We start from the raw sequence: 72089 nt of genomic DNA, 5'->3' as shown, positions 1-72089 counted from the left end.
GGTCCTTACGCTTGTTAGGGTGCACATGGAATGTATTCCGGAATAAAAATTCTGTTCCAGAATGCATTCCGGAACAGAATGGCGTTTGTTAAAAAATTTTCGGAATGCATTCTGGAGCGATTTTTGCATTCTGGAATAAAAATGCGTTTGTTAAAAATACTTGATTTCAGAATTCATTTTTGATTCCAGAATGCATTTTTGATTCCGAATGAGTTTTTGGCAAGAAAAGAGAAGCTACTTTTGTAGCTTCTGATTCCGAACGCATTCTCCCTATTTTCTCACAAATTTTTTTTTCGAAAATGCATAAAAATTGAAAAATTCTAGAAAAATTCATAAAAATTTCCAGAAAATAGAAAAAAGTCAGATTTCGGGAAAATATAAAATTTGGTGAATTTTTTTTTAAAAAATAAAAAAAAATAAAAAATTTCAAAACTTCACAGAATAGCTTAAAACACATGTAGCCACCACTTTGAATGAAATTTAAATTTTTGAGGTGCCCAAAAAATCAAAATTTCAAAACTTCACAAAATGGCTTAAAATACCTGGCCACCTACTTTGAGTGAAATTTAAATTTTTTGAGGTGCCAAAAAAGAAAAAATAATAATAAAATAAAAATTTTCAAAACTTCACAAAATGGCTTAAAATACTTGTGGCCACCCACTTTGAGTGAAATTTAATTTTTTTGAGGTGCCCAAAAAAAAAAATTTCAAAACTTCACAGAATGACTTAGAATATCTGTAGCCACCCACTTTGAGTAAAATTTAAATTTTTTGAGGTGCCCAAAAAAATAAAAAAATTCAAAACTTCACAAAATGACTTAGAATACCTGTGGCCACCCACTTTGAGTGAAATTTAAATTTTTTTAGCTGCGCAAAAAAAATTAAAAAAAATAAAAAATTTCAAAACTTTACAAAATGGCTTATAATACATGTGGCCACCCACTTTGAGTAAAATTTAAATTTTTTAGGTGCAAACAAATCAACAAATCAAAACAGATTTCTGTTCCAGAAATCAATTTCTGGAGCAGAATTAGTCATGTTTTACCAAACAGATTTATCCTCCAAAAATCAATTTCTGGCAAGAATTCTAGAAATCAATTTCTAGCAAGAATTTGATTTCTGGAGCAGAATGGTTACCATTCGCACCCTTAGTATTAATCTATTCTGGCTACATGTCTGACGTATGATATGACAGCACTCGTTTCTTATGTTTGGTTTTATTTCTTTCCATTGCTTCTGCATGGAAATTTCCTCAGATATTGTCTTCTTCCTTGGCAGGGATTGCCTTGGATTCTTTTGTGTATTGAAATTTCCACCACATGAAGGCAACGACTATAAGCGCGTGGTCACTGTTTTTCGTCAATGAATTATCAATCTATATCTAGCTTGACAAATTTAAATTATTGGTACGATTCTGGCTGCCAGCTGATTCAATTAGACAAATTGAATCAATGGAGAAAAAATTGACATACTGAGATAATGAGAGCTCTTCTAATCAACACTGCACGACTTTTTTTTTCTGTGGCCTCAAAGAAAAAGACCCACCCACTTTCCGTGATACTAGGAGAACCGCTATTTTCACACACAATATTAGCACAATTTCTTTTTTTAAGAGACGAGACTGCCCTCGTGCGAAAATCCTTACTATTGCTACTCATCCTCTAAAATACAATAGAAGTACATTCGAAATTATTGATCTCTTTGACCAAAATTTTTTTTTATTGATCTCAAAATATGAACATAAACTTAATATATTCGCAATAAAAGTACTTTTCGGAATCATAGTAATCCACAAGAGGGAATTAGCTTTTGCAAATTATGAGGAATTAGAATTCTTGAATTTCTGTGGATTAAAGTTCTATTGAAATCCTAAGTGTTATCTATATATACTAACATAAAGTCAAAAACTCGAATTTGATGTCCTTCCCAGAAATATTCAGTATACCTTTGACTGATACTATTTTCTTTAATGAATAAGATAGGGTAAAACTGTTCTTTAAAGGACAGAGATGGAGGGCATAGTTTTTTCGTTTTTTTGCCACTATATGCACCAATATCATTGAAGATGGACAGAAGAACAGAAGAAACTGTCGTGGAAGTTGTGAATGAGAGCTTGCTACTAACTACCCATTCATAGTCAGAAACAAAAGGAATCTGATTCAAAAGGAAGGTGAAATTGGGTGTTTCAGAAGCTAATTAAAGGTTGAGTCTTGACAGAACTTTGGTATTCAAAGATGTGGCCTTTGACTTTGAACAAGGAAGAACTAAGAAGGGATCAAGGGATTTGGAGCGAGGAAGGAATCTGCAGAGGTCGAGGAAGGAACTGGAAGGAGTTGTCGTGGAGTGAGAGAAGTCTACCTGGAAAAGAAATTAAATAAAAAAGGAAAGTTAAAAATTCCAAGCATTAATGCATTGAAAGGGGTACGGTGGCCACCACCATGAGAGAAAATATTGAGCAGTCCCGGCTGTCACGGCAGCGACGATTCCCTCGCTCATCGTTCGCCACGTGTCCTGTGGGCCACGTTTCAGATTGTTTCTCGGTCACTTGCTCTTTACCATAAACACCCTCAGCTTCATCTTCATCCTCTAGTCAATACCGCCATACCCGAATGGTAGGCGGCCACCTCCCAACGCACAGTCAACTTTTGTGGCATGAAAAAATAAAAGTGAATGACGTGCCGGCACGTTCTTACTACTTTTGAGTCAATTACAAAAAAGAAAAAGAAAAAAAAATGGTCCCTCGGTACGTAAAGTTATAATCTATTGTTTCTTGTCTGGATGCACTGACTGAGCGATGTGGTCCACGTCCTAATATATAATTGAGGAATCAATTATCTATTTACCAGCAAAACAAATGCATACGTGTGTACAAAAATGCATTCTAAAAGAAAAGAGAATGCAAGGTCTCGAGTTCGAGCCTTGTGTATGGAGCAAACGGCGTTGGGAGAGCCACTCCCTTGTGGGTCCGACAGTGCTCGCTTCCGGATTAGTTGGGTTACCTGTATATCGGAAGGTCATAGACCAAAAAAGAAAAAAAGAAAATAGAAAAGAAAAGAGAGTGTTATTTGAATTATTTTAGTTAGAAAAAGAACTTTATTTATGGCATATTCTCTTCTCTTTTGTTGGTCGAATATAGCATATTCTCTTCGGGAGAAAAAACAAGGCCTTGGTAGTAATAAATTAGGCACTTTGGTTTTCTTCTCCACCAGATTTGAAAGGGAAAATTAAGGGCAGAGTCTGAGCAAAGAAGAAATGCATCGTCCCACTTTTGGACATTCTTTCGCCGTGTTCGTGGCTCCGATCCTAATCTCCGTGCTCGCGTTCTATTATCTCAACAAGAAGAAAATTAGTGTTCGTAGAAATGCAGAAGATGCTAATATCGGGGCATCTCGTCCATCAATTGCGCCAACAAAAACTACTTCCGTTGCATCTAGTTCGTCGACTGAAGCAACATAAACTAATAATGGTGCATCTAGTTCATCAATTTTGCCGATTGGAGACTGCTACGACGTGTTCTTGAGCTTTAAAGGCACAGATATTGAAGAAGGCTGAAGGCCACGAAAATGGCACGCCCAGGATCACCATAACCAGAAACCGAAACACGATAATGGAGAAATTGTTGATTCGCGTACCTGGTTTGGAATCCATCGAACTTGACGCGGAATTTGCGACGGTTTCCGAACACGAACTCAAATGCTTCTCCCCTATCCCTTCGTTAGAACACTGGCCTAATGAGATTGCCACTCACGAGAAGAAAGTTCTCTCTAAATCCGTATGTGAGTCAAATTGTGCATCATCATGGTTAGGGGAGGGACTTGAGCGCTATTTATAAAGTCTTCGACCGCGGGCCCTCTCATTACGGGCCGGGCCGTACTCGGCCCACACCAGCCAGCCCCATATTAGACTGATTAAGAATCCATATATCTTACCTTGATTAGACCAAACTAATTTAGTTAATTTCAATTAATGAAGCCCATATTAGGAAATTCTTACATTCTCTCACTTGGACGATATTAATTGAAACAGAACTGTGTGCGCACCCTTATATTGGTCTAGAGATTATTCTTAATTGTCAATCCGATCCCATAAAGTCTCGAACACCGAATCATGGCGGTAACTGCATGTACTCACGCAGAGCCTTCCATGGTCACGAGTGCTTTCAACTTTACTGATATGGATTCAATATGGTAGTGTGTCAAATGGACAATACCTCATAATGAGTGATACTTTATGTGTTGTCCACTTTGTTAGTCCAAATTCTCTCTTCTTAAGTGTCACAAAACCTAATGTGTCACCAGAGAATATCTTTCATGGTTCCAACGAACCTTCATATGTCTTACCTTGATAGTTAACTGTACTTTATGTGTAACAAGACATATCGTTAAGGCTAATACTAAGAATGCCCCATAGCCTGTACTCAAGGTTTACGCAATGCCTCGAGATTTTCATCAAATATGTATACTCAACTTGATAAATCTACATTCACAAATACCACATTGAATGCAAAAGAGTTGATACATATTCAAATATTACAAAATGTAACAAAATCAGATACAAACTTCGTAAGAGCAACATGAAACTAAATAGCTCCCACTAATTAACTATATCCCATGATACTCCTAAGCCCATGTTAATGACATGTCGATCAAATACACAAAGGCGAAGGCCTTTAGTTAGCGGATCTGCAATCATATCATCTGTTGAAATGTGCTCTACTGTAATGTCACCATTCTCAACTTTTTCCTTTATGGTCGGTACTTGACCTCCATATGCTTAGACTTCTGAGCACTCTCGTTGTTATTTACAAACAACACCACAGAGTTATTGTCACAATACAGCTGTATGGGCCTATCCACAAAATCAAATACGGTCAACTCCTTAATGAGGTTCCGGAGCCAAATTGCCTGAGTAGCGGCCGAAAAGCATGTCACAAACTCCGCTTGCATGGTAGAGGATGTCATTGATTTCTGTTTCTTACTTTTCCATGATACTGCACCTCCTGCTAACTTAAATATGTAACCCGTTGTCGACTTCTTTTCATCCTGACAGCCAGCAAAGTCTAAATCCGAATACCCAATCAGCTGTAGGTCCTGAATATGTTTATAAATCAGCATATAGTCTTTTGTCCTCTTTAAGTACCTCAAAACCTTCTTGGCAGCAACCCAATGATCGTGTCCTGGATTTGATTGATATCTGCCTAGAAGTCCTGTTGCAAAAGCAATATCTGGTCTAGTACATACTTGAGCATACATAATACTCCCAAGTGCACTAGCATAAGGTACATTCTTCATTTGGGCTTTCTCAAAATCTGAATGAGGACATTGTGACAGACTCAACTTATCACCTTTACTGATAGGAGCAATTCTTGGCTTGCATTGTTGCATGTTGAATCTTTCTAAGATACGATCAACATATGCCCTCTAAGATAAACCCAATAATCGGCGAGAACGATTCCTACGAATCTCAATGCCAAGGACAAAAGACGCCTCACCAAGGTCCTTCATATCAAAGTTCTTTGACAACATCCGCTTTGTCTCATGCAGTAAACCAAGGTCACTGCTCGCAAGCAGGATATCATCCACATAGAGTATAAGGAAAATGAATTTCCTCCCACTGACCTTGCAGTATATACACTGATCTACTTTGTTCTCAACAAAACCAAATGAAGCGACAATACTATGAAACTTCAAGTACCATTGTCTAGAAGCTTGCTTGAGACCATAAATAGACTTTTTCAGTCTACATACAAGCGTACCTGAATCATCTGCCGCAAAGCCTTCGGGTTGCATAATATAGACTTCTTCATTAAGGTCTCCATTGAGAAAGGCAGTTTTAACATCTATCTGGTGTAACTCCATATCGAAATGAGCTACCAATGCCATGATCACTTTAAAGGAGTCTTTAGAAGAGACTGGAGAAAAAGTTGCTTCATAGTCTACTCCTTCTCTCTGAGTGAAACCCTTGGCTACCAGTCTGGCTTTAAACTTCTCAATCTTTCCTTTGGAGTCCCTTTTAGTCTTATACACCCATTTGCAGCCTATGGGTCTATAACCTTCAGGTAATTCAACAAGTTCCCAAACTCCATTATGCTTCATAGACTGCATTTCATCTCTCATTGCATCCAACCACAATTCTGACTGAGGACAAGAAACAGCTTCCGCATAAGTCACTGGATCAGCCACAGAACTGATATCGTAGTCTTGCTCTCCTATATAAACTAAGTAGTCCGGTCGTATAGCTGATCGTCTCTCCCTAATGGATCTCCTTACTGGAACAACAACAGCCTCATCCTGCACCTGAGAGCCTTGAGGAACTTCATTAGGAGCTGTCTCGACAACAAGATCCTGAGCCTCAACAGGTTCAGTCTGTGGTGTGGGAGTCTCCACAATTATCTGTATGGGAGGAGATAAAGGTACAACATTACCCACCGTACTATTATCCTCAATAATCTGTGAGCAGCTACTTTCTTCGGCCACATCAAACTCCAGAAACTTGGCTGTCTGTGATTCCACAATTCTTGTGCCTCCATTAGGATTATAGAACCGATATCCCTTTGAATGATCCGGGTAAGATACAAAGTAACACCGAGTGGTTCTAGAGTCCAACTTACTTAATATTGGATTATATAACTTCACTTCTGTCACGCCCCGAACCCTACGAGCGCGCGATCATCCCTTTGTGGTCGTAATGTACGCGACAGCCCAGGACTCGTCGCCGACCCAATCGAAACACTAACGAGTAATGCATGCGGAAGCAGCCTCGAACTCTCCGTACAACATATAAACATTGGGATAGTAGAAAGACAAAGAACACACATAAACAAGACACTTTTAAAAACATAACGTCGATTACAACACATACATTTGCAAGCCTTCTACAAGGCCACTATCTACGAACCACGTACAACAACAAGGATCGGGTGGTTGGTAAGCTTAACTCATCTACAAAAAGGTACACTCAAAAGACGGGGTAACTCGATCTATCCTCAATCCCCGTAGTATCCTGGCAGCGTCTCCGGATCAATCACGGCCGCGGGTCTGAAATGGTTTGGTTATACAACCATGAGAACACTTCTCAATAAGCAACTACCTAAGCCTCGCTTAGGCCAAAGCGTACTTCCGAACAATTCTAAACATGCGATTCAAACAATCGACGTGCCATAAACAATCACAGGCGTCCTTACCTCGCCTTGGCGCATACACAAGCCCTGCACGTTAGAATATTGCCATAACATGGCCAATTGCCCATCAAGCACGTGCAACGCAATTCATGGCATGATCAAGCATAACATGGTTAATAATCCAGACGTGCTCATCAATTAACTCAGGCAAAGCATTCCCCAATGCAAATCGCACTCATTAAGTCCAGATTATTAACGACCCCTCGGGCCACCGAACTCCCGCCGGTCTTCTGGCGTAACTAGGCATCGTCCCGCTACTTCGGCGACGGCAACGTCCGGAACCCCCGCCCAGACGGCATTCCACAAAGGAGCATCGATCCGGCCTCTACCGCGATCGGCAACGTCTAGAACCCCCGCCTAGACGGCATCCGAACTCCCGCCGGGCATCGTCTAGAACTCCCGCCTAGACGGAACGTGTCGTGACCATGCACACACCTCAACAATCATTACCAATTCTTATCTTTGTAAATTAGCCCAATGTCAACTAAATCCACTAAAATGTCATGGTAACACCGATCAGTTCCCGAGAGAGAGAAAAACCGAGTATGCACAGAATCGGGGCCAAACTGGGCAGTAACATAGTCACCGAATTTCCTTTAAAATAAATAGTAAATCAGCTCCAAAAATTCTGAAATTTGGATATGTCGTATAAAACGTCTTGATAAACATTTTCCGTGAAGAACTCGAAACCCAGTTCCTACTGTAAACACCTCTTTTTGTCACTTGAAGTCAGACAAAATTCAACCCGTTCGGTCAGGCCGCCTGACCATCAAAATGCATTTCATCCAGTACCCAAATCATTTTGGAAAGCCTTCAAAATTTTATATGTCATAGAAACAAATGTTCTTAACAATTTTTGTGAAGGAAGTTTGTTGAAAAGAGGTCTGGAAAAATTTGTAGAAAATCGGAGAGACCAGATGGTCGGATAAACAGTAAATCCGGCAGACTGAATCCGGTCCAAAAATGGACTTACGAATGGAACTAAATGATCTCCAAAAATTCCAGATTTAATATATGTCAAACATAAAGATGTTATGAACAACTTTCATGAAGAACACTTCCTCAAATTCGGCTCACACAAGTCACAGTAAAAATAGTAAAATGCAGCGACGCAGCAGCAACCTTACCGGAAATTAACCAACAAGCACCACCAAGCAAACCAAGCACAACCAGCCACTAAACCAACTATCCACAGCCCTTAAACCATCCCTAACATGTCCATTAGTCACCCCTTAGCCTAGTCAAGGGTTAGGAAGCCACTTACAAGAGAGCCTAAGCAAGACAACCTAGCAAGGGAGCAAACAAGAGCCTTGGCACGGCAACGGCTACTCCGGCGAAGCAACGGCGAGGGCGGACAGCGGATGGCAGCTCAGGTGGTCGGTGATGGTGTGAGGGTGATTGTGGGTGGTGGTGATGGCCGAGGGGTGGTGATGGCGAGAGGGAAAAAGGGGAAGAAAGCGTCTCGGTAGGGTGTTTGGCGCGAGGAGCAGCAGCTGCGGTCTACGGCTCCGGCATGTCTCCAGCGGGCCGGGAAGGCGAGGGCGTGGTGGTTGACGAGCAGCTGGTATGGTCGACTGGAATGGGAAGCAGAAAACGAGAGAAGCGAAGCCGAAGAAGCAAGCAGCAGCAGCAACAAAACAGCAAAGAAAAGAAGAGAAGGAAGAAGAAGGCAAGAAGGAAGCAAGCCACGTGAAGCATCATGGGCAGCAGATGGGTCAACAATCGGCAAAGCAACACGTGAAGGTGCAGCAAGAAGTCATCACGCAAGAGCAGAAACAACGTGAGGGAGTCGGCGGGCGTGAAGGAAGAGAGGAAGTCGGCGGGCAGCAAGCAAAAACAGAAGTCGCGTGCGGACGTGAAGAAGTCGGCGAAGCAACAAACAAAGTAGAACAGAAACGTGGGGTCATCATCAACAAAACAGGAGCAACGTGAAGATCATCATGGGAGTGGGTGGAAGAAGACAGCAGCAGAGGAGTCATCGAAAGGTCGCAACGGCGTGGGGTTCAACCGGGGAGGAGGAGAGGAGAGAGAGAGAAAGTCAAACGCACTTGAGTGCGATCCGACGATCCTCGTTCAATTCCGAAAACGATCCAACGGCCCACGAAATACCCTAATTATAAATTAGGAAAAAGGCGAAAAGATAATAACTAAAGCACACTATGAGGGAGGTCTACTAGTCCAAATCCGCACCTGGTCCAAATTTCACTTTTCGCATATCCCGGGCAATATCGAGGCTGGCCACAATAATATCGACACCGTCCAATTAAATTCGTCCCGAAACTCCCAGAAATTCGACATCAAAGTTTGGGCTCTAAATAACGGCCAAATTCGATCGAGTGCGATTCTAGCGAAATCTCTAATTTTAAAAATAATAAAAACCCAAGAGTGATCAGTTCCGGGCGAGATTTTATTATAAGCGCACTGACGAATTATACGTTTTATAAATCCCAAAAATGGGCCAAAATTCGGAATGTCACAACTCTTCCCCCCTTACAAAAATTTCGTCCTCGAAATTTACAAACCAACCCAGCTATTCAAACAAATGGGGGTATTGGTGTCGCATCAACTCTTCGCTTTCCCACGTCGCACCTTCAGTTCCATGGTGCTCCCAAATCACACTTTGACCATCGGAATTTTCTTGTTCCGAGCAATCTTTCTATTCTGTCCTTGATCCGAACTGGCTTTTCCACATACGACACTCGTCGTCCATGTCTATCTCTTCGTAGTTCGCACGTGGGTCGGGTCCGGTTCATACTTTCTTAACATTGACACGTGGAATACGTTGTGCACTTGAGACAAATTTGGTGGTAGCGCGAGACGATAAGCCAAGGTACCAATTCTCTCTAAGATCTCGAATGGGCCCACGTACCTCGGGCTCAACTTCCCTTTCTTACCAAACCGAGATAATCCTCTCATAGGCGATACCTTGAGGAAAACGTGGTCCCCCACTTGAAATTCCAAAGGCCTACGTCTCCGGTCCGCATAATTCTTTTGGCGGCTCTGAGCGGTCTTAAGCCTATCCCGAATTACCTTGATCAGTTTCGACGATTGCTTGAACCAACTCGGGACTGTGATGCTCCTCTCACCAACTTCATCCCAACAAACCGGTGTTCTGCAAGCCCTGCCATAGAGTGCCTCGAATGGTGCCATTCTGATACTTTGCTGGTAGCTATTGTTGTAGGCGAATTCCACCAAATGTAGCTGTTCCTCCCAACCACCCTTAAAATCCAAAACACATGCTCGTAGCATGTCTTCCAAGGTCTGAATTGTCCTTTCAGACTGGCCATCCGTCTGGGGATGATAGGCCGTGCTAAACTGTAACTTCGTTCCTAATGCCGCATGAAGGCTTTTCCAAAAGGCGGCAGTAAATTTAGGATCCCGGTCTGAAGTGATTGTCACTGGCACTCCATGCAGACGAACTATTTGTCGCACGTAAATCTCGGCATACCTTTCCAAGGCGAAGTCCTTTCGTACAGGTAGAAAATGCGCTGACTTTGTCAATCGGTCGACTACCACCCAAATCGAATCATGACCCCTTTGACTTCTCGGTAATCCCATTACAAAGTCCATCGTGATGTGTTCCCATTTCCACTCGGGAATTTCCAATGGCTGCAACATTCCACCCGGCTTACAATGTTGTGCCTTCACTTGTTGGCACGTTAAACACTTAGCAACATACTTAGCTACATCCACTTTCATTCCGTTCCACCAGTAGTGCTGACGCAAATTTTGATACATCTTTGTGCTGCCTGGATGAATGCTGTAGTTGCTACGGTGAGCTTCTGCCAAGATTTCCTCCTTAAGCTCTGCATCATCGGGTACACACAAACGTCCACGAAACTTCAAAATTCCATCCTCAGATACTTGAAAGTCAGCCTTTCTCTTAGTTTCGTCCATTTGCAGAATCTTTTGAATCTCAGGATCCATAGATTGTAATGCCTTAATCCTCACCTGAATCTCTGGTTCAATCCTCAAGGTAGCTAATAGACTTGAGAGGTGACTTACCTCAAACTTGAATTCCGAATCTCGCACCCCTTCGAGTAATGTCCATTCTTTAACCATCATTTGCGCAATACTTGATTTCCGACTAAGTGCATCCGCTACCTTATTAGCCTTTCCGGGGTGATACAAAATGTCGCAATCATAATCCTTCAGGAGTTCCATCCAGCGACGTTGTCTCATGTTCAATTCCTTTTGAGAAAATAAGTACTTTAGGCTCTGATGATCCGTATAGATTTGAAACCTTTCCCCACACAAATAATGCCTCCAAATCTTAAGTGCAAAGATGATAGCAGCAAGTTCCAAATCATGCATCGGGTAGTTAAGTTCATGAGGTCTCAATTGTCGCGATGCATATGCAACCACTCTTCCATGTTGCATTAACACGCATCCTAATCCCTTTAGTGACGCATCACTATAAATCTCATATCCTCCGGGACCTGACGGTATCGTCAACACAGGGGCAGTAGTCAACTTATGCTTAAGCTCTTGAAAACTCCTCTTGCACTTGTCTGTCCATTCAAACCTTGATTCCTTCTTAAGTAAACGAGTTAGAGGAGTAGCTATCGCGGAGAACCTTTCCACGAAACGTCTATAATAGCCTGCAAGTCCTAGGAAACTTCGAACCTCTGTCACTGTTGTCGGTCTTGGCCAATTCGTGACTGCCTCAATCTTTGTTGGATCCACTGAAATTCCATCCCCGGAGATTACATGCCCAAGAAATGCTACCCGGTTGAGCCAGAACTCACACTTACTAAACTTGGCATAGAGTGCGTGTTCTCTTAGAGTCCGTAGAACCATCCTTAGATGTCGCTCATGTTCCTCGGGGCTCCTTGAATACACTAGTATGTCGTCGATGAATACAATAACAAACTGATCCAGAAACTCCTTAAACACCCGATGCATTAAATCCATAAAGGCAGCCGGGGCATTTGTTAATCCAAACGGCATTACCGTAAACTCGTAATGTCCATATCGGGTACGGAACGCTGTTTTCGGTATGTCCTCCTTCTTAATCCTCAACTGATGGTATCCCGTTCTTAGGTCTATCTTAGAGAATACCGATGCCCCTTGCAGTTGATCGAACAAGTCATCTATTCTTGGCAATGGATACTTGTTCTTGATAGTCACTCGATTCAATTGCCTATAGTCAATGCACAAACGCAAGGACCCGTCCTTCTTCCTTACAAACAGCACTGGCGCTCCCCACGGTGATGCACTTGGACGGATGAACCCCTTATCCAGTAGTTCTTGCATCTGAACCTTCAACTCCTTCAACTCTGATAATGCCATCCTGTAGGGCGCTCTAGATATCGGTTCTGTCCCGGGGGCCAACTCAATTATGAATTCCACTTCCCTCTCAGGTGGCAATCCTGGCAATTCCTGAGGAAAGACATCGAGGAAATTGCACACCACGGCTATCTCTTCTAGCCTCGGTTCCTTAATCGACGAATCAACCACAGTCGCCAGGTAACCTGGACACCCATCGTCCAACAACTTAGTCACCTCAAGCGACGAAATCCAAGGGATCGAGGTTCCTCCTCGGTTCTCCACAAACTCATATCTAGGATGACCAACCGGATTAAATTGGATCGTCCTGTTACTACAGTCTATAACGGCTTTTTGTCTAACCAGCCAATCCATGCCAATAATGACATCAAAATCAAACATAGCCAAAACAGCCAAATCGATCAATTCCTCCCTACCACCAACAACAATCTTACAGTCTGAACATCCTAACGAGATTAGCACTTTATCCTTAAGAGGGGTGGTAACACATAAATTTACTTCTAACGGTTTCAATTCCATGCCAGCCAGATCAACAAATTGCTCAGACACAAATGAATGCGATGCTCCCGGATCAAATAAGGCATAAGCAGCATGATCACATAAAGAAACCATACCTGTAACCACGCCAGGCGCATCCTCCGCCTCTTTGCGAGCCATAGCATAGATTCTCCCTTGAGCTGGGGGTCGGTTCTGAATATTTTGCGGGGCAGTTCCGACCTGATTTCCCATTTGAGGCTGTTGCGGTTGCATTGGTGGCCTAGCTTGTTGGCTCGGGCAATCTTTCACTTGGTGACCACGTTGGCCACATCCATAACAAGCTCCACTTCTACCTGGGCAAGGGCCATTCCCATGCCTCCTTCCGCACGATCGACATGCCGCACTGGAGTGATAGTTCGGCTTTCCAATGTCTTTCCTAACGGGAGGGATAAATCGCCTATTCCCAGTCATAGGCCTCTTTCCAAAGTTCCGATTGTCCCTAACTGGCGCGTACTGCGATCCAGAAGCGGCAACCCGATCTATTTGATCTCGCTCAATTGCCTGGGCCCTCTCATAGATCTCATGATAGCCTTTCAAGTTTAATGAGATTATCTGACTGCGAAGGTTCGGCTTCAGCCCATCCCAGAACCTCCTAGCTTTGTCTATTGGGTCCTCCACCATTCTGAGGGAAAATTTGGACAACCTCGCAAACTCGGCTTCATACTGATCCACCGACATCTGGCCCTGGCGAAGTCTCATAAATTCTGCCAGTTTCTGCTCTCGGGCGCTTTCCGAGAAGTACTTGCCATTGAAGGTCTCAGCGAAAATGGTCCAATTCGGAGAAGTACCAGTGGGGAATACTTGACCTTTGGTGGCCCTCCACCAATCACTTGCATTACTCTGTAGCTGGTAGACTGCTAGTGTTACCTTCTCTTCCTCAGTGCACCCCAGCACCTCAAAAGCCTTTTCTAGCTCTTCCACCCATCTTGGGGCAGCCTCAGTATCGCCTCTCCCATCAAACTTCGGGGGTTTCAACCTCAGAAACTGTTCTACTAACTTGGACATCGGCCTGATCGCGTTTACTCGCACTGGACCAGGATTTTCACCAATCACATTATTCCCCTGGCCTCCATTATTCCCAATAATCTCGCTGGCAGCTGCAGCGGCAACATTAGCACTTCTTTCCCCCGTCTGTCCACCCGATAATATTCCCGCTTCCTCGAGCGCTCTCCAGATTTCATCCACCCTAGGATCCTCCATAACTCCAGGTAACGGGGCTACGCGACCTCGACCTCGACCTCGACCTCGACCTCGACCTCTACCTCGACCTCGACTGCTCATCTTACTAATTCTCGCAAAAGCTCACCTGCTATAATTCCATGCAGGAATTAGAAACCTAGGCCGACTATACCAGTTTAAAGCCCTAGGCAATAAATCACAACAACAATTCATTAAGCAGGCAGCCAATCACACACATCAATCAATCTCAGCCAACATGATTTGTGCACTTACCTCAAGTCCTGACGCACCTGCACCTCACGTGTTATTGTGTACTTCACTCAGCAATCACAATCAAACAGTCTGGGGTACGCATGGCACACGAGTCTCCCTAACTAACTATCCCAAAGTCATCGCTCCTTATCACTCCAGGCTTCGACCAACTTGGATCGAGCTGACCTTGCTCTGATACCAAATCAACGGGGATGTCACGCCCCGAACCCTACGAGCGCGCGACCATCCCTTCGTGGTCGTAATGTACGCGACAGCCCAGGACTCGTCGCCGACCCAATCGAAACACTAACGAGTAATGCATGCGGAAGCAACCTCGAACTCTCCGTACAACATATAAACATTGGGATAGTAGAAAGACAAAGAACACACATAAACAAGACACTTTTAAAAACATAACGTCGATTACAACACATACATTTGCAAGCCTTCTACAAGGCCACTATCTACGAACCACGTACAACAACAAGGATCGGGTGGTTGGTAAGCTTAACTCATCTACAAAAAGGTACACTCAAAAGACGGGGTAACTCGATCTATCCTCAATCCCCGTAGTATCCCGGCGGCGTCTCCGGATCAATCACGGTCGCGGTCGAAATGGTTTGGTTATACAACCATGAGAACACTTCTCAATAAGCAACTACCTAAGCCTCGCTTAGGCCAAAGCGTACTTCCGAACAATTCTAAACATGCGATTCAAACAATCGACGTGCCATAAACAATCACAGGCGTCCTTACCTCGCCTTGGCGCATACACAAGCCCTGCACGTTAGAATATTGCCATAACATGGCCAATTGCCCATCAAGCACGTGCAACGCAATTCATGGCATGATCAAGCATAACATGGTTAATAATCCAGACGTGCTCATCAATTAACTCAGGCAAAGCATTCCCCAATGCAAATCGCACTCATTAAGTCCAGATTATTAACGACCCCTCGGGCCACCGAACTCCCGCCGGTCTTCTGGCGTAACTAGGCATCGTCCCGCTACTTCGGCGACGGCAACGTCCGGAACCCCCGCCCAGACGGCATTCCACAAAGGAGCATCGATCCGGCCTCTACCGCGATCGGCAACGTCTAGAACCCCCGCCTAGACGGCATCCGAACTCCCGCCGGGCATCGTCTAGAACTCCCGCCTAGACGGAACGTGTCGTGACCATGCACACACCTCAACAATCATTACCAATTCTTATCTTTGTAAATTAGCCCAATGTCAACTAAATCCACTAAAATGTCATGGTAACACCGATCAGTTCCCGAGAGAGAGAAAAACCGAGTATGCACAGAATCGGGGCCAAACTGGGCAGTAACATAGTCACCGAATTTCCTTTAAAATAAATAGTAAATCAGCTCCAAAAATTCTGAAATTTGGATATGTCGTATAAAACGTCTTGATAAACATTTTCCGTGAAGAACTCGAAACCCAGTTCCTACTGTAAACACCTCTTTTTGTCACTTGAAGTCAGACAAAATTCAACCCGTTCGGTCAGGCCGCCTGACCATCAAAATGCATTTCATCCAGTACCCAAATCATTTTGGAAAGCCTTCAAAATTTTATATGTCATAGAAAAAAATGTTCTTAACAATTTTTGTGAAGGAAGTTTGTTGAAAAGAGGTCTGGAAAAATTTGTAGAAAATCGGAGAGACCAGATGGTCGGATAAACAGTAAATCCGGCAGACTGAATCCGGTCCAAAAATGGACTTACGAATGGAACTAAATGATCTCCAAAAATTCCAGATTTAATATATGTCAAACATAAAGATGTTATGAACAACTTTCATGAAGAACACTTCCTCAAATTCGGCTCACACAAGTCACAGTAAAAATAGTAAAATGCAGCGACGCAGCAGCAACCTTACCGGAAATTAACCAACAAGCACCACCAAGCAAACCAAGCACAACCAGCCACTAAACCAACTATCCACAGCCCTTAAACCATCCCTAACATGTCCATTAGTCACCCCTTAGCCTAGTCAAGGGTTAGGAAGCCACTTACAAGAGAGCCTAAGCAAGACAACCTAGCAAGGGAGCAAACAAGAGCCTTGGCACGGCAACGGCTACTCCGGCGAAGCAACGGCGAGGGCGGACAGCGGATGGCAGCTCAGGTGGTCGGTGATGGTGTGAGGGTGATTGTGGGTGGTGGTGATGGCCGAGGGGTGGTGATGGCGAGAGGGAAAAAGGGGAAGAAAGCGTCTCGGTAGGGTGTTTGGCGCGAGGAGCAGCAGCTGCGGTCTACGGCTCCGGCATGTCTCCAGCGGCTGGGAAGGCGAGGCTGTGGTGGTTGACGAGCAGCTGGTATGGTCGACTGGAATGGGAAGCAGCAAAAGCCAGAGGAAGCAGAAGCCGAAGAAGCAAGCAGCAGCAGCAACAAAACAGCAAAGAAAAGAAGAGAAGGAAGAAGAAGGCAGCAGAAGGAAGCAGCAGCCACGTGAAGCATCATGGGCAGCAGCATGGGTCAACAGTCAGCAAAGCAACACGTGAAGATGCAGCAAGAAGTCATCAGCGAGAGCAGAAACAACGTGAGGGAGTCGGCGGGCGTGAAGGAAGAGAGGAAGTCGGCGGGCAGCAAGCAAAAACAGAGTCGGCGGTCGGCACGTGAAGAAGTCGGCGAAGCAACAAACAAAGTAGAACAGAAACGTGGGGTCATCAGTCAACAAAACAGGAGCAACGTGAAGATCATCATGGGAGTGGGTGGAAGAAGACAGCAGCAGAGGGAGTCATCAGAAAGGTCAGCAACGGCGTGGGGTTCAACCGGGGAGGAGGAGAGGAGAGAGAGAAAGTCAAACGCACTTGAGTGCGATCCGACGATCCTCGTTCAATTCCGAAAACGATCCAACGGCCCACGAAATACCCTAATTATAAATTAGGAAAAAGGCGAAAAGATAATAACTAAAGCACACTACGAGGGAGGTCTACTAGTCCAAATCCGCACCTGGTCCAAATTTCACTTTTCGCATATCCCGGGCAATATCGAGGCTGGCCACAATAATATCGACACCGTCCAATTAAATTCGTCCCGAAACTCCCAGAAATTCGACATCAAAGTTTGGGCTCTAAATAACGGCCAAATTCGATCGAGTGCGATTCTAGCGAAATCTCTAATTTTAAAAATAATAAAAACCCAGGAGTGATCAGTTCCGGGCGAGATTTTATTATAAGCGCACTGACGAATTATACGTTTTATAAATCCCAAAAATGGGCCAAAATTCGGAATGTCACAACTTCTGCAGGACATCCCCAAACCTTAAGATGGTTTAAGCAAGGCTTACGTCCAGTCCACAACTCAAAGGGAGTCAATGGAACAGCTTTAGTAGATACACGATTCAGAATGTACAAAGCTATTTTCAAAGCTTCACCCCACAGAAAATCAGGTAAATTTGTCCTACTAATCATACTCCTCACCATTTCCATAAGGGTGTGATTGCGCCTTTCGGCTACACCATTTTGCTCAGGACTCCCAGGCATAGTGAACTGAGCCATTATCCCAGAATCCTCTAAGTATTTGGCAAATGGCCCCTTAAGCTGTCCGGCATCGCCATGCTTGGCATAATATTCTCCACCTCGGTCAGATCTAACAACCTTTATGACCTTTCCCAACTGTTTCTCGACTTCAGTTCGAAAAATCTTGAACTTATCAAGAGACTCAGACTTTTCTTTAATCAAGTACAGATAGCCATATCAAGAATAGTCATCAATAAATGTAATGAAATAAAAATTTCTACACAAGGTTGCCGTATAGGGTCCACTTATATCAGTGTGAACGACCTCTAATAGGTCAGAACTTCGGACTGCAGTTTTCTTCCTTATCTTGGTCATTTTACCTCTACAATAGTCTACGCATATCTTTAGGTCATCTTTAAGAGCAGGCAGGATGTTAGTCTTTATTAGCCTTTCTACTCTATCCTTAGAGATATGACCAAGCCTTTTATGCCACAATGCATAAGACTGTTCCTTAGGTAGTGGTCTTTTGGAAACAACCTTTTCAACCGTATAAGCGACGTATATGTCATTGGGAGACAAACACAATCATACAATCCGTTGGACATATAACAGCACCCAACCTTATTTGAATTAAGAAACAAAGAAATAACATTGTTCTTGATTTCAAAAGAGTAGCCATACATGTCCAAACACGATACGGAAACTAAGTTCCGTCTAAAAGAAGGTACATAAAAAGTGTCTTTCAACATTAATCTAAAGCCAGAGTCTAGAATCAAGATTACATCTCCCACAAACACAACATCAGCTTTCTCGTTATTTCCCACAGTGAGTCTTGACTCATCCTGATTTGGCTTCCTCCGGTTTATGAATCCCTGTAGGCTCACGTTTGGACAACCAAGCTTTAAACTTTCCACAGTCCTTCTTTATGTGACATTTCTTCTTACAAAAGAAGCAGTGGCTACCATCCCTTTTGAAGGATGTTTTATTTGGACCCATATTGTCAGATTGACCGGTAGTGTCATGAGTACCTTTATGAGTACGATTTCTGAACTTCTTATCCTTCTTTTTGTGGGAACCAGAAACATATAAGGCTAGATGCCCTTTTTCCTTCTTAAGTTTCTCTTCCTCTGCCACCACCCTTGCTATCAAGTCATTCACTGACCAAGTCTCATCTTGGGAATTGTAATTTGTCTTTATAATCCCAAAATCAGGTGGAAGTGTGTTCAAGGCTTGATGCACAATACAAGCATCAGGAATGGAAACATTAAGAGCTTGAAGCTTCGTCTTTAGGTCTACCATCCTAAGGACATAATCTCTAACCCCAGCAGTACCATCATACTTCATATTGAAGAGCTTTTGAAGAAGTGTACCAACCTCAGCATTAGATGAAATGCAGTTTCTAGCCTCTAAGGCTGCCATCATTTCCTTAGCAGTACAGTCAGCTGGTAAACCACCTTTCAAGTGTTCTTGAATGGATTTCTTCATTGTCAATAAGCAAATCTGATTGCTCTTTTCCCAGGCAGCATAGTCCATTTTCTCAGCTTCAGTACTGGTGGCCGAGATATCTGCCGGCTTATCCTTTGTAAGAGCAATGTAAACATCCGCCAGCTCCATTTCAAATAGAAAATCCTCTTTCCATTTCTTAAAGTTCAAACCAGTAAGGACCTCAATGGAAATGGAATTGCCTTTTACAGAAAAGGTGACTGGAAAACAAACAAACAATACAATCAGCATCATGTGAGTACTTATCCAGAGAGTTACATACATCATCACATAATCACCTTTGGACAGAAAATATGACATGCAGTTGTACACTCTCCATATGACAGCGGCCATGAGAACTTATTCTAATCTTTCGTGAAATCACCACCTTTGGGTGTATGAATCACTAAGATCAGCCATTTCTCAAGCACATGCTATACATGTACCCCTCCATGAACTAATACAAGATCACCTCCTTTGAGAGTATAATCACGTAATAGATTAGGAGACATCCCACCACAATATGAGACCGATATTTCCCAAACCCAGTCAAGTGTGCCACTTTGGCGGTCATTACCCAACTGAATCTTTGAAAATCTCTCATACCAGGGATATGTACTTTATGTATCACATTCACTATATACATGTAATGCTAGACGTAAAGACAGGGGCGTATATCTCTAAAATTACATGCCATGCTAATTATATTGTTCCATTCATTGATAGACAATGAATTACACTCTACACAGTTCTTATGTGGTGATATACATGTGAGCTACCATATGTATTTCCGAAACCAAAGAGAAATACAAGAAAATACGCAAAAATACCCTAAAAAATACACGTATATAGGGTTGTATACGTATTTTCACATATGTAAAAGCTTCAAACATATAAAATAAATACACCACAATGTAGAGCATCTCAATACGAGCGCGTCGGTACCAAGAACGTCCAAAACGGACATTGGACGAGCCCTCACGCGCCGCCGGAAGGCGCGGCTCGTGCGCGCGTGTTTAGCCGGTCAAACCGGTCTGAACAGCCGGTCCGACCGGTTGACCGGTCCAACCGGTCAACGGTCAACAGACCGGTCCGACCGGTTGACCGGTCGGGTCAACCGTCGGGTCGGGTCAGGATCCGGGTCGGGTCAACGACCGGGTCGGGTCAGGATCCAGGTCAAGCCGGATCCACGCCCTCGCGACGTCATACTGACGTTAGCATGCGGTTGCCGGCGGAAAGACGCGCCGGTTTGGCATGGCCGCGCGTTTCCGTCACACGCTGTCGAGCCTATGGCGCATGTAGGCGCGTGACAGCGCGTCCGGCCTCTTCCGGCGACGTGCCGCCCACCATTCTTCTCGTCTCGACGAGTAGATTCCAAATATGTAATAAAATTTAACTTTTATCTGACAAAAAAATTTCGAAACTGGGCAAAAACCTCTCGGACAAAACGAAAACGGTCATAATCTGCATGTTTCAGTTCTAATCTATGGCAGGCTCTGATACCTAATGAAGGCCACGAAAATGGCAAGCCCAGGATCACCATAATCAGAAATCGAAACACGATAATGGAGAAATTGTTGATTCGCGTACTTGGTTTGGAATCCATCGAACTTGACGCGGAATTTGCGACGGTTTCCGAACACGTACTCAAATGCTTCTCCCCTATCCCTTCGTTAGAACACTGGCCTAATGAGATTGTCACTCACGAAAAGAAAGTTCTCTCTAAATCCGTATGTGAGTCAAATTGTGCATCATCATGGTTAGGGGAGGGACTTGAGCGCTATTTATAGAGTCTTCGACCACGAGCCTTCTCATTACGGGCCGGGCCGTACTCGGCCCACACTAGCCAACCCCATATTAGACTGATTAAGAATCCATATATCTTACCTTGATTAGACCAAACTAATTTAGTTAATTTTAATTAATGAAGCCCACATTAGGAAATTCTTACAAAGGCTTCATCAAGCACCTCTACAACAGGCTTATCGACGCTGGAATTTATGCTTTTAGAGACGACAACGACATCCGCCAAGGCCCAGATCTTTCGGCAGCCATCAAGAACAGTAAGATCTTGATGCCGATTCTTTCTACGAATTAAAAGTTTGAGCAAATGGTGTCTAGATAAACTGGTTCAAATAATGGAGCGCAAGAATTATTACATGGGGCAGATAGTGCTGCCTGTATTCTACAAAGTGAAACCAGCTGATGTGCGATCTCAAATCGGGAGTGTTGGAGAAGCTTTTCATCCGAGTGAGAGGTATATCCACCCAGTGATTTTGCGGGGATGGAAACAAGCACTCATGGAAGTTAGTTTCTTGAAAGGATGGGAAGCCAAAGGGTAATTCGTCTTTTCACCATAACATTCTCTACTTTCTTTTAATCTGTGTGGGTGTTTACTAGGTTGTTCTGATTTCCACCTGCTTCATTTTCTTTCTTTTTTTTCTTTTTTTATACGAAAAAGCAGTAAGATCTTGCTAGCACTAAGATCTTGCAATGCATAGAGTTCTATTGGTTTTTTACTTAAATGATTTTGACCACTCTACTTCTAGATTTTATTGTTATGATCATATTCGCTTGAGTAATATAAGATTTTTAGGATGAATTTTTACTTTTATATCCAAAGATTTGTAACACTGCCATTTTTTTTTTCATGTTTATAGTATAAGCTACATTAATCGTCGTCACAAAGTTTTCTAATTACAAATTTATTTGAGATTAACGGTACAACTTATTGGTGGTTCCTATTTAAAGCTCATAACATCAAGTACCGTGCATGTTGATTGTCAAAGCCATAATCCTAAATCTTCCCAAATTACAATTATTATGTAACTGATTTCGCTAACTAGTTGCTATTAAAATTATTTTACAAAAGAAATATTTCATTGGTTATATATGATGATGGCAAATATAAAAGAGGAAAGCAGTTATCTTAATAATATGTTTGTTTAGATAAATTTCAATGCATTTTCCTGTCCTCAACACATAATTTGTATCTCATACACCTGCGTAACTTGAAGCAATGTTCTTATTGTGGGGAAAAATTATTTTTCTACTGCCCAATAGAATCAATATTGGATTAGTTAAGATTGTAGAATATAGATACTCGAAAGGAAAATAAAGTAGAACATGTTATAATCCCTTGACACCACGAATAACTGATAAGAACGAGAATCTAGATCAATCCTAAATTCACAACAAGAGAAGAAACTTGCAAACATGTAGAATTGCACAAATGAGGGGAAATCCCCTTAATTGTATTTAGGTAGTTCACAGTATAGCACTCTCAATGACTTTATGCATTGATATCATTGGACCTATAATTCCTCCTAAATCAAAAGTTATGGTGAATGACTGAACTCCCGTAGCGAGTTGGCTTAATGGATTTTTGCTTATTCAAATGCTCTTGAAAGTTCTCAAAGTCATGTCCACGGCATCCCTAAAATCTTTCAGAAACAAGAAGTTTAAAATTTGATTCATAATGATAATTTATATGATATTTAGGATTCATTAGTGATAATCCTCAAGTTTCTTCTGGCTCTAAATTATGTCAGAGTAATAATGGAACGGGGCACGCCATGCAAAGCAACCACCAGCATTTCCAATAATTAGTGAAAGATTTTATTTAGTAACCACCAGCATTTCCAATAATGGAATGGCTCTAAATTATTGTTGCAATGTATTTGAACTCTTGTCCTATTGGACAGATATGAAGGACAATTAGTGAATTCGATTGTCCACAGAGTGTTGGGCGAGCTGAAAGAGTTTGAGTTAGTTATTCCAGAGAATGTGGTTGGAATTCATAGTCAGCTGAAGAAGGTTATGGCATTTGTACATGATAAGAATCAATCTTTGATTCTATTTAGTAGATATGCATTTGGAAGGAACTCTCCTCCAAGTGAATTGAGGACCTCTCTCGTGATGTTGTATCCTCCACCACAGGGCTTCCCTTACATCTCGGGGTTATAGGTTCATTTTCATGCAGAAAAGAGCCAGAAGTATGGAGAGATATGATTAACAAGTTAAGAGAAGTCCCTCATGAAGTGCGAGAAAAGTTAATGATAAGTTATGAAGCATTGGAGCCTGAACAAAAATAAATATTTTTGGATATTGCTTGTTTTTTCATTGGCACTGATGTAAGGATCGCATCCTACACGTGGAACGCCTGTGGCTTTTTTCCGGAGAAGGGAATTGAAGTATTGAGATGTATGTCATTAATAGAAGTTGGAGATAAGCATGAGCTCATAATGCATAACCAATTAAGAGATCTTGGTAGGGAAATTGTTCATAAGGAAAACCGGAAGGAGCCTCAGTTTCGTAGCAGGTTATGGGACTCCGAGGAAATCTTGACAGTGCTAAAGGAAAATAAGGTAGGCGTTTCTCTTCTTTTGCTCCCTTAGTCCATATTGTACTGTCTAATGTTGGTCCTTTACTTGGTGCTTGCTCTAGAAAACATTAGAACCTTATGAAAATATTGCCCTCGTGTCGTATCATTCAAAGCCAATTTATACATCATAAAATAAACTAAAAGAACCAAATAAAAATGAATATGCGGTATACCTTATATCTAAATAAATTGGTAAAACTAACTTTTACAACTAAAAAGGTACATTTTTTATGTAATAATTTCTGTATTTTTGTGGGGTTCATTTTCGCTCTTCATTCATGGTACTATCATAGGTCGAAGATCAAGTGGTTTTGATAAAACTGATACAAGATCTTTTAAGTTTATTCCTACATTTAATCAAAATATTCCATATTTATTGTCTCAAAACACAATCAACTTTGATAAACCATGCCATGTGCGAAGCATAGACAAGAGCACTAGCGTGGCTTACAAAATAAACCAAAAATGAAAGACATTTAAAACACGGCTGAAACACATGCATAACTTCTTGGATATTAGCGACCATACACCCAACAAAGAAAAAGTACAATCTTTTGCACCTGGGGAGAAAATAACACAAGTTTAACAAATCAATTAAATCAAACCATTAGTATCATAACTTTTATACAGCATTTATTTGAGTGCCATAACTTTTTTTTGATCACTTGAGTACCATGATATTTAAAAACGTTTTCTTGAGTGGCACAACCTTTTAAAAAACGTACCACAAGTGTCGGAAATCCGACATGTCATGACATTTATGGTAAACAATTTATAAAATGTTATAGCACTCAAGTGATCGGTTGAAAATTATAACACTCAAGTGAATGTTTTTTAGAAGTTATTATACTCAAGTGAATTTTTTTTTAGAAGTCATGAACTCAAATAATAGAAAAAAAATTATGACCCTCAAATTAGCACTATATAAAAATTATGACATTTGTGATGTTTTTATACATTAAAAGATCCTGAAAAGAAGCCCAGCCTGTTTGCATGTGGTAAAAAATAACACAACCTTTCAAACTCAATCTTTCACTCTTGGACAAAAATTGACACCCGTTACAAATTTACCTATTCTGACGTAAAATCGCCACATGTGAACCTACATAGCTCATTATGTGAACATGCATAGTACCACTCTAATCTTGACCACAAACTACGTTTTTTTAACAAAATGGTAGAAATTTGATAACAAAGATTATAAACAAGATTTATTAACAAAAATTACACACAAAAAATAACGTCATTTTTTGTGTTGATTGACATGGCTCGTTCTGTATGTTAACATAACGAGCCATGTAGGTTATGCGTAGGGATGTACTGATAATAATGGACGGAGTTTATAATGGGTGTCATCTTTGTTCCACGGGTAAAAGATTGGGCTTGGTACATGCGAAAGGTTGTGCTATTTTGTCACTAGATACAAAAGGTTTGGGACTTTTATAAGATTGTTTCAATTTTGTCCCAAGTACGAAAGGTTAGGCTTGTTTTGGGAGTTGGCTGTGAGTATACTCAAACTCCATTGATCGATTATTGAAGGTGAAAGAGTTTTTTTTTTTTTTGGTCTAGAAAGGTGAAAGAGTTACACACTTGAAAACAAAGAAACTTGACAGATAGGATTTCTAGCTATTTGAGAGGGAAGTTTATAAGGGAAATGACTAATCTGAGTACAACAATGTGAAGTACAACAAGAAATCTGGTTGGGAGAAACTTACATGGATTTGGAGATCCATGAATTTTTTGTATTTCTTCTTAACTTCTTATGCATAAGTGATTTTTCTTGGTGAAAGCATGTTATAAATTGGTTCAGGAATAGCTATTATTGTTTCTAATCCCTTCTGATGAAGCAGTTTTTCGTTCGTTTAATTCAAAAAGTAGATTGGAAATAGCTATCTCTCAAAATCAGGAGTAACTATTCCTAAGGGGCCAAGGAATCAATTGCTATTCCGTGTAGCCAAGAATATCTTCAATTTTCATACTTCAGAAATGACTTGTTATTTTTAATAATTAATTATATTTAAATTATCACACTTATGAAATAAGGATTGTGTTTATTATATTTATTATACTTAAATAATTCAATTTTTCATCATTATGATTAATTCATAATATATCCAATAATAATAATCTATAATTACATGATAGAATAATAAGTTATACAGAGCATAAATTAATCAACATTACTATCTTAGTTACTCTAATAGAATGTTAATATAACTACTATCACCAATTTAGTTACTCATAGGGAAAGGAGAGAGTGACAGTGCGATTATATGACGGTCTACTCCACCATAAATTTCAAAATGCAAAATGGAGAAACTCTGGCAACTTGTTTTCTGATATATTTAGAAAGTTTGGCCTTAGAGTCTTAGACGGACTATTTTAGGCAAAAGGAAGGAGTCCCTCTAACTTCCGATTACAAGAAGATGCCGCGGGATATTGTGGTAACTCCTTGATTTACAAGAGTGGATCACGACTCTAATGATTTCCTTTTTTAGTTATTATGCATAAAATCTTTTGATTGATTAGTTTGACGTCACATTGAACTTAATAAATTAAATTCCGACAAATTTGACCATAGTTTTATATGCATGATAGGGGCCAAAAGTTAAACACGTGTCCACCTGTTTAAGTTTAAAATTGGATAAGAAGATCAAATAAAAGAGAACGTGAGTTTGGTTAGTTTGAGAAAAGTTAGAACCATGAACCTTAGTTTGGTTAGTTTGAACAAATTAGAACTAACTACAGATTAGGTTTTGTTATTTTTTTCTTCTTCAAGAAGTGGAGGTTTAGAAGGGACAAAGAACTTGTCAAGCTGTATACCAAGAAATCTCGTGTACAAGAACCCGCTACTTTATTATTTGTCTGTTTAAATCAATTTTTACATATTTTTCTAGATGATTTTACCATTAACATATTTTTTAAGAAGTAAATTGTTTATTCGTAATTTGTTATAGCCATAGATGATAAATTGGTCAAGTTCTGTCACTACTAATATCGGTTCATTTATTTCTTAAATGGATTTATTAGATTTAGTTGAGTCTAAACGGTATTTTCTCGTTTCTTCAATAAAGTAAGTATGTACTTTTTCATCATTTACTTTTCAATTAATCAAAAAGGGACGGATTAAATGTTTCGCCATTTAATTTACCCCTTTTCTTGTTTTCTAACGGACATATCACTTGTTTCTCTATTTAAATTTTCTTTTCCTTTCTTGACTAGTGAGGGCCTTAACTTACTCAATCGGTCGCCTTCTCTTGGTGTAACGACAGTGGCTGTGATGCTAGCATCGCTCTTACTGGACTTAAACTAGACAAGATGCAATGTCGAGAAATAATAAATCAACACAATGCTAGGAACCGAACTAGAATATGATGCCAAACATGTGGAAATATAAAGAAAACCGTACAAACTAATTTGAGGCGATGCGGGACCGGAGGCCTTAGCTAAGGGACAGAAATGAGACCGAGAGCTCGCTGCCCGGCCCATCACACAGTCTGTACAGCAAGCCTGGGATCACATTTCGTGCAATAAACGACACCAAATAACACTAAAACACCCTGAGGCATCTACGGACCGTTTGGGCTCATGAGGGCCAACCCGAGACACTTGAGGGAGAGTCAACAAACCTAAGACAAGCTGAACACCCACTGTCCCATTAGCCTGCTGTCCAGCAAGCACACAACTGGGACAGCAGGCATTAGCACTTTTCCGGATTCAAAAATTGGTTTGAAACCACTCAAAACCGTCCCGACGCATCTCTGAGCCATGAAGACCCATGAGGGTTGGCTCAAGGCTCATCGAATGGACCAAAACAAGACCTTGCGAGCACCATCCATCTCATGGATGGTGGCGGCTAGTCCAAGTGCAAAACCTAAACATTATGCAAGATACTCGAAACAACGAGAAACTCCGTTGGGAAGCCAATCTAGACTATAACACATATCTATGTTAAGATGCAAACTTCAATGACGAAATGACAATTAAAAGGATGCGGAGCATGCCCAAATTCAGCCCAAAAACCGGTTTGAATGGGAGGAACTGGGTGTAGAACAACTAGACACGCAACAAGGATTAAACATACGGACCATTCAAGACGAGGAAATCATCAAATATCGATTCTAACCTTAATAAGTACCAACATAGACATGAACAGATGACCAAAAAAAAGCACCCAAACAACATACATAGAGGCTCAGGGCATTGCATGTGCTTCCTAACTAGTATAGTAATGAAACTACATTACAGTAAAGAAGAGGATTTACCAGTTAAAAAGTTTTACCCTACATGAGCCATTACATCAATGGGTAAAAGTACGTTTATAATATGTATAAGATCTATAAACTATTATAGAAAGTAAAAAAAAAACTAAAAGAAAGAGAAAATCATAATTCTTATTAAGATCTAAGTACTTATGGCCAAATTTCAAAGTCAAATTTACATCCTTCACTTTGTTAGCTTTGTTGATAGTGTTTATTGGCCAAACAAGAAAATCACGTCTTCACTTTGCTAATCTCTTAAGGACATCAATGCATGTTGATAGCAATATGAACCAATGATATTAGATTACTTTAGTCGGATATAAATAGTATTAATAAATCTTTATTCTTACTTATAGGGAACAGATAAGATTGAGGCCATTTATCTTAGCAAAGATAGCTCAGAAGGCTCATGCGAAATAGTTGATCAAGGCGGCAATATCCACCCAGACGAACAATTCAAGAATTTAAGGAGGCTAAGGTTTCTTCACGTGAGTGGGGCACATTTTAGTGGAGATTTTAAGAACTCAATGGAGGAGTTAAGATGGCTACAATGGTGGAGTTGTCCCTCGACTTTTGAAGCAAACAATTTTCATGTAAAGGAATTAGTTATACTTGATTTGTCAAGAAGCAACATTTCAGATGACTGGCGAGGATGGAATTCCATTAGGGTAAGATGATGAATAAGTCTTCTTCTTCTTTTTTTTCTGCTTTCTTTTGAATCATAATCATTCTAGACTAACCCCTCGATAATTATTATTGTTATTATTGTTTTATTAGATGGCAGAGAAGCTAAAAGTTCTCGACCTTACGAGTTGTCAATCCTTGAGAAGTACTATATTCCTCTCAGCCTTTAAGAATTTGGAGGTTCTAATACTCCGAGGTTGCGAGGAAGTGGAGCAAATTGACTCTTCAATTGGAGATATGAAGTATATGAAGTTTTTAGATGCTGAAAATTGCGAAAACTTAGCCGAAATTCAAGGACTCAATAGGTTGGAGTTCTTAGAAGAGTTGAATATCTCTGGGTGTGTTTCAATTGAAAGGCTAGACCTTCCAAAATCCAAGGGTATGAAGAAATTAGATACTGGAAATTGCAAAAACTTGGTCGAAATTCAAGGCATTGATAAGTTGGAGTTCTTGGAACTGCTGAATATCTCTGGGTGCACTTCACTTGAATGGCTGGACCTTCCAAAATTCAAGGGTCTAAAGATATTAGATACTCGATATTGCGAAAACTTAGTTAGAATTCAAGGTCTCGATAGGTTGAAGTTCTTGCAAAAGTTGGATATCTCTTTGTGCGCTTCAATTGAAAGATTGGAACTTCCTAAATATGAGGGTTTGAAGAAATTAGATATTGAAAATTGTGAAAACTTAATCGAAATTCAAGGCCTCAATAGGTTGGAGTACTTGGAAGAGCTACACATCTTTGGATGCGCTTCAATTGGAAGGCTAAACCTTAAAAACTCTAAGGGTCTGAAGATATTAGCCGCTCGATATTGCGAAAACCTAGTTGAAGTTCAAGGCCTTAATAGGTTGAATTTCTTGGAAGAATTGAATATCTCTGGGTGTGATTCAATTGAAAGGCTAGACCTTCCAATTTATGAGGGTATGAAGAAATTAGATGCTGGAAATTGTGAAAGCTTGGTTGATATACAAGGCCTCAATAGGTTGGAATTCTTGGAAGTGCTGAATATCTCCGGGTGCGCTTCAATCGAAAGGCTGGACCTCCCAAATTCCTTGGTTCTAAAGAAATTACATGCACAAAATTGCAAAAACTTAGTTGAAATTCAAGGTCTCGATAGGTTGGAGTTCTTAGAAAAGTTGAACATCTTTGGGTGCACTTCAATTGAAAGGTTGGATCTACCAAATTCTGAGGGTTTGAAGATATTAGATGCTGAAAATTGCGAGAACTTAGTTGAAATTCAAGGGCTCGATAAGTTGGAGTTCTTGGAAGAGTTATATATTTCCGAGGGTGCTTCAATTGAAAGAGTTATATATTTCCGAGGGTGCTTCAATTGAAAACCTGGACCTTTCAAATTCCAAATGTCTAAAGATATTAACTGCTCGATATTACGAAAACTTAGTTGAAATTCATGGCCTTGATGGGTTGAAGTTCTTGGGAGGGTTGAATATCTTTGGTTGTGCTTCAATTGAAAGACTGGAGCTTCCAAATTCTGGGGTTATGAAGATATTATGTGACATTCCGAATTTTAGCCCAATTTTGGGATTTATAAAATGTATAATTCGTCAGTGTGCTTATAGTAAAATCTCGTCCGAGAACTGATCACTCTCGGTTATTGTTTTTAAAATTGAGATTTCGCTAGAATCGCACTCGATCGAATTTGACCGTTATTTAGAGCCCGAATTTTGGTGTCGAATTTCTCGGAGTTTCGTGACGAATTTAATTGGACGGTGTCGATATTATTGTGGCCAGCGTCAATATTGCCCGGGATAAGTGAAAAGTGAAATTTGGACCGAGTGCGGATTTGGACTAGTAGACCTCCCTCATAGTGTGTTTTAGTTATTATCTTTTGACCTTTTTCCTAATTTATAATTAGGTTTTTCGTGGGCCGTTGGATCGTTTTCGGATTTGAACGATGGTCGTCGGATCGCACTCAAGTGCGTTTGACTTTCTCTCTCTTCTCTTCTCTCTCTCCCCACCGCGTCGCCGCCCCCACGCCGCCGACTTCCTCCTCTTTCCCCGCGCCCTCCTCCACGTTGTTGACTCCTCATCTCACGCGCTCCACCCATGCTTCGCTTTGCTTCATTTCGCTTCGCCTTTGCTCGCTGCGACTTCTTCCACCAACTCCACCAGCCATCATCACTCCCCCATACTTCACCGACTCCCCACGTTGCGACCTCCCCATGCACCCATGATGGACTTCCCTGCCGCTTCCTGCTGCCGTGTTGCTTCGCTCCGCCCATGCCATTTCTGGCTTGCTTCTGCTTCTTACCGCTGCATCCACTGACTCGTCAAGCTGCCCATGCTGCCCCACGTTGTTTCTGTCACTACTATGCTGCTGCTAACTTCCCCCTACATTGTTTCTTTGCTTGACCACCCCCACGCCCGCTGCTTCTACTTCATTTTCTGCTCGCGCTTGCGCTACTTGCTTCTTCATTCTGCTTCCTCTAGTTTCTGCTGCTTCTCGCCCTCCATTCCAGCCCGACCAGCACCACCGTTCAGCCCCCATCTCCACCAGACTCTGCCGTGAGCTGCCGCCTGTCCGCCGAGGCTGCTTTGCTTGCTCCGGCGTCGCTGCTCTTTGCTTTGCCGTGGATGAGCTGCTCCTTTCGCTCGGTTTTCTTGCTTAGGCTAAGTGTAAGTGGCTTCCTAACCCTTGACTAGGCTAAGGGGTGACTAATGGACATGTTAGGGATGGTTTAAGGGCTGTGGATAGTTGGTTTAGTGGCTGGTTGTGCTTGGTTTGCTTGGTGGTGCTTGTTGGTTAATTTCCGGTAAGGTTGCTGCTGCGTTGCTGGATTTTGTTATTTTTACTGTGACTTGTGTGGGCTGAATTTGAGGAAGTGTTCTTCATGAAAGTTGTTCATAACATCTTGAAGTTTGACATATATTAAATCTGGAATTTTTGGAGATCATTTAGTTCCATTCGTAAGTCCATTTTTGGACCGAATTCAGTCTGCTGTTCATCCGACCATCTGGTCTCTCCGATTTTCTACAAATTTTTCCAGACCTCTTTTCAACAAACTTCCTTCACAAAAATTGTTAAGAACATTTGTTTCTATGACATATAACAATTTGAAGGCTTTCCAAAATGATTTGGGTACTGGATGAGATGCATTTTGATGGTCAGGCGGCCTGACCGGACGGGTTGAATTTTGTCTGACTTCAAGTGACAAAAAGAGGTGTTTACAGTAGGAATTGGGTTTTGAGTTCTTCACAGAAAATGTTTATCAAGATGTTTTATGCGACATATCAAAATTTCATAATTTTTGGAGTTGATTTACTATTTATTTTAAAGGAAATTCGATGACTATGTTACTGCCCAGTTTGGCCCCAATTCTGTGCATACTCGGTTTTTCTCTCTCTCGGGAACTGATCGGTGTTACCATGACATTTTGGTGGATTTAGTTGACATTGGGCTAATTTACAAAGATAAGAATTGGTAATGATTGTTGAGGTGTGTGCATGGTCACGACACGTTCCATCTAGGCGGGAGTTCTAGACGATGCCCGGCGGGAGTTCGGATGCCGTCTAGGCGGGGGTTCTAGACGTTGCCGATCGCGGTAGAGGCCGGATCGATGCTCCTTTGTGGAATGCTGTCTGGGCGGGGGTTCCGGACGTTGCCGTTGCCGAAGTAGCGGGACGATGCCTGGTTACGCCAGAAGACCGGCGGGAGTTCAGTGGCCCGAGGGGTTGTTAATAATCTGGACTTAATGAGTGCGATTTGCATTGGGGAATGCTTTGCCTGAGTTAATTGATGAGCACGTCTGGATTATTAACCATGTTATGCTTGATCATGCCATGAATTGCTTTGCGCGTGCTTGATGGGCAATTGGCCATGTTATGGCGATATTCTAATGTGCAGGGCTTGTGTATGCGCCAAGGCAAGGTAAGGACACCTGTGATTGTTTATGGCACGTCGATTGTTTGAATCGCATGTTTAGAATTGTTCGGAAGTACGCTTTGGCCTAAGCGAGGCTTAGGTAGTTGCTTATTGAGAAGTGTTCTCATGGTTGTATAATCAAACCATTTCAGACCCGCGGCCGTGATTGATCTGGAGACGCTGCCAGCATACTACGAGGATTGAGGATAGGTCGAGTTACCTCGTCTTTTGAGTGCACTTTTTTGTAGAGGAGTTAAGCTTACCAATCACCCGATCCATGTTATTGTGCGTGGTTCGTAGATAGTGGCCTCGTAGAAGGCTTGCAAATGTATGTGTTGTAATCGATGTTATGTTTATAAAAGTGTCTTGTTGATGTGTATTCTTTGTCTCTCTACTATCCCGTTGTTTATATGTTGTACGGAGAGTTCGAGGTTGCTTCCGCATACGTTACTCGTTAGTGTTTCGATTGGGTCGGCGACAAGTCCTGGGATGTCGCGTACATTACGACCACGAAGGGATGATCGCGCGCTCGTAGGGTTCGGGGCGTGACATATTAGATGTTGAAAATTGCAAGAACTTAGTTGAACTTCAAGGGCTCGATAGGTTGGAGTTCTTGGAAAAACTGAATATCTCTAGGTGCGTTTCAATTGAAAAGCTGGACCTCGCAAATTCCGAGGTTCTAAAGAAATTATATGCTGAAAATTGCGAGAGCTTAGTTGAAATTCAAGGCCTCAATAGGTTGGAGTTCTTGGAAGAGCTATATATATCTGGGTGCGCTTCAATTAAAAGGCTGGACCTTCCAAAATCCAAGGGTATGAAGATATTAGATGCTGAGAATTGCGAGAACATTATCGAAATTCAAGGGCTCGATAAGTTAGAGTTCTTGGAAGAGTTGTATATCTCTGGATGTACTTCAATTAAAAGGTTAGACCTTTCAAAATCCAAGGGTCTGAGAATATTAATTGCTCGACATTGCGAAAATTTAGTTGGAATTCAAGGCTTTGATAGGTTGAAGTTCTTGGAAGATTTGGATATCTTTGGGTGTGCTTCAATTGAAAGGTAGCGTTTGAAAGAATTTATACATTGAAAATTGCGAAACGTAATTGAAATTCTAGGGCTCAATAGGTTGGAGTTCTTGGAATAGTTGAATATGTTTGACTGCGATTCAATTGAAAGGCTGAAACTTCCAAAAACCAAGGGGTTTGAACATATTAGATGTTTGATATTACAATTTACTTGAAATTCAAGGCCTCGATAGGTTGGAGTCCTTGGATGTGCTGAATATCTCCGGGCATTTTCACTTGAAAGTTTGGTCCCTCCAAAATTCAAGGGTCTGAAGATATTAGGTGCCAAAAATTGCGAAAACTTATTTGAAGTTTAAGGTCTCCATAGATTGGAGTTCTTGAAAGGTCTAGATATCTCTGCAGTTCTATTGAATGGCTGGACCTTTCAAAATTCATGGGCACGAAGATATTAGCTGCTCAACATTGTAAAGGTTCATCCAAAATTCAAGACCTCGACAGATGGAGTTCTTGGAAATGATGAATATCTCTGGGCGCACTTCCTTTGGAAGGTTACGAGATTTATGTTGCTTGACACCTTAACGAAATTAACAATTAACTGCTATGACAAGCTTCATGTTATTCAGATCGTAGAGAGATTCCCATCCTGCACAAGTTTATGGATTGAGGATTGCAAGTCCTCAGCAAAATTACCCAACTTAGTCAAATTTTCATAATTTACGGAAATTGTTTGTGTCGAATCGTCATGAACTTTGGGAGATCGCAGGGCTTGAGGAGTCAACATCTCTAGAACGCAATGCTATCTCAAGATGTCCCTCGATTGAGATCTTACCCGATTTGTCATCGTATACCAACTTGATCCGTCTCAATGTCCAAACTTGCATAAACTGACTGAGCTCCGAGGGCTCAAGAAATTGGAGCAACTAGTGGAATTGGAAAATTCTGGATGCAAGTCACTCAAAACGATACAAGAATTATCTGGAACACGGCTTTATTGAAATTATGAGAGAAAAGCATTTGACTCGACCATGGAATGATAGAATTTGGGGAAGACGACCGAGATGAATCAGAATAGTTGAGATGATCCACCTCTCCTAACAAAGGTACATAAAGCAGCTAAGCTATCTTTTCTCTTTTGAGATCTATGCCAATTTTCAATTGTATTTCCTGTTTGCAATTTCTTTTAAGATTTGTTACTTGCAATTTGTATGTCCTGATTGGCAGTGTTATTATTTTTTTCATGAATTCAAGGAATCGGGGGAGATGTTCATGGAAGTTAATGTGTGCTTTGGCAAAACGTTTCCCCTCATCATGCCAATAGCATAAATAGATCAAGAGGTCTTCTAAGTTCATCATTTTTCATTAGTCTCCAGGTCAGATTTTTCATCCTATGCAGTAAAATAAAGATTATCCGCATTTGATTGATTCTGAAATGCTGAAATGACTGAATAAAACTGATTTATACGGGCATTTGATAACATGCCAAAGGTAATCGTATGGGTCAACAAATGCTAAATGAAAGACCCTATATGGAGGTCCTTCTAATATGAGGTTCTATTTTGCCTTGTGCTGACCATGTTGTTCATGACCGCATGTTTCTAAGGTACGCTTAAGAATGAATATAAAGATACAAAGGCAACATGTTGAGAGGGCAGTCCTCAGCATGCATACGCAATTGACTTGGGACAAAACTTGTTCAACCATTTTGTTCCACACATTTTGTCTCATAGAATTGTCTGCATTAGCTGATTAAGCTAATCGTATCGGACAAGAAATGCTAAATGCAAGAACAGACTCTTCTCCTGGTAGTGTGGTGAGTAAACTAGCAAACAGGCCAAAAGTAAAACCATTGTGATTTATTTGAATCAATCGAGAAAATTGTAACTCGAATTTTCCTAACTATGAATCCTGTTTACCTAAAGTCCAAGGTAAATAATAGTCTAACCCAAAAAATAGTTCTTAATGTTTGTGCACTTAGTAATGCCGTCGTTTACCTGAACTTGAGTCAAGCAAATAATCAAGATGGCAGATCTGAACAAGAATGTCACCTGACATAATCAACTGCACTGCAATATAATCCCTTATATTATGAATAAGCTCTTATTAGCGCATTTACTTTCTGAAAAGAAAAGTATCAGAAGCATTTCCGTAAGTTTCCGAAGGAAGCCTTCATTTATCTTGTATGCCATTTGAAAACTTTTTTTCATTCATTCTGATATATGAATTGCACATAATGATAAGGAAAGTCATACTATATCACAGAAAAGCAAGCAACTTAAGTTGAATTCACTGTACTAACTTGATCAAAGCTTCTGTGGTTGCTCGTATTAGATGCCTATTAGTTGGATTAAATGAGTTCTTAAGGAAAAGCAATATTGAGTTTGACAAACAAACATCCGTAAACTTTGGGTTATTATTAGTAAGTAGTTCGCTGATGATAGTAAATAGATTCATTTGATTTTATTCACTGACAGAATTTGATTATTATTCCATTGGTTGTGATGTAAATGCAGAAATTTCCAGAAGAGCTTTTGAAAGGCATTTCTGAAAGGAAACAAAATCATGAAAGAGGAGCTCATGGTCAGATGGACTTCTCCAAACGCTGACAATGCATCCTTTCAACGTAAAGGATGTTCACATATTGTTATCCCACATTGCCCTGATTAGGTTCAACAGAAGCTTTGCAGACCATGGCACCATAATTCATAAGGAGTTAGCCTTGCTTTCTCCCGGGAGACCATGGTGTCCTCTCTGTCATCGTTTGCAGACTATTGTCGCCCATATTCTCGTTCTATTCCTCTGCACCACTATGCTTCTCTGTCTTGGTCATGGTTCGTCCTGTTATTCCTCTTGGTTCTCTTCTCTTGAAGATTTTGCAGTGTTTAAATCACTGATGGGTTATTATTTTTTGATCAGAATAGATGAGAATTGTTAACCAACAAAACTTTGTTCGTCATATTGTTAGGAGCATTTAGTGGATTTAGAAAGAAGCATTCTCGCTTTCTGTTGATTAAACCAACTTGATTGCCCTGGTTGAGTTGATTGAAGTACACAGAATTGAATTTATTGCATCATAATTTATAACATGGAATGTAAAATGTACTTGAGCACCATCCTGAACAACCCAATTACTTAAAACTTCTCTGTTGGCGCTCGGCAGCAGCATCTCCAAACAGTGATGATTTGCCTGAATCTTTTGCAGGTATTGTTGTTTCTAAGGAGGCTAGGTCTGCCTCCTTTGAAACAACAACTGGTATCAAAGCCTAGTTCGATTCTAGGTTTCTTTGAGATGGCATCTTTGAAGTTTCATATCTCATCTTTAGACGGACAGAACAACTTCGGATTATGGAGAATAAAGATGAAGGCTTTATTGAGGTGAGAGGGTATGGTTAGGGCGCTGGACGGAAAATATCCAGACAATATGACCTTGGCTGAGATTGAAGAGATGGACGAGAAGGCGCATAGCGCGATCCAGCTGTCTCTAGATGACAAGGTTTTGCGAGAAGTCGCCGATGAGGAAACAGCAGCCGGTCTCTAGAAGAAACTGGAAAGTCTCTACATGAAGAAATCTCTAACATCGAGACTTTATTTGAAGCAGCGTCTTTATACCCTAAAGATGCGTGAATGTACGTCTGTTCAGGAACACTTAGATGAGTTAATAAAATTGTTCTGGATATGAAAAATCTAGATATTAAACTCGAGGATGAAGATCAAGCTTTGATCATGTTATGTTCACTGCCTGCCTCATATAAGAATTTTGTGAACTCGATGCTTTATGTGTAGGGTTCAACAACGAAAAACAACGCAGCGGAATATAGAACCCTAGACAGGATCCATGCGTATATTGAAATCGAAAAGGAATTTCGGTACGTACCTTTTGCAGATCAAAAATAAATCAGCAACTGATTGTGTCTGGATGAGCGCCCCAAGTGTTGCGTCTCTACCGGTATCCACACACACGAACGGAATTCTCCAACGATCCACGTGCTAGCAAAAGATCTTGAAGTTCCTCTTCTTGAACGCCTTTTGATTTTCGATACTCTATCGAAAAACCCTAGACAGAGAACGATTCTCTATCTATTTATACAGCCTCATTATCTAGCGGAATTAAAAGAAGTGGGCCGGGCTATTTGGGCCCGCCAAACCGTCCACCTTCAATCGTACGTTTAATCGTTATCTCATAACGCGTACGACCGCATAGATAATTTAAATAGGAGAATAAATTAAAATCTACTTCTTAAGTAGATCAAGGCGCATAGACAATATTAAGTCCGTTCGCTATTGTGTGCGACCCTGTAGGTTCACTAAACATTAGCAGTGTGCCCAAAACTCTTTTGGCCCACAAGTCATAAGCGGTCTCTAGCAATACATTATGACTACCTAAGTATAGTGAAGATCGGTTTTCCGACACAACCTAATCCACAACTAATATTAGAGTATCAACCTTGATTGATTCTTAGGGCAGACCACTAACAATCTCCCACTTGCACTAGAACCAATCATATAAACTAAGTCTCTTTTGTCACTTGATTTCCGAGTTAAGCATAAGGCAGGACAAGTGTCATTCTTATATAGCTTAAACTCATTTTCCCGATACCGCAGTTAGACTGTCAAAACAAGTAGTTGACTCTTCAACTCACTTGAGCATGGCCATGCATTTCACAGTCTCAACTCTACGGGAGGCCAGGAAATCATACCCTCGTTATATGAGAGTGACAAATCCCATCTTGTCTACTCACATCACTCAGCACGCTTCATGACATACCCATTCATTACCTTTATAATCACCTGTTACGGCTGACGTTTGGCAACGTTAAAGCACGCCAATCCACGTCTAGGAAACCATGGTAGACTCAGGTCAAAGGACTATACTCTATAGCTGTGATGAGAAATACTGATGACATTATATAACAATCCTACAGTATTCTCATAGCGGGTCAGTCCAATACAATGTTCTCCAACATGTATTCCATGTGATCAACTTTATATCTCTATATTCATGACCCGTGAAACTTGGTCATCAGTTGACTCACATGCTAGTCTCAAATGCCATTTGCGTCCCAATGCACAATGGCAATTGACTAGGGACATTTAGAATATGAATATTCACTCTATTAATAGAGTTTCACGATCAAATCACGTATTTGATGATCTATTAAGGATATTCGATATTCAGGGGATAAAGATTTCGCATTCAATTATATACTCAAATTAAATCGAAATCAAATATAATATATATATATATTATTAATGAACAATGAAAATGTATATCACATATACTCCCACTCACATCAAGACCAATCACTAATGTGTCTAAGGCCTAAAGCGTTACAATGACGCTCATGCTTAGGTTGTGGAAGAGCCTTCGTCAACGGATCAGCTGTATTCAACTCCGTTGCAACTTTACACAACTTGACATCACCTCTTTCAATGAATTCTCGAATGAGATGATACTTCCTGAGTATGTGTTTGGTCTTCTGGTGAGACCTAGGCTCTTTACCCAAAGCTATGGCCCCATTGCTGTCACAATAGAGGTCCACTGGAATCGAACTAGTGGGACTGATTCCCAGTTCTTCTATGAACTTTCGAATCCAAACAGCTTCCTTTGATGCTTCTGAAGCAGCAATATACTCAGCTTCTGTCGTAGAATCTGCAAGAGTTTCCTGCTTGGAACTTTTCCAGCACACCGCTCCACCATTCACGCAAAAGACAAAACCTAACTGCGATCGTAGGTCGTCTTTGTCGGTTTGGAAACTAGCATCAGTGTAACCATTTACAGTGATATGTTCCTCACCTCCATAGACTAAGAATAAATCCTTAGTTCTTCTCAAGTACTTAAGGATATTCTTGACAAACAATCCGTGTGAGGTTCCCCTGGATCCGGCCGGTATCTACTTGTCATGCTCAATGCATAAGCAACGTCGGGACGAGTGCATAACATAGCATACATGATGGATCCCACGTGATGCATAAGGAATCCTACTCATGCGGTCTCGCTCATCTTGTGTTGAAGGACACTGAGTCTTGCTAAGACTTATGCCATGTGTCATTGGGAGAAAACCTTTCTTGGAATCTTGCATATTAAACCTATTGATGACTTTGTCAACATATGTACTTTGACTCAGTCCAATAAGTCTCTTAGATCTATCTCTATAGATCCTGATCCCCAAGATATAGTTTGCTTCTCCCATGTCCTTCATGGAGAAAAATTTTCCTAGCGATGTCTTAACTGACTGAAGCATAGGAATGTCGTTTCCAATGAGTAGTATGTCATCCACATACAACACTAGAAACACAATTGCACTCCCACTAGACTTCTTGTATACACAAGCTTCTTCTTTGTTTCTGATGAAGCCAAACTCTTTGACAGTTTCATCGAAACGAATATTCCAGCTCCGTGATGCCTGCTTCAATCCATAAATAGAACGTTGAAGCTTGCATATCTTCCCAGTGTTATCTGGTGATGTAAAGCCTTCAGGTTGTGTCATATACACATCCTCCTCAAGATTTCCGTTAAGGAAAGTTGTCTTTACATCCATTTGCCATATTTCATAGTCATAATATGCAGCAAACGCTAGGATAATCCGAATGGACTTAAGCATGGCCACTGGCGAAAAGGTCTCGTCATAGTCAATACCATGAGTTTGTTTGAAACCTTTAGCTACTAGCCGTGCTTTATAGATGTGAACATTTCCATCCATATCAGTTTTCTTCTTGAAAACCCACTTGCACCCTATAGGTTTGACACCTTCGGGTGGATCAATCAAAGTCCAAACTTTGTTTTGATACATCGAGTCCATTTCGGATTTCATGGCCTGAAGCCATTTATCGGAGTCTGGGCCCATCATAGCTTCTGTATAGGTCGTAGGTTCGTCATTTTCTATTAACAATAGATGACGTTGTTCTGTCACGTGAAAACCATATCTCATAGGCTCACGATGTGTTCTTTCAGACCTACGAACTATAGGTGCCACTGGAGTAGACTCTACAACTCTTTGTAGATCTAATTGAGGTTCCTCATGAACTGGAACACCCTCTTGTGGCACAATAACTTCTTCGAGGTTTACCTTACTCCCACTGGTTCCTTTAGTAAGAAACTCTTTCTCTAAAAAGACACCATTTCGAGCAACAAACACTTTGTTCTCTGATGGATTGTAAAAGTAATATCCTTTCGTTTCTTTAGGATATCCCACAAAGAAGCATTTATCAGATTTGGGTCCAAGCTTATCAGAAAGTAAACGTTTTACATAAGCTTCACAACCCCAAATCTTTAGAAAAGACATACTAGGAACTTTGCCTGTCCACATCTCATATGGTGTCTTCTCTACAGCTTTTGATGGACTTCTATTTAGTGTAAACGCAGCTGTCTCGAGTGCATATCCCCAGAAAGATAATGGAAGATCTGAATGACTCATCATTGATCGAACCATGTCTAACAAAGTTCGATTTCTCCTCTCAGAGACACCATTCCACTGTGGTGTTCCAGGGGGAGTGAGCTGTGAAACAATTCCACACTCTTTGAGATGGTCATTGAACTCTTGGCTTAAATATTCTCCTCCTCGATCAGATCGAAGAGCCTTGATATTCTTGCCAAGTTGATTTTGTACTTCATTCTGAAATTCCTTGAACTTTTCAAAGGAGTCAGATTTATATTTCATCAAGTAAACATATCCATATCTACTGAAATCATCAGTAAATGTAATGAAGTACTGATAACCTCCTCTGGCTGTAGAACTTAGTGGTCCACACACATCAGTATGTATAAGGGCCAATAATTCTTTTGTCCTCTCACTTTGATTAGTAAAAGGAGCTTTTGTCATTTTTCCAACTAAACAAGATTCACATGTATCAAATGATTCAAAATCAAATGAATTTAATAGTCCATCGCTATGAAGCTTGTGAATTCGTTTCTCGTTTATGTGGCCTAATCGACAATGCCATACGTAGGTTGGATTCAAATCATTAGATTTAAACCTTTTTGTATTTATATTATAGATTGGCACATCAAGACTTAGAACATATATCCCATCCACAATATGGGCGCTACCATAAAATAATCCATTAAGATAAAACGAACAACTATTGTTCTTTATATCAAAACAGAAACCTTCCTTGTCCAAACAAGAAACAGAAATAATATTCCTGCGTATAGCAGGTACATAGTAGCAATTATTCAGTTCTAAAAACATGCCAGAAGGTAAAGCTACATCATATGTTCCTACGGCTAATGCAGCAACTCTTGCTCCATTCCCAACACGTAGCTCCACTTCACCTTTTGTAAGTGTTCTACTTCGTTTTAGTCCCTGCACATTCATACAAATGTGAGTACCACAACCGGTATCCAATACCCATGAAGTAGAACTAGTAGTAACATTTACTTCTATAACATAAATACCTGAATCGGAAGTCTCACTTCCCTTTTTCTTCAGATCCTCCAAATATTTCTTGCAATTCCTCTTCCAATGTCCATTCTCCCCACAGTGGAAGCATACAGCAGCAGCAGTCGGACCCGGTTTGGTCTTGGATTTGGGTTTAGGCTTAGTGCCCTTGCCCTTACCCTTGACCTTACCTGGCTTCTTAAAGCCTTTCCCCTTTTGAACCATGAGAACATTAGGGGTAGGGTCCTTCTTGATATTCTGCTCAGCAGTTTTGAGCATCCCATGCAGTTCAGTCAAAGACTTATTCAAATTATGCATGTTATAGTTCATAACAAACGTGTCATAATCTTGAGGCAATGAGCGAAGAATAATGTCGATAGCCAACTCTTGGCTAATGGGAGAGCCCGATCGCTCCAGGTTTTCAATATAACCTATCATCTTTATGACATGTGGGCTAACTGAGCTCCCACTTGCTAGCTTGCACTCAATTAAGGTCTTTACCGTTTGGTATCTTTCAGTGCGTGCCTGCTCCTGAAATAAATTTTTCAGGTTCATGATCATATCATAGGCATCCACGTTCTCAAACTGCTTCTGAAGGTCTGAGTTCATGGTAGCTAACATTAGACATGATGCATCCAATGCATCATCTTTATGCTTCTGATAAGCATTCCTTTCAGCATGGGGAGCATTGGAAGGAGGTGCCTTCTGAGGGAGTGGTTTCTCCAGGACATAATCCTTTTTCTCTTGCTTGAGAACAATTCTCAAGCTTCTATACCAGTCCAAAAAATTCGAACCATTCAATTTGTCCTTCTCAAGGACAGATCGCAGTGAAAAGTGTGATGCAGAGCTATTTGCCATTATCTACAACAAATATGCAAAGTGAATTGTTCATTAACATTATAAATAATAAACTCCCACTATACTTTTATAACATGTGTCCCAAAAAGTATAGAGGACCAAGATCCATATTTTACCAAGACTCGAGTAAACTTTGGCTTACCGCTCAAGACTAAATTATTTAGGTAGACAACTCTTTGTCAATTGTATCAAATACAACTCTTGGTTATTAGGGTTGACATCTCATATCTTATCCCCAAATACTATGCCTCAAGGCCCAAAACCGTTTTGATAGCCTCGTTAAGTAAACCAATCTTGACTCATGGATAACCATTATCCATCCTATTTTACTCAAATAGTTAAAGACACCCTGCTTTGGCAGGCTCATCTATTGACGATTCAAGTCTTAATAGGTGTATGATTGGAAAGGCATCATATTATTACTTAATTTTATTAGGGACTCTTATTGTTTATTTAGCGATGGATGTATACATGTTATGAACAAAAACAAAGCATCACTTATCATAACAAAGGTATATCAATCATATATATGGGAACGAACAATTCCATGCGGGGGTCAAGGGGCGCGCCCCTCCTGGGTCGAGGCGGCGCCCACCGCGGGGTCAAGGGGCGCCCCCTCGCGGTGGCGCGCCCGAAACCTAGACAGAAATTCACAATTCTGTTTCCCAGGAGAGTCCCGAAAACATAAACAGAAGTCTCAATTCTGTGTTCTCGGGAGACTATCCGTCGCTGCCGCCTCCTGCGCCCTCACCGTACGCAACTGGCCGAACGCCTCGAGTCCTCGACGCGCCGGAAGACTAGGCGCGCTGCCGTCTCCGCCTCGGGCAACAGACCCAGACGCGCCCCCCGTCTCCGACCGCCGTCTCAGCCTCGCGCAACAGCCCAGACGCGCCGCCATCTCCGCCCACCGTCTCCGCCCGCGCGTCCCCGCCTCGGGCAATAGCCCAGGCGCGACGCCGTTTCCGCCCGCCGTCTTCGCTTCGCCGTCTCCGCCTCGGGCAACAGCCCAGGCGCGACGCCGTCCTCGCCTCGAGCGAGCGGAACAGGATCGACATCGACCCATCCCTGCTTCGTTCCTTCTGAATTGATCATATCAATTCGTATTTCAAATTCTTCTAACCCTAATTTAGACTCACTTCAGGCATACATCATATGTATCAACAATTAGGGTTTCCAATTCAACTTCAATATATCACAAGCTGCTCTGATACCACTGTAGGGTTCAACAACGAAAAACAACGCAGCGGAATATAGAACCCTAGACAGGATCCATGCGTATATTGAAATCAAAAAGGAATTTCGGTACGTACCTTTTGCAGATCAAAAATAAATCAGCAACTGATTGTGTCTGGATGAGCGCCCCAAGTGTTGCGCCTCTACCGGTATCCACACACACGAACGGAATTCTCCAACGATCCACGTGCTAGCAAAAGATCTTGAAGTTCCTCTTCTTGAACGCCTTTTGATTTTCGATACTCTATCGAAAAACCCTAGACAGAGAACGATTCTCTATCTATTTATACAGCCTCATTATCTAGCGGAATTAAAAGAAGTGGGCCGGGCTATTTGGGCCCGCCAAACCGTCCACCTTCAATCGTACGTTTAATCGTTATCTCATAACGCGTACGACCGCATAGATAATTTAAATAGGAGAATAAATTAAAATCTACTTCTTAAGTAGATCAAGGCGCATAGACAATATTAAGTCCGTTCGCTATTGTGTGCGACCCTATAGGTTCACTAAACATTAGCAGTGTGCCCAAAACTCTTTTGGCCCACAAGTCATAAGCGGTCTCTAGCAATACATTATGACTACCTAAGTATAGTGAAGATCGGTTTTCCGACACAACCTAATCCACAACTAATATTAGAGTATCAACCTTGATTGATTCTTAGGGCAGACCACTAACATTATGGACGTGAATCCATAACTTTGGAGGATGTTAAAGCATCTTTGAATTCTGCAGAACTGAGAACAAAATTGAATGGGAATACCAGTGAAAACAAAGCAGATGGTTTGTTTGTGAGAGGCAGGACCAAGAGCAAGGATAAAGCTTTCCGAGGGAAATCTGTTGGTCGTTCAAAATCTAAGCCACCTGGAGATAAGATGAACGTTGAGTGCTACTATTATCACAAAAAAGGACATTACAAGTCAGATTGTCCTTCGCTCAAGAAAAAGGATAAGCGGCATGGTCAAAGACCAGATTCGGCAAATGTTGCAAACGAAAATGTGTCTAATGCGTCAGACAGTGTTCTTACGGCATGCTTTGCTATTAATTTCTCCAATGATGTTTGGATAATGGATTCGGGAGCATCATATCACATGTGCCCAAATAGGGAATTGTTCACCACATACGAGCCATTGAATGGTGGATCAGTCTTGATGGGGAATGATGCTATATGTAAAGTTGTGGGTATTGGTACTGTTCGGATTAAGTGCCATGACAAAGCAGTGAGAACTTTGACTGAAGTAAGACATATACCAGACTTAAAGAGAAACCTTATCTCGTTGAGCAATTTGGATTCCATTGGGTGTGTGTACTCCGGTGGAGGTGGAGTTCTCAAAGTTTCAAAAGGCAATCTGGTTGTGATGAAAGGAAGCAAGGTGAATCACTTCTATCATTTGCAGGGTAGCACAGTTATGGGTCCTTCAATTGGCATAAGCAATTCCGTTTCTGATAATGATAGAACGAAATTGTGGCATATGCGTTTGGGCCACATGAATGAGCGTGGCATGACAATTTTGAGTAAACGTGGTTTACTTTGTGGGGAGTAGACGACCTCGCTAGATTTTTGTGAGCATTGTGTTCTTGGCAAGCAATGCAGAGTTAGATTCAGTACGGGGACGCATTCGACAAAGAGCACACTCGACTATATCCATTCCGATTTATGGGGACCAGCACAGGTTCCATCTAAGGGTGGTGCTCTTTACTTTGTGACGTTCATTGACGATTATTCCAGGAAGGTTTGGGTTTACTTTCTGAAAAGAAAAAGTGATGTATTTGAAACATTCAAGAAGTGGAAAGCCCTTGTTGAGAATCAGACAGGGAAGAAGATCAAACGTCTTAGGACTAATAATGGTCTTGAGTTCTGTGGTGGCGAATTTAATGAAATTCGTATGCTTGATCAAAGGAAAGTTGTTGATGAGTCTGCAGGAAAACATGAGAGTGATATGAATGAGGTGGAGGTTCAGGTGGAGCTTCCAGAAAAGACCTCTCAAAATGATTTGAACGAGCAAATTGCTCCTGTTGATTCAAGTTTAGATGAGGAAGCTGTAGATGAGGTGGAGCAGCCATACTCTATTGCTACTGGCAAAGAAAGGAGGCAGACCCAGCCTCCTCAGAAATATGGGTTCTCAGATCTGGTGGCTTATGCTCTTACGACAGCAAAAGATATGGGTATTTAGGAACCTTCTACCTATACGGAAGCTGTTACTTGCATAGAATCAGAGAAATGGGCTGTTGCTATGGTTGAGGAACTTGAATCACTTTACAAGAACCAGACTTGGGACTTGGTGCAGTTGCCTAAGGGAAAAAGAGCCATTGGGTGTAAATAGGTCTTCAAGAAAAAAGAAGGAATTCCAAGTGTTGAAAATGCTAGATGCAAGGCTCTGCTCGCAGCTAAAGGCTACAATCAGAAGGAAGGAATTGATTATGATGAAGTTTTCTCCCCTGTGGTAAAACACACTTCATTTCATGTGTTGCTGGCTATAGTTGCTCAATTTGACTTAGAGCTTGAGCAACTTGATGTAAAGACTGCTTTTTTGCATGGCGAGCTTGAGGAAACTATTTATATGGCTTAGCCTGAGGGCTATTATGTAGAAGGCAAGGAAAATCATGTTTGTAGATTGAAGAAATCCTTGTATGGTCTGAAGCAGTCACCAAGACAGTGGTATAAGAGATTCGACAGCTTTATGATAGGGAGCGGTTATCGTGGGAGCAATTATGATAGTTGTGTCTACTTCAGGAAGGGTTCAGATGGAACCTTTGTCTATCTTCTCTTATACGTGGATGACATGCTCATTGCTGCAAAGAACATGTCAGATGTGTTGATCTTGAAGAAACGGCTCAGTGAGGAGTTCGAGATGAAAGACCAGGGTCTTGCCAAGAAGATCTTAGGAATGGAGATTCAGAGGGACAGGAAAGGAGGGAAGTTATATCTCTCACAGAGGAGTTATATTGAGAAGGTACTTGAGAGGTTTGGCATGCAAAACGCTAAGCCCGTCAGTCAGTACACCGCTGGCATCCCATTTTAGACTCTCAGCTCTACATTCACCTCAATCAGAGGTTGAGGAGGTTGCGATGTCTCGTGTCCCATACTCCAGTGCAGTTGGTAGCATTATGTATACTATGGTATGCACTCGTCCCGACATTGCGCAGGCAGTTAGTGTGGTTAGTAGATATATGGCGCATCCTGGAAAGGTCCATTGGCAGGCAGTGAAATGGATACTTAGGTATCTTAGAGGCTTCGCAGAGTTGGGCCTAGTGTTTAATAGAAACAGTTCCAACGGTACCTCAGTTGTGGGATTTGTGGATTCCAATTTTGCAAGTGATCTCGATAAGAAGAGATCTTTGACTGGCTATCTTTTCACACAATCTAGTTCGACTATTAGTTGGAGGTCAACCTTACAGTCGACAGTTGCTTTGTCTACTACAGAGGCAGAGTATATGGCAACAGCAGAAGCAGTGAAAGAAGGTATTTGGATAAGGAATCTTGTTCAAGAACTTGGGCTCCAGCAGGAAGACAATTCGGTTGTCTTTTGTGACAATCAGAGTGCTATATACTTGATAAGAAATCAAGCATATCATGAGAGGACTAAGCACATCGATGTCAGGTATCACTTTATTCGAGAGGCAGTTGCTGAGAGAAATATGACGGTAAAGAAAATTGGTACAGGTGACAATCCTGCTGATATGTTGACCAAGCGAGTCCCCGCCAACAAGTTTAAGCATTGCTTGAACTTGATTGGCATGCTTGGTTGAGTTTGCTCCTTCTGGGGCTTTGGTGGCGAGGCAAATGAAAGTTCCATATTTGTTTTTTGAAGTGGATATGTTGTTTCATTGCAGCCCTTGTTTCCAACACCGAGTTAGCTCACGTAAGCTTAGGGATGCCAAGAGAATGTGTTCGGCTTCTTGACTGTTTTATTTTGGGAAATTCAAGCCAAGGTGGAGATTTGTTAAATATGTCTTGAATTTTATGTACTCAGTCCGGTTCATTAACCGACTTGACATATTTTTGTGCGACCTAAAAGTGAAAAAAAAATTGAGATTTAGTTTGTGATGTTCTAGGTTGGGCCTGTTGGCCCAACCGGGAGCAAGTGAACAAATCTTTATGGCGGATCGCCTAAGCTGGAGCAAGCGAACAAATGTCTCGGGGGGTTCGGGGGCGTAGCCCCCGAGGAAATTTTTTGAGGAACACTATTTATACTGTGGCTAGATTTTTTTATTGATAGAGAGATTTTCGTTTTGTGAGAGATTTGTGAACCGTAAGATTTTGTTAAGTCGTTTTTTCAACTTCTGAAAACTGTACTCTCTTTGATTATAGTGGAATCTTGTTTTGCCTTGCCTGTGGACGTAGATCACATTGTAATCGAATCTCATAAATCCTTGTGTTCTGTATTTGTTTTTCCGCGGTTGTTTCCAACAGGTATGAATGTTAATGCATCACAGTCTGAATTAAATGTCAAGAGGTCAGACCCTGCTGACTTCTTGTTCAGAGCTGCTACTTCCGCTGTGCAGGTACATATATCTTGTTATTTTCCTGAGATATCTCAGCTCGTCATTTTGAACCTCCTTTTGGCCCTAGCATCGTGATCATCCTCTGGTGTCACAATCCCCTACAGTTAATTTCATCCTTAAGCTTGAGTGGCAATGCAGCTTGAGTGAATTAATCCCCAACAAGATATCACCTATGACTGGCGCTAATCCGTGCATTACTTTGATTGGTGCAGATGGAAGGATCAGCCAGAGAAAATGGTAAAGGACTGAGTACCTGGGAGATGTATGCTGCGAGATTCCAAGGGGATTACACCGCATAACCCCAGTTCAATTGTTTTGTCTTTGGTGGTCTAATCACACTATATTATTTGTGATTAAAGTTTGAAGCAGGCACTGTCGATACATTAACTTGGGTCTATTATATTCGATGGTCTCGTTTTGTTGATCTGGTAAGGATTGCAGATAAGAGTTTTCTAGAAACTGCAGTCGAATATGATAGACGTTACAAGGTAGGATTTCAAACCATCAGACGAACACACTTCTAGCCTTTGATATGAGAACTTGTACAATATATTCCAAGAGGGTGAGCGACCATTTCTACATGATGTATTGATTTATATTCTATTGCAGGAGGATGCGAAGTTGCTAAAAGAACTGGGTGTGGATGCTTAGAGATTCGCTATTTCTTGGATTGGTACCATAAGTGGCATCTGCATGGAGGTCTTTCGGAGTCTTTATTTGAAGAGAGTTGTTTATGATTCAGGTTTTGATCTTCATGCCGAAGTGGAAGCCATTTGATGTTTGCCTGCTAAACTTTGTTGGTTAATAAAGAATTTAGAGCTTCTTACTATGGGAAGTTGCTATCAGAATTGGCTTGGAATGGGTGTATCCACTGCAGATGGAAGTCTCAGAATCAAAGTTTTGCGAGGTTGAGATCTTATTGCAGTTGATTTTGCTGGTTTTTTTTTTGGCCGGGAAAGTTGATTTTGCTGTTAGTATGATAGATGTTGTAGTCGAAACCAAATTTGAAATTGTTTCTGCGGTGAAGAACAAGGTCTCCAGAGTCTTGTGATGTGGATTTGATATTGTGCTCTATTTGGGATATCGAAGCTCGATTGATGTTCCTTGAGCTTGTAATAAAGGATCACCTCTCATGAACATGCGGTTTTGCATACCAATTGACAATCTATTTTGCAAGACAAATGCACAATAATTTGTCACGTCCCTTGTCATTAATTGGAGCAGTCTTCATGTACTCAGATTGCTTATCTTCCCGGTTGCACTCTGATCAGTTTAGCCTGGTGCACTTCCTGTTCTTAGACATTTCTTGACTTGTCTTGATACTCAGATTGTCCGTGTCTTTTTCTCTTTTTTCCCCGTGAAATGTTATTTGTCGAAATTTTGTCACGGCTTGCATTATATTGAATTGGATGTAAAGTGTACTGGCTGTAGGAGGTCTAAAATCAGTTCACTCATTTGGCATCAGCTAAAAACGTGCACCATTTCAGCAAAATGGCAGCACTGAAAGGGAATGAATGCTACGGGACGAAAAAAGGAAACACTATCAGCAGAGGAGCTCAGCCGATGTTCTCCAGATTCAGAATATCTTTTTCTTTTTAATATTCAGCAAAAGTGGGACGAAATTAATTGCTACCTGAAGTTCAAACAGTATAAGTCCTTACTTTTATGATTTATTATTGAGATTTTATCCCATTACTTGATGAAAGACTCGCAATAATGAGTATCTGGGAGGATATGGATGACTACATTTGATGACGAATTAAAATTTTACATTGTTTCATATACTCTGTAAATGCGTTTTTTGTCATACATTTTCTCCCACTGTAGGTCACGGAAAAACATCAATCTCAGAGAGTGATCGCCTAACTACAAAATCAGTTTTTACCAATTTGATCTCAAGAGCTCAATTTGATGATTGATACATAAGGAAGATGGCCCAATTCGGTTACAAGTAGACGCAGCACTTCGGTACTACTACTAATACACACTTTATGTGGCTGATGATGTTAGATGCCTTTTAGTTGGAATGAAAGAGTACAAAAGGAAAACTAATATTGAGTTTGACAAACAAAGATCTGTAAACTTTGGGGTATTATGAGTACGTGGTTCGCTGAGGTTAGTTGGTTGGTACTGGTAGATAAGATTTCATTTCATTCACTGGCAGGATACGGTTATTGTTCCACTGGTCGTGATGAAAATGCTGAAACATTTTAAGGAGTTTCTGAAAAAAAAAACAAAATGATCAAAGTACCAGGAGCTCGATGTTTCTTGGATTTCTCCAAATGCTGACAATGCTTCCCTTGAAAGGTAAAGGATATTCGGATATTTTATCCCACATTGGCCCGATTACATTCAACAGAAGCTTCGCAAAGCTGAAACTATCCGCAGCTTCAAAAGGTTTCTGAAATAATGATGTCTAGCCAACTAGTTTGATATAGTGCCCAATAATTTAGACGATAGTATTTCAAATTATTATCATTATTGGCACTTAAATGGAGGTCTTTTGGGTCTTTATGCGAGGAGAGTTGTTTGTGATTTTCAGGTTTGGATCTTCATGGTACAGCGGAAGCTGTTACTTATGAATTTGAATGGGTGTGGCCTTCTGTCATCGGCGCGGATCCTTTCAAATTAATGCTGCCAGTGATGATTCTATTGTCCGGCACAGCTTCCTTAAATGGACTCTTTATCTACTGCTGATGCTTGGAAGAATGTTAGAAGCAGGAGCTTTGAATTTGCTTGGCACAGACTTGGTTAGTGATCCTCAATACACTCCTTACTTACAATCATATGAGCAAGTGGTAATTCTCACTCCTATATGTTATACTGACTGGTTTTCCCTCTTTGATTCATCAGTAAAGCCATTCAATGTATTGCCTACTAAACTTTGTTGGGTTGATGAAGAACTTCGGCTCCGTTCGTCTCATGAAAAACAACTTTCAGGAAAACGTTTTTCGGATTTTCTGGCATTCGTTTCTCATAAAATAAACTAGTCATGAAAAACATTTTCCACTAATGGAAAAAAAACACATTCAAAAGTGAGGAAAATGTTTTCCACTTTCCATATCTTCTTTCACAAAACACACTTTACTTTTATTTTTTATTTTAAAAAAATTCGAATTTTTAAGTATTTTTTAATTTTTTAATCCTTTTCTTTTTCTGGCAAGGCGAGACTACTCTTGGCCTCACCGAAGGCTTGGCGAGCTCGAGCCTTGCCTGGCCGGCCTCGAGCGAGGCCGAGAGTAGCCTCGCCTCGCCGGCCTTGGGCAAGGCCAGGCTCGAGCTCGCTGGCCTTGGGCGAGCGAGGCCGAGCCTTGCCTGTGGCCGGTCGCTAGCCGTCGCCGTGGCAGGCGACCGGCAAAGGAAGAAATAAAAGAATAAAAAAGAAGAGAAAAAGAAAAGAAAAGAAAAGAAATATTAAAAATTGTTCAAAAATTCAAAAATAAAAAATCATTAATTTAAAAAAAAAATAAAAAAAAATTATCACAAGGAGTGCAAGGAGGAAAATCAAATCAGATTTTCCATACCGAACGACGGAAAATATTTTACAATTCATTTTCAAGTCTCATCCGAATACCGGAAAATATTATCATTTTCCTAAAAAATGACTTTCCGAAAAACATTTTCCAGAAACGTCACGTTTTCCGCAAAACGAACGGAGCCTTAAGCTTTATTTGTTTTGCGAAAAATAAATGATTTAGAAAATATTTATCTAAAATAATTATTTATATCGCTTGAAATAATTAGTCAATGAAAAATATTATTATTATTATTATTATTAATTTATATTTAAATATTTTCATGGATGATAAAAATATGTTTTTAGCCAATTCCTCTCGCAAAAGGTTGAGTGTTCGAATCCCGGGTGCCGCAGGGTGACTTAACCGGTGCACGTGTGTGGTGGCTAGCACGTGTCGCCCCCAGGATTTACCTTCCGGCTGTCGGCCGTGCGGGGGTTCCCTGGGTCATAAAAAGAAAAAAACAAGGAAAAGCACTTTGCAAGTATGAAACAATAACACCTTGCGTGGAAGATGGTCATAACGAAATCGACAGCCCCGACTTATTATGTTATCTTCTTTTTCGCTTTAAAAAAGATGACCGAACCTTTGGCACCTCTGTCTCGTGTTTCTCTCGCCTAGCTCAAAGTTCTGCTCCAACCAAATAATACCCTAATTGAGGCTCCACTTATTTCGCGAAAATTGAACAATTTAAAAATATTTTTTTCAAAAAATGATCGTTTATATCACTTATAAAAATAAATAAACGAAAAATATTTTCACCGTCTACGAAAATGTTTAGACTTAGATTGTTGTCGACAATGAAGTATTTTTCATTGACTAATTATTTCAAACGATACAAATGACCATTTTTAGGAAAATTCGCGAAATAAATGGGACCTCAATCAGCCCATCCGCAAAATTATTGCCAAAAAGATAGTAAAAAGGTCAGATGATGCGACTATAAGAACTGAAGTACAAATCTGTGAAGGGCAATAGTGAAAACATCATTCCGGTTCACAGAAAATGATCAACTAATCACAACATCAATGCCGACCAATTTGATTTCCAGCACCTTGCTACTTATACATGGTCTTTATATGTCTAGTCCAGTTAGGACTCTTTTAAGGACATCTCTTTTTTCCTGCTTTTGTTTTTTTATTACAGCACTTCATATGTACTTTGCTTTTTACCAAGATCACAACTAATCAGTTTTTGTACTACACTGGGAAGTGCACATCGAACTTGTTTTCTTGGCTCAAGATCTGAATTGGACTCATCATACTTATGCATTCTTGGGCAAGTGTTACCTTCATGAGCACGGCCTTGTGCTATGTAGTGATTATTCGGTAATTGAGATGGTGTATTGTGCACGGAGAGAGAGAGAGAGATCGTTTGTTCATCTTAATATGTTAGTGCATTACAGAGTTTACGTAACAGGAAGAGTTTTTACTTAAAATCATAAGACGTTTTGTGATTTTTTTTTTCTAGGTTGAATATAAACTTCATTGTTTTAGAATCCGCTGCTGACCTTTGCAAGAAGGAATTGAGGCAAGACGGTCTTCACCTACATTCAAAGGGTGCAAATTGGGGCAACTTTATTGGTATGGCAATAATGTATTCATCATGCGAGCACAAAGATGGGCCCACATAATGTGCTTCATCTTAATCTTTCATATTGCATGGTCTACATTTGACATGAGGAGACAGTTAAAGGATAGAAAGCTATTTGCAACGGTTCCCTAAGAATAGTCCATCGCTCTGAATTACCAAAGTTTGCAAAAGACTTGACACCTCAGCATTTTGCCTTTTCACAACGTTTATATTAACAAAGCACCACACTTTCCCCTTTTGTTTTTTTATGATAACCCATTAAAAAGAAGGGGTTGAATTGTATTTGGAATAAAAGTGAAGATCTTGAGAGGACTATAGGATCTACATGACTATTTTTCTTAAATTTAGTTATGAAAAAAAGGTCTAGACAGATGCAAGGAAGGGCTATATCAACAAAAGTGATTTTTTGACCAAAAAAAAAAGCAAAAGTGATTTGGAATCATAGAATGAGAGATAAATCCAATAGCAAAACGAAAAAATACCAAGAGATTTGGAAATCATAAAGAAAAAGCAGAAGGGAGATACCTATCCAAGCAAAAACTCGATAGTCTCGTTCTCAATTGATAAATGAAAGCTTTGATGAGGGAGGACTTATGTCAAGTGACAGGACAAGCGCATAAGGTTGTTACTAAAAAAATAAGCTATTAGATGGTAGGAAATATAAAATTTAAAGTAAGTTTGGTGAGCAAGTGAAGCTTTCAATGTGTCGAGTTGCAGAACATAAAATAATATATATAATTTGAGCGCAAAAACAAAATCAAGTATTGGGAAGAGGTATGGGGAAATTGAAAGCTCCAATATATAATACGTTTAAAATTTTACTCATAAAATTTTGTTACGAGAACAAGCAATAGAACACAATAATAAATAGAACAAGAAAATAAATTGTAGATTTACGTGATTTACTCAATGCAATCTACTTCGCAAGAAAAACACCACAAGATACAATGAATATTGTAATACACTTGACTTACTCAAATACTCTCAATGCATTGCATAATTTATCGCGCAATGATCACTCAATCTCATGAAAAATACACAAAATCTTATCACAAGTTGTTGTGGCTTCAAGCACTTGGACTGAGGGCCGGCAAAGGTTGTCGACCAACCATTACCAGCCATAGACAAGGTACAGGACACCCTCGCCGGCCACTGGTGAGGACCGCCACACCCTCGCCCGATCTAGACATTGCAGCCTTGCCTAGACCCTATGAGGGTCGTGGTGCCTCACCTGGCCTTGATTTTGGCGAGGGGCCACATGCCCTCTTTTTGGCTTGGGGAGGGTGTCGCATCCCTCACCGAGCCAATACTGTTATAATATAAAATTTAAAACATGTAAACTTCATGGTCAAGCGATGTGGGATATTTTCAACACTCCCTTTTATGTGCAAACCAGATTAGAAGTGGTAAGTGGAATTTTTCTAACCGAGGTGGACACACATGAAAGGGACAGAATCTACGTCACCTGGCCTTGATCTGGGCGAGGGGCCACATGCCCTCGCTTTGGCTTGGGGAGGGTGTCGCAGCCCTCACCGAGCCAATACTGTTATAATATAAAATTTAAAACATGTAAACTTCATGGTCAAGTGATGTGGGATATTTTCAACACTCCCTTTTATGTGCAAACCAGATTAGAAGTGGTAAGTGGAATTTTTCTAACCGAGGTGGACACACACATGAAAGGGGCAGAATCTGGCTTTAATACCATATTTAAATATTAATCCAAAAACTTAAGCTAATAGGTGGAGAGAGACTACATGTATATAAAGAGTATACAAACTCATTATCAAGCGATCTAGGATATATTCAACAAATACAAAGATTAATGTACTTTTGTTGGCTAATAAAATGCTGAAAGTGAAAATACCTTTATGGGGTAAAGTAGTCACAGCTGTACCAGTTTGGATTTTTTGTGGTAAAAAAATTAATTTTGGATAAATTTATCACAGGTTGTGGCGACCCTCCTGAAGGTACACCACCTAAGGGTTGGCTAATGGATTGTTAAGCCTAAACCTAGCTTGGACTCTCCCAAACCCATACCAATTCGCAACTTAAGTTCAAGTTATTTAACATGCAAATCATTTTCACTTAGGAGCCTCCAGTAATCTATTTTTGGTGGGTCGATTAGAAATCCAAATAAAGTATTTGGATATTTACTTTACTTCTACAAACCAGAGATTCGATAAGTTAGGAGACTTGATTACGCTAGATTACTCTAACGCCCTTTTAGTACCATTTCATTTACTTGAAAACATTTACGTTGGCAGCTTGGATTGATTTTAACCTTGATTACTAACATTTGATTATTAACATGTAAAGAGTGATCATGAGTTTGCGCAATCATTAAAATAACACTAAGCAAGCAAATTGCAAGAAAGTAAATCAATTAAACACACTAGAGCAGTCAAGTGTTTTTTGGGGTTTTCTTTTATCTTGAGATAAAATCTAATCTATATGACATGTGATTTCCTAACATGAAAACTATATGACATGCACATACTATTTTTGATATTTTTATATTAAAATTCAAAATTAATAAATAGCTTAATTAAACTATTAAAAAGAAATAATCATCTAGTCCAGATTCGGGAATAATTTAATACCACCTTAGAAAACTATTTTGAACATGCAATAGTAATTAAACATGTAATACTACCTAAATTATCCTATCTATTAAGGAAAATTCTATTTAGAATCTATTTTAGAATTTATCTAAACATACAATCCTATTTAAACTAAGTAATCTTATCTAGCAATATGTGTCAATCACTCAAAATATGCATGTTAGATATTGATAAACATATATTAGGCAATAAAATATCCAAATCAAATTCTGAAGATATTTTACCTAATTTTGCGGATAATGTTGCTAAATTTGAACTTCGACGGAATAGGCTTGAGGTCGCGGACGACGGGTGACCAGCGGTTCACGGCAAGGTGGATCTCACCGATGGTGCCTCGGCCAAGGGGCGCACAGTCAAGGTTTGCTAAACGGCTCGCAGTGGTTCACGATGTGGCTCGGATGGGACGACGGCAGAGCTTACGATGGTATTCGGCTCGGTGATGCTGGTCTACAGATAAGCCTTCGAGAACCTGTGAAAACACAAACTCGATGGAACCATTAACGGCACGAGATAGCACGGCTGATCGTCAGAGATGAGCTCGTGACTCGGTGGATCACAACAGCAATAGCTCGCGATGTGCAGTAGGTCTTGCGGATCATGATCGAGCAGCAACAGCAAGTCTGGTGTCGTCTCGGTTTGGGCTCGGCAGCAGCGTCATTGTCACAGCGCCAGCAGGAACAGGAACAAGTGCTTCGTCTTCGGCCAGGAAGGAAACAACGGCCATGTTAGACAAGGTCACGTGGCTGCGGTGCAACTGGGAACTGCTTCGTTGTTGTTCGAATTGTTGGTTCTGGCGTCGCTGAAGCAATGAACGTTGATGGCAGTAGCAGCAGGGCGCTACGGCTGGACTTGGTGGACATCGGGCTTGCTGTGTCCGTAAATCTGAGGAAGAAAGAACGTGATGATGTGATGTGAGGGTGAGCTCTTGATGAAGAATCGGCCCGAATGTCCTCTTGGCCGCGAGCTTCTTTCAATTGTGGGCTCTATATATTTTATTCATTTTCACTCACTCACTGATCCACTCCACTCACCCAGCAAAACCACTCGAGCTTCCCCAGGAGAACTCCCTCTATATTCACGTCCCTCTCATCTCTGGCTCCTCAAGAACACGTGTATTCCCCTCAATGGTGAACTTCTCACTTGTCTTTTCTTTTGTTTCTGTGTGTCGCTCTTTTCTCTCTATTATCCCCCTTTCTACTCACGATTTTTCCTCCCTAATTGTGGCCGTGTATTTTCTGTTTGTGCGGCCCCCCTCGACTCCCGGTGGAAGTAAATATATATGGGTGCATGTGAGGGGTTGTGAAGATTGTATCACCGCGATAATGCTGATCTTCTTTCTTTTTGTAAAAATCCTCATATCCACTATTTCCCTTTTTTTTTTACCCTTGAAGAATCTTATCTTGCTTCTAAAATTCCGATCTTATTATTATCACTCATGCTCTTTCTTAAAGAGAAAAGATCCCATCTTGACTTGCTTTGCAAGTTCCACCGAATATGGCTTCATTTTCCTTCAAAATTCGGTGAGTTTCCTTTTCTTTTATTCCAAATCCACCAAATATCTTCCATAGTGTCAGCCCCCTTCAACGTATCTCACCTTGTGTCCCCTTATTCAGCAGAATATAATCTGCCTTACTGCCCTAACACTACAAAAAAACAAGAGTTTTCCAACGAAATTTCCAACGAAAAATTCGGCAAAATTCGTTGGAAAACGAATTTCCAACGAAATTTGCGACGAAAAAAAATTCGTTGGTAATTAGTCGTCGCAAATTTTTCCGACAAAAAATTTAAATTTTCGTTGGAAAAATTCGTGGGAAATATTCGTTGGAAAGTTCGTTGGTAATAATTCGTTGGAAAAAACGTGGCAAAATTCGTTGGTAATTTCCAACGAAATTAGCGACGAAAAAAAATTTGAATTTTCGTTGATAATTTCCGACGAAAATTACTTCGTCGCAAAATTCGTCGCTAAAAATCGTTGGCAAAATTCGTTGCAAAATATTCGTTGCAAAAATCGTCGGAAATCCGCGAAATTTTCCGACAAAAAAATACAATTCTCGTTGATAATTTCCGACGAAAAACAAGTTCGTTGGAAATCCCGAATTTTTCCGACAAACAATTTTCCTTTTTAATTTCCAACGAAAAAAAAATTCGTTGGAAATCCCGCATTTTTCCGACAAATAATTTTCGGTGATAATTTCCAACGAAAAAAAAATTCGTTGGAAATCCCGCATTTTTCCGACAAACAATTTTCGTTGGTAATTTCCGACGAAAAAGAAATTCGTTGGAAATCCCTCATATTTCCGACAAACAATTTTCGTTGTTAATTTCCAACCAAAAAAAATATTCGTTGGAAATCCCCAATTTTTCCGACAAAAAAATTTCGTTGGTAATTTCCGACGAAAAAAAAATTCGTTGGAAATCCCTCATATTTCTGACAAGAAATTACAATTTTCGTTTTTAATTTCCAACGAAAAAAAAAATTCGTTGGAAATCCCGAATTTTTCCTACAAACAATTTTCGTTGGTAATTTCCGACGAAAAAAAAATTCGTTGGAAATCCCTCATATTTCCGACAAACAATTTTCGTTGTTAATTTCCCACGAAAAAAAAATTCTTTGGAAATCCCCAATTTTTCCGACAAAAAATTTTCGTTGGTAATTTCCGACGAAAAAAAAATTCGTTGGAAATCCCTTATATTTCCGACAAGAAATTACAATTTTCGTTTTTAATTTCCAACGACAAGAAAATTCGTTGGAAATCCCGAATATTTCAGACAAGAAATTACAATTTTCGTTTTTAATTTCCAACGAAAAAAAAAATTCGTTGGAAATCCCGCATTTGTCCGACAAACAATTTTCGTTGGTAATTTCCGACGAAAAAACAATTCGTTGGAAATCCCGAATATTTCGGATAAGAAATTACAATTTTCGTTTTTAATTTCCAACGAAAAAATAATTCGTTGGAAATCGTGAATTTTTCTGACAAACAATTTTCGTTGATAATTTCCAACGAAAAATAAAATTCGTTGGAAATCACGAATTTTTCCGACAAACAATTTTCGTTGGTAATTTCCGACGAAAAATAAATTCGTTGGACATCCCTCATATTTCCGACAAGAAATTCAATTTTCGTTTTTAATTTCCAACGAAAAAATAATTCGTTGGAAAACGCGAATTTTTCCGACAAACAATTTTGATTGTTAATTTCCCACGAAAAAAACATTTGTTGGTAATTTCCGACGAAAAAATAATTCGTTGGAAATCCCGAATATTTCCGATAAGAAATTACAATTTTCGTTTTTAATTTCCAACGAAAAAAAAATTCGTTGGAAATCCCGAATTTTTCCGACAAACAATCTTCGTTGGTAGTTTCCGACGAAAAAAAAATTCGTTGGAAATTCCGAATATTTCCCACACTAAATTACAATTTTCGTTTTGAATTTCCAACGAAAAAAAAATTCGTTGGAAATCGCGAACTTTTCCGACAAACAATTTTCGTTGGTAATTTCCGACGAAAAAAAAATTCGTTAGAAATCGGGAATTTTTCCCACAAACAATTTTCGTGTTAATTTCCAACGAAAAAAAAATTCGTTGGAAATCTCGAATTTTTCCGACAAACAATTTTCGTTGGTAATTTCCGACAAAAACAAAATTCGTTGGAAATCCCGAATATTTCCCACAATAAATTACAATTTTCGTTGTTAATTTCCGACGAAAAAAAAATTCGTTGGAAATGTGGGATTTTTCCGACAAAAATTTTTCGTTGTTAATTTCCAACGAAAAAAAAATTCGTTGGAAATCGCAAATTTGTCCGACAAAAAATAGCAAGTCTCGTTGGTAATTTCCGACGAAAATTTAATTCGTTGGAAAAATAGTATATAAATTCATTCTTATTCGTTGCAAAAAATCGTGGGAAATCCGCGAAATTTTCATCGAAAAAATTACAATTTTCGTTGGTAATTTCCAACGAAAACAACATTTGTGGGAAAATACGTTGCAAAATTTGACGCTAATTATTCGCTGCAAAAATCGTTGGAAATTCGATTTTTTTTCCATCAAAAAAATTCAATTTTCGTTGGTAATTTGCAACGAAAGCTATTCGTGACAAAATTCGTCGCTAAGTTTGCGACGAATTTTGTTTAGCGACAATTTCGATTTTAAATCTAATTATTATCAATATTATTTTTTTTTTGGTAAGAAAGCAATATTAATTTCTACAATGCATAAGTTGCAAAGTCTCATATGATGATATTCGATTTTCAATCTCATAATACGAAGAGGCAGCTAAGCACTAATGAACATCAGGTAATACATTCAAAACATTGAAAGAACGCGAGACAACCATAAAATATTGATAGCTTTGGTACTCGAGAATGAACTAGAAAGGACTAACAATAAAATTATCAGCATCATCATCATCACCATCACCATTCGCCGCATCATTTTGTGGCTCAGCATTATGCCCATCATCAATTGGATTAATATGAGGTAGAGGAGGAACCTCATTGCGATCGATGTCGAGATGTCGCATGACAATTTGCATTTGTTGTTGCATCACCCTTATTTGTTCGTCCTTCGTCCAAGTAAATACTTCATTTCTTCGTCCTTCTACAAGCAAGCTGCTTATTGGCTCAATTCTTGGGTTATATGCTCCTCATGTCGTGTCCTCCTTGAAACAGCTGCATTGGAGGATGAAGTTGCACCAACCTTCGATTTGTACATCCTTGACAAGGATCCCATCCCAAATATTTTTCCTTCTTTCATCCCACCCGCTGCCTCCACCCATAATGCCATAATGTCAACCGATGGCTCAGACACGGCACGACCATCACCACATCACCACCACCATCACCACTAGCAGCGCTCATTAAAAGTTCATCATATTTTTCCTATATTAACATTATAGATGGAAATAAAATAAATTCATATACATTACCATAAATATTAAAAACATTCATGATTTTCATTCTAGTTTCCTTTAAGTCCGAACTATAACCTTACATACCTTAATAGCTTTTGCTCGAGCGCCAGTCCATGTCTTATCTTTTTTTTGGAATGTGCGTTCAAATGTAGATGTAAAAGTGGGTTCCGTCCCCAATTCATCTGCCTACAAAATATAAACATAAATGACTAATCATTACATTAAATGCACTGACATGTATAAACAGACTTACCATTCTTCTTTTATGCTCCCGATCTTGATAGAGCCCCCACATATGTGGCGAGCCTGACCGTCACTAGAACTAGAAGCTCGATTCTTCTTGTTCTGTTCACACCTTAGCTTATACTTCTCAGTTTGCCAAGTTCTTGTAATTTCCGTCCAATTGTTAGTTGTAAAAAAGGTCGGCTTTTCATTTTTTCTCTTCGCTCTATTTATCACATATCGCATGTGATCACCGATTTTCTTCTTGAAAATTCTTTTAACCTCATCCTCTTCCATTTCATCCCACGTGAACTTACGCTACAATCAATAGAAAAACAACTAAAAATTATCCACTAGGGTCACATGTCACATATCCATTACAATGTACCAGACAATTCGTGACAAATTTCATTATTGACCATCAGTATGCTACACCGAACTTAGTTTGTGAAGAAAGACAACACTAACCTTAAACTCATTCCACCACAAAGTCTTTACTTCTGCGGGAGCGCTGCTAAAAGTAATAAACTGGCCCATCCAACAGTTATTGACTATTTTATTCAGTTCCCTCACAACAAGCGTAGAATCCGTGAATCTGAAAACATGTTATAACAATACGGACAATGAGACAATGAAGCATACGGATAATTTGAAACATGAACAATTTTATTTACATCGATAATTTATATATACGTAAAAAAATGAAGTACTTACGAATCTCCACATGGGCATATAATGAATCGGGTATCTTCTTCATCATTCGAGTGTTGCACTGAAGAAGAAAGTGGAACCGAAGGAGATCGAATCGGAGATGGAACTGAAGTAAATTCAGTTCGCATGTCCCGAGGTTCTACCCTAATATGTTATTGAGGGTCGAAGGATGGGCCAATGTGTTCGTGTTGTCCATGAACATGTTGTGGTTGAGGGTTACATAAAAGGACAGGGGAAGAGGACAGGGTCGGGGACGAGGACGAGCCAGCGGAAGGGGCTAATCTTCTTTGCGAACATGAACCACGCAGGAGACCTCCACGTTTAAACTGACAAGTAGGAAGGTTAGACAAATATATTTAAAAATATGAACATATATTAGGGACTGAAAATGACATTAGCCATTTTGCTTACCATTTTGTTTAATAGAGCAATAAATAAACTCGACAAAATGAAACAAACCGACTATCGCCTCTGATAAATAGCAATCTTTGGTCCACGTTGAAACAACCTATTAAAATTTGGACCACATCAGATTCCACGAAAAATAAAATGAAGCATATTAAATGTGCAGAACGAATTACAACAAGTATCAACTCTGATGCCACATTTATGCAAATTTATGCCCCAAATATGTTATTTCGCACAGTTCTAGTACAGACCTAAAAAAAAGATCACAAATTACGTTCAATAAGTAAATTTGCCACAAATGCAACACATTAATTTGTTCCCTCTATAAGCATCGTTTTACCAAATTTTATATGTTAACACAAAAATCATTAAAAAAAACGACAACCGTGTCGGAATCATGGCCGCGACCCCCCCTCCGGCGACCTCGCCCGCCACCCCCCTCCGGCGACCCCCCCCCCCCCCTCCGGTGAGTTGGCCGGCGACCCCCTCCACGGCCGGCGAACCCCCCTCACGGCCACCGGGCCTGGCGACCCCACCACGGCCACCGGCTAGCCGGCCAGAGCCCCTCACGGCCGGTTCTGGCCGGCGACCCCCCCCCCGGCCAGCCGTGGCCGGCGAACCCCCCCTCACGGTCGGCTCGCCGGCGACCCCCCACGGCCGGCCAGGCGGCGGCGAACCCCTCACGGTCGGCTCGCCGGCGACCCCGGCCGCGGCCAGCTCGCCGCGACCCCCCACGGCCGGTCGCCCGCGACCCCCCGCACGGCCAGCTCGCCGGCGACAACCCCCTCACTTGCCCCCTCATGCGACCCACGGCCTCCGGCCATCTCGGCGGCCACCCCCCACCAGCCAAGTCCGCCGCGACTCCCGCCACCCCCTCACGGCCGCGTCACCATTTTATTCAAACAATATATAGTTTAGAGTTACCTACCGGGTTGGGCGAAGTCGACGGTGACGTGGACGACGAAGGCGGCGATGGTGAGGAGGACGGCGACGAGGACGGCTCTGAGGAGATTCGTGGCGATATTGTTCTTGCAACAAAAGTGGAGTCTCGGCGAAAATAGACTAAGTACAAAATTTCCAACGAATGTAAAATTCGTGGGAAATTTCCCACGAATTTTTTCAATTCGTTGCAAATTTTCACGAATTTTTGGAAATTTCCCACTAATTTGAATTTCGTGGGAAATTTTGGTGGGAAATTTCCAACGAATTTGAATTTCGTGGGAAATTTCCCACCAAAATTTCCCACGAAATTCAAATTAGTGGGAAATTTCCAAAAATTGTACCCGTTCGCGGGAAAATTGTTGGAAAATTTCCAACGAATTTGTAATTTGTTGGAAATTCGTATGATTTTAAATTATTTCGATGTAATTCGAGGCAAATTTCCAACGAATTTTAATTCGTTGGAAATGTCCCACGAAATTTCCAACGAAATTGAAGTTAGTGGAAAATTTCCGAAAATTTGAAATTCGTGAGAAAATTCGTAAGAAATTTCCCACGAATTTCAATTTTGTGGGAAATTTCCAACGACTTTGCACGTCGTTGGAAATTTCCTACGGTTTCTCCCACAAATTTCATATTCATGGCAAAATATTTGCTTATATATTTTTTTGTGGGAAAATTATTTTGAGATTTCCAACGAATTGTAAATTCGTGGGGAATTTTTCCAACGAAATTATAATTCGTTGGAATGTTTTCCCACGAATTTATAATTCGTTGGAAATCTTTCCAACGAAATCCAAATTCATTGGAACCATTTCCAACGAAATGCGATGTCGTTGGAAATTTTTCCAACGAAAAGTAAATTCGTTGGAAATGTTTCCAACGAAATATAAGTCGTTGGAAATGTTTCCAACGAAATGCAATGTCGTTGGAAAACATTTCCAACGAAATTCAAATTCGTTGGAATACATTTCCAACGAAATGCAAATTCGTTGGAAATTTTTCCAATGAATTTGGATTTCGTTGGAAATTGTTCCAACGAATGAAAATTCGTTGGAAATGTTTCCAACGAAATACAAAGTCGTTGGAAATTTTTCCAACGAAATGCAATGTCGTTGGAAAACATTTCCAACGAATTTTGCATTTTGTTGCAAAATTCTAATATTTTTCCCTACTATTTTAATTCTGTGGCGAAATCTAAGGCTAATTAGTCATGAATTCTAATTATAACAACAACGACGACAGCAACAATAACAAAAATTTATGAGAAAAAAAAAACACATGTCGCAATAATAATAATAATTGCACATAAATAGTGAAAAGTATCAAAAATCATATTCTTCATCTTCATCTTCATCTTCATCTTCACTTTCATCTGCAGCTTCGTCTTCGTCTTCATTTTCGTCTTCATCTACTTCATGCGCATCATCTTCATCATCTGTCTCATAATCAAGTTCTGTACCAACTTCAAAATTTGATTCGCGAATTTCAGTTGGATCCACATCGATCATCGCTCCACATGGATCTCGTAAAGTTGGAATGGTATATTCATCAGTTTCAATCGTGTGACGAACTTTCTCTTGTTGATATGCTGTGTCCTTCCAGTGTTCCTCGATTTTTTTTCCGTGTTTTGGTTTTACATACAGCCCACCAATCGGCTTTGTCACGTTTCAAACTAGGATATGATGCATAATATACTTGAATTGCTTGTTGTGCTAAGACAAATGGTTCATATTTCATATATCTTTTCTTGTAATTTATTTCAACCAAATTAAACTTCGTATGCACATTCATTCCTTTGACGGGGTCGAACCATATGCACTTAAATAACACAACCCGCAAAATTAATGGTCCATGGTACTCTATCTCTACGATTTCATCAATAACCCATAAAAATCATCTTTCGAACTGCCACCATTGGATGACTGAACACACACACCACTATTCATTGTGGCTTTTCCCATTCCATATGTTCGAGTGTGAAAATTGTACCCGTTTATGAAATATGCTGGCCAAGTTCGTACTCTGGATTTTGGACCCCACGCCAGATGATATAGCAATCCTTGCTCTGTCGCATGATCATGATTACTGTGAACCTAAATTCACATACGTAATGTCAATAATATATATTTTAATATATGATGTATAAAAAATTAGAATAACTTGCATTTCGTCCACATACAACTTACATATGTTGTGAACCATGTTGCAAATTGTTCCTGGCACAAACGGTCAAACTCATTCGGTGGTAGTTCAAACATTGAATTTTGGAAAATCCTATTAACAAATACCATTTATATATTAGCAAATGTTTGACACACAATACATATACTTACAAATGTACACTTACTTGAAGTATGGCTCAACTTCTGGACACTTCAGTAAAATATATGTATGGGCTGTCTGCTTTTCTTCACCTGTTAAGTGCCGAAACTTACTTGCGCCGCTTGGTCGACCCAAATAATTGAAAATAGAGAATGATTTGCAATTGGGATCAATGGGGCCCTCATCATTTCTTCCTGCTCTCCGCCTCTTGCACTGCACGTGCGGCTCAAAATAGTATGATGCAAATGTTATCACTTCTTCCACAATATATGCATTACAAATTGAAGCTTCGACACATGCCTTATTCTTCACTTTTTTCTTCAAATGATATAAGAACCTAGTTGTAATACAAAAAAATTTATCGGAACATAATATATAATGAAGTAATTTCAAATTTATTTAACAAAAAACTTACCTCTCAAATGGATACATCCATCGAAATTGGACGGGACCTGCAACTTTGGCCTCATAAGGCAAGTGAACTAAGAGATGCTCCATTGAATCAAAGAACGATGGAGGAAATATCCTTTCTAAGTTGCAAAGAATAATTGGAATATCTCTCTCTAGTTTCTCCATGTGTGATGCTTTCAACGCTGTTGAGCAAATAACGTGCAGGAAATTACTTAACTCTGTAATGGCGCCCCAAACAAAGTTTGGTAAAAGTTCCATGAAGGATATTGGAATTAGTCTTTCCATAAATACGTGACAATCATGACTCTTCAGACCTATCAACTTGCATTCATTCAAATCAACGCATCTCCCTAGATTCGAAGCATATCCATCAGGAAATCGCACCGATTTCAACCATTGACAAACGACCCGTCTCTGCTCCCTGTCCAATGTATAAACTGCTTTTGGTTTTGGTCTCCTGCTACTTGCATTCACATCTAGTGTTGGCCGATCGCAAATATCCCTCATATCTTTTCTTGCGTTCAAGTTGTCTTTTGTTTTTTCAGTGACATCCATCATAGTATTTATGACATTATCGAAAACGTTCTTCTCTATGTGCATGACATCAAGATTATGATGAATAAGATGGGCCTTCCAATATGGTAGATCCCAAAATATACTGCGCTTAGTCCATTTATGTGTACTTCCGTACCCAATAGTTGTGCCGTGAGGGTTTTCAACAACCGTTGGAAACTCCTGCACTCGCTCCCAAATTTGATCACCGGTCAACCTCAATGGTGGATGTGTTCTTTCGATCCTATTCTTGATAAACTCTTTTTTATTCCTTCTGAATGTATGCTTTAGCGGCAAAAATTGCCTATGACAGTCAAAATAGCTGGCCTTCTTACTGTGCTTTAATCTGAATGACTTCGATATCTCCATACATATCGGACATCCTAAGATCCCAGCTGTACTCCATCCAGATAACATTCCATAAGCTGGAAAGTCATTTATCGTCCAAAGAAGAGTAGCCTTCATTATAAATGTTTGATCGGTAGAAACGTCATACGTAGGGACACCTTCATCCCATAGCCGTTGTAACTCTTCAATCAATGGTTGCATATAAACATCTATCAACTTTTTCGGATTTTGCGGGCCAGTCACGATCAATATCAAAAACATATAAGGTGTCTTCATGCACATACCGGGTGGAAGATTGTGCGGAGTTAAGATAACTGGCCAACATGAATAACTTTTTCCTGATTTCCCAAATGGGGCAAAACCATCAGCACACAGACCTAACCAGATGTTTCGAGGCTCTATCGCAAACTCGGGATATGTTCTATCAAAATGTTTCCATGCCTCTGCATCTGAAGGATGACACATTAGATCCTCTTCTGTTTCATGATTTGCATGCCAAGTCATGTGTTCAGCAGTGGCTTGAGACGCATAAAGCCTTTGCAACCTAGGGATTAAGGGCAAGTAGAATATTTGTTTACATGGTCTACGCTTCTGATTACGACCTTGCCGCCTGTTAATCTTGTACCTAGGTTGGCTACAGAATTTGCAAGATTCTGCATTTTCATCATCTCTCCAATATAACATACAACCCATACTACATACATCAATCCTTACAACTGGAAGACCTAAATTATCCACTAGCTTTTTCATATCGTAAAAGTCACTTGGCATGATGTTATCACGAGGCATTGTTTCCCGCATTACTTCAACAAAAGAGTTGAAGCAATCCACAGACACATTATGCTCTGCCTTGATATTTAACAGTCTTGCTGTCACTGATACCTTCGTGTGGTTGTCACAACCTGCCCATAAAGGTTCATCTGCTGTTTTCAACTCTTCCCATAACCGATTAGATTGAAAAGTTCCATCACACACATTCTCATCAAAACCTGTAACTCCTGCCTCTTCCAATTGTGATGCATGACTAGTTTCCCACTTGTTCAAGTGTAGGAGTTAAACTAGTACTTGCATGATTCGATTCTGGAAAAAAATTATGGCCTGCTTCATCAAACACCATCCCCTGATATGGGTTCAATTGGTCATAATAGCTACATTCTTCCCTAACAAACAATTGGTCGCTTCTTCGATATCCGTCATCAGATATAAATGATTCACCATGGTAAGTCCGATTATAATAGTTCGGAGTAAACCCAAATCTACAAAGATGTTCTCTAACTATGTCAATGTCTTGAAATTTTCCATTACTGCACTTTCTACATGGACACCTTAACTTATTTCCATCCATGAACTCATATTTATTACTAGCAAAGTCCAAAAATAGTTCCACCCCGATTCGAAACTCATCGGTCAATCCTTGACGTCCAGGTAAGTTCTTATTATACATCCAACCCCTGTCTCTTTGCATTGTGTCTGTATAAAAATAAAAAAATTCTCGTAAAATATTAAAAATATCATATCTATTGTTTAATATTGTTAATTAAAACCATAAAATTCTAACAATTACAATTTTCTTTTTTACGAAATAATTACTTTCAACTTGAAAAAAATGAAAAAATTACCATGTCAAGAAAACTTACCAAGTATTTGACTGAAACCTTTGCAGTAGAAAGTGGTCTATTTGATGAGAATTGCAACGTTCACTTGCATTGCGAGACCTTCAAATGGACACGTACCTAAAATAAAAACAAATGACTTAAAATTAATTTTTTAATTATCTTTTATTTTTTTCTCTTTTTTTTCTTTTTCTTTTTTTTCTTTTTCTTTTTTTTTTGTCCTTTCTTCTTGGACGGTCGCCGGTCCGGCGACCGGCGAGCTCGCCTGGGCAAGTTCTGGGCGAGCTCGAGGTCGCCGGCCATGGCGAGCTCGGCCCTCGCCAGTGCCGGCGAGGGCCAGCCAAGCCGCCGGCGAGCTCGAGGTCGCCCGGATCTCGCCGAGGTCTCGGGCAGCTGAGCTCGCCGGCCATGGCGAGCTCGGCCCTCGCCAGGTGCGGCGAGGGCCGCCAAGCCGCCCGCGAGCTCGAGGTCGCCCGGATCTCGCCGAGGTCCGGGCGAGCCGGAGCTCGCCGGCCATGGCGAGCTCGGCCCTCGTCGCCGGGCGAGCTCGAGCTCGCCGGCCATGGCGAGCTCGGCCCTCGCCGACTGGCGGCGAGCTAGCCAAGCCGCTCGCGAGCTCGGCCCTCGCCAGTGCCGGCAAGGGCCAGCCAAGCCGCCGGTGAGCTCGAGCTCGCCATGGCCGGCGAGGCCCATATCTCGCCCACATCTGGGCGAGCTCGAGCTCGAGCTCGAGCTCGAGCTCGCCGGCCATGGCGAGATCGGCCCTCGCCGGTGCCGGCGAGGGCCAGCCTCGCCGCTAGCCGGGGCCGAGCTCGCCATGGCCGGCGAGCTTAGCCAGCGAGGCTAGCCCGCCTGTGTGTCGGCGAGGTCAACCGACGGCCATGGCCAGGCCACCGGACCTCGCCCCATGGCCGGCGATCGGCCAAACCAGTGAGGAAAGGAAAAAAAAAATTTTAATAACACCAACAAATACAAATCCAGCGATGAATAATTTTGCGACGAACCGTTTTCGTCGCCAATTATTCATGAAATTAGCCACGACACTTACCGGCGAAAAAGCTTTACCGAGATTGATTTGCGCGTGCACCGATAAGTAATTCGAGAGAAATTAAAGAGAGAGACGGAGAGAGAACAGCGAGGGGATAAGAGGAATCAGTCGACAGAGAGAAATTAGGGGTCGGGACAGATATCAAAAACATCATTTTTCGTATTGCAAATTTGCCACGAATAAAATTCGTCGGAAATTTCCGACGAAAATTTTTTCGTCGCAAAAATTCGTCGGAAATTTGCGACGAAAAAATTTTCGTTGGAAATTTGCAACAAAATGTCCCACGAAAAATAAATTCGTCGGAAAATTTCGTTGGAGATTTGCGACGAAAAGTATTTCGTCGGAAAATTTCGTCGGAAAATTTCGTCGGAAATTTCCGACGAAGAATTTTTCGTCGCAAATTTCCGACGAATTTATTTTTCGTTGGAAATGTCGTAGCAAATTTCCAACGAAAATTTTTTCGTCGGAAATTTTCGTCGGAAAAACCCGGTTTTTTTGTAGTGTAAAATTTAATCAAAGAATGCAATATTTCCAACCTTAGGTCATTCGTGTGCAGGGCACATGGATTACGGGCTTGGTCATATGTTCAATTTATGGGCTCAGTTCAATTATCTGAGTTAAGTTCAGAACCATATGTTCAAACCCATATGCCGCCGTTCCAATAAATATGCAAATGTATGGGCTTAATTAACTGCTAATGCAAATGCTCCTGAAATTATTTGCTATGCAGTTTAATATTTTTGTTTAGGAGCTAAAGATTAGTCCCTAATTTTCTATGCAATTATTTTCAAATGGTGTGCCAAAATTTAGGTGTCAACAGTCTATCAATCCGAAATATAAGGACAATGATGCTTGATTAGGGGGCGAAAATTACTTCTATCGAGTCAACAAACAAAGCGGTTTTCGAGCTTTGAAATGGATTTGCACGGACTCGGTTAGTGATCCTCACTAGACTTCCTACTTACTATCCTATGAGCAAGTGGTCTGATGTGAATTCTCGCTATATGTCATGCAGATAGGCTTTACAACTTTGATTCATCGGTAAAGTCAGTCGATGTTTGCCGCCTAAACTGTCTGGTTGATAAAGAACTTAAGAGGTTCTTACTTTTGGAAGCTGTTGCCGGAGTTGGCTTGGAACGGATATATCCACTGCGATTGGAAGCCTCGGAATCAAGTTTAGCTTTGTGCACTTCCTGTTCTAAGATTGCCCTGTCTTTTTCTTTCTTTTTTTCCCCTCTCGAGATATTACTTGCCGAAGTTCTTTTACAGCTTGCGCGAATCGAATTGGATAATTAGGTGTTCAAACAGTAAGAGGTCCAAAAATCAGTCGATTCACTTGGCATCAGCAAATAATATGCATCATATCAGCAAAATGGCAGCAGTAGAGTATCAAGCTGAGCCCATGTTCTTCAGATTCAGAATTTCTGCTCTTTTTCCTTTTCTTTTTCAGCAAAAAATGGGAAAAAGAAGAAATTGCTACCTCAAGTTCAAACAGACTGATTTCTGATTTTTATCATCTATGAATGACCCACGGTACGTATTATAATGCATTTTTGGACATACTTTTCTCCCAGTATGTGCAGAGCCAAAACATCATTCCGGTTTAGAGGAAATGATCAACTAATCAAAAAATAAATTCGAGCCAATTGGATTTCGAGCAGCTAAATTCGACAACTGATGAATAAGGAATGTGTGGCCCAATCTCATTTAAGGATAGGCCCAACTGGTTCACAAACTTACAAGTAGTCCCGCACCTTTATACTGATATACAGTCTTTATATGTCCAGTCCAGTTACGATAGTCATTTAGGACATCTTTTTGTTTTTCCTGGGTTTGTTTTTTATTAACAGTACTTCATATAGTTCTAGCAAAATAAAAATAAAAACAGTATTTTGTATATTCTTCTTTTTTTTGGCCAAAATCGTAACTTACCAATTTTTGTACTACACAACGAACCGCACATTGAATTTGCCTTCCTCACTCAAGATCTGAAATTGACTCACCACACTCGTGCATTCTTAGGCTAGTATTATTCATGAGTACAGCACCGTGTCAATGGTGCTTGTGAGATGGCGTATTCCTTGTTCGTTCATCTTTATACGTCGATACACTACAGAGTTTATGTGACAAAATGATTCTCCACGTAAAATCATAAGGCACATTGTCGTGATTTCTTTATCTGGGTTAAATATAAACTTCGTTGTTGTAGAATCCACTATTGAGCTTTGGGTGGACGGCGGGCGGCGAGCGGGGGCGGGCGGGCGGACGGCGAGCGGGCGG

General features: G+C 40.6%; 1 pseudogene; it reads left to right on the top strand.

Moving 5' to 3' along the window:
* The first annotated feature begins 21492 nt into the window (after positions 1-21492).
* Positions 21493-49159, top strand: LOC115663883 (uncharacterized; annotated as a pseudogene).
* The last annotated feature ends 22930 nt before the right edge of the window (positions 49160-72089 follow it).

This window comes from Syzygium oleosum, unplaced genomic scaffold (genome assembly GCF_021117445.2).
Source record: "Syzygium oleosum isolate NSW1041296 unplaced genomic scaffold, Sole_v2.1 Sole_v2.01, whole genome shotgun sequence".
Taxonomy (NCBI): domain Eukaryota; kingdom Viridiplantae; phylum Streptophyta; class Magnoliopsida; order Myrtales; family Myrtaceae; genus Syzygium; species Syzygium oleosum.
Note: the sequence above shows the minus strand (reverse complement) of the source record. Positions and strands in the feature narration are given on the sequence as shown.